This window comes from Rutidosis leptorrhynchoides, chromosome 10 (genome assembly GCF_046630445.1).
Source record: "Rutidosis leptorrhynchoides isolate AG116_Rl617_1_P2 chromosome 10, CSIRO_AGI_Rlap_v1, whole genome shotgun sequence".
NCBI lineage: Eukaryota > Viridiplantae > Streptophyta > Magnoliopsida > Asterales > Asteraceae > Rutidosis > Rutidosis leptorrhynchoides.
Window position 1 is genome coordinate 280,221,921 of NC_092342.1, and position 72,089 is coordinate 280,294,009.

General features: G+C 34.1%; 3 protein-coding genes across 3 annotated transcripts; 2 read left to right on the forward strand and 1 right to left on the reverse strand.

Annotated features, from left to right (window-relative positions):
- Nucleotides 1-27,986: 27,986 nt before the first annotated feature.
- LOC139873642 (lon protease homolog 1, mitochondrial-like) lies at nucleotides 27,987-36,441 on the forward strand. The gene is made up of 20 exons (XM_071861582.1): nucleotides 27,987-28,389; nucleotides 28,477-28,542; nucleotides 28,937-29,113; nucleotides 29,209-29,274; nucleotides 29,401-29,442; nucleotides 29,603-29,725; nucleotides 30,461-30,559; nucleotides 30,693-30,758; nucleotides 30,841-30,927; nucleotides 31,066-31,105; nucleotides 31,249-31,420; nucleotides 31,745-31,869; nucleotides 32,065-32,195; nucleotides 32,679-32,783; nucleotides 32,890-33,003; nucleotides 33,153-33,320; nucleotides 33,527-33,628; nucleotides 34,171-34,317; nucleotides 34,776-35,288; nucleotides 35,798-36,441. Exons 1-20 carry the CDS (start codon nucleotides 28,126-28,128, stop codon nucleotides 35,969-35,971), a joined length of 2,781 nt encoding a protein of 926 aa, XP_071717683.1. The 5' UTR covers nucleotides 27,987-28,125; the 3' UTR covers nucleotides 35,972-36,441.
- A 10,969-nt stretch (nucleotides 36,442-47,410) lies between these two features.
- LOC139871083 (uncharacterized) lies at nucleotides 47,411-48,439 on the forward strand. The gene has a single exon (XM_071858822.1). It carries the CDS (start codon nucleotides 47,411-47,413, stop codon nucleotides 48,437-48,439), a length of 1,029 nt encoding a protein of 342 aa, XP_071714923.1.
- A 6,141-nt stretch (nucleotides 48,440-54,580) lies between these two features.
- On the reverse strand, nucleotides 54,581-56,179 carry LOC139873089 (universal stress protein PHOS34-like). Its single transcript, XM_071861025.1, has 4 exons — nucleotides 55,777-56,179; nucleotides 55,548-55,654; nucleotides 55,000-55,118; nucleotides 54,581-54,890 (listed from the first exon to the last, which is right to left on the reverse strand). Exons 1-4 carry the CDS (start codon nucleotides 55,946-55,948, stop codon nucleotides 54,785-54,787), a joined length of 504 nt encoding a protein of 167 aa, XP_071717126.1. The 5' UTR covers nucleotides 55,949-56,179; the 3' UTR covers nucleotides 54,581-54,784.
- Nucleotides 56,180-72,089: the final 15,910 nt, after the last annotated feature.

Here is a 72,089-nt window from a genome sequence, read left to right on the forward strand (position 1 = left end):
GTTAAGCAATCAAACTTGTTAAGACTTGATTAATTGAAATATGTTTCATATAGACAATTGACCACCCAAGTTGACCGGCGATTCACGAACGTTAAAACTTGTAAAAATGACATGACGATATATATATGGATATACATATGGTTAACATGAGATTATGATAAGTAAGTATCTCCATAAGTATATTAACAATGAGTTATATACATATAAACAAGACTACTAACTTAAGGATTTCGAAACGAGACATATATGTAACGATTATCGTTGTAACGACATTTAAATGTATATATATCATATTAAGATATATTAATATATAATAATATCATTATAATATAATAATTTAACATCTCATTAGACATAATAAACAATGGGTTAACAACATTAATTGAGATCGTTAACTTAAAGGTTTCAAAACAACACTTACATGTAACGACTAACGATGACTTAACGACTCAGTTAAAATGTATATACATGTAGTGTATTTAGATGTATTAAAATACTTTTGGAAGACTTCAAGACATATATAAAAACACTCATACTTAACGAAAATGGTTACAGTTACTTTCCCATTCTTTTCTTTCATCAAGAATTCTAGTTGTATTCTTACCCGTATTATACACAGCTTCAAAACGTACTTACTATGGGTATATACCAATAGGAACTAGCATGGGATTCCACTATTGATTATGTCATGTATGAATAATCAATTTTAACTTCTACCATGAGCTAGTCAACTAACTAGAACTCCTTTTAACCCCACTCACCACTCACCAATTACCACTCATCATTCACTCCATTTCACTTCCAATTCTCTTTCTAATTCTCTCTCAACACACACACACTATTATGAACGTATTTTTCCAGTAGTTAATCATCATATTCATCAAAAATCACTTCAAGAATCAAGCTATAATCATCATAGGAAGAACACTTCAAGAACACTTCAAAAATCCCTTCAAGTTTACTAATTTACTTCCAAGCTTTCTAATCCATTCCAAGTAATCATATAAGATCAAGAAACCTTTGTTATATACAGTAGGTTATCTTTCTTATTCAAGGTAATATTCATATTCAAACTTTGATTCAATTTCTATAACTATAAACTATCTTAATTCGAGCAAAAATCTTACTTGAACTTGTTTTTGTGTCATGATCCTACTTCAAGAACTTTCAAGCCATCCAAGATTCTTTGAAGCTAGATCATTTCTTGTCACTTCCAGTAGGTTTACCTACTAAACTTGAGGTAGTAATGATGTTCATAACATCATTCTATTCATATATATAAAACTATCTTATTCGAAGGTTTAAACTCGTAATCACTAGAACATAGTTTAGTTAATTCTAAACTTGTTCGCAAACAAAAGTTAATCCTTCTAACTTGACTTTTAAAATTAACTAAACACATGTTCTATATCTATATGATATGCTAACTTAATGATTTAAAACCTGGAAACACGAAAAACACCGTAAAACCGGATTTACGCCGTCGTAGTAACACCGCGGGCTGTTTTGGGTTAGTTAATTAAAAACTATGATAAACTTTGATTTAAAAGTTGTTATTCTGAGAAAAAATGATTTTTATTATGAACATGAAACTATATCCAAAAATTATGGTTAAACTCAAAGTGGAAGTATGTTTTCTAAAATGGTCATCTAGACGTCGTTCTTTCGACTGAAATGACTACCTTACAAAAACAACTTGTAACTTATTTTTCTGACTATAAACCTATACTTTTTCTGTTTAGATTCATAAAATAGAGTTCAATATGAAACCATAGCAATTTGATTAACTCAAAACGGATTTAAAATGAAGAAGTTATGGGTAAAACAAGATTGGATAATTTTTCTCATTTTAGCTACGTGAAAATTGGTAACAAACCTATTCCAACAATAACTTAATCAACTTGTATTGTATATTATGTAATCTTGAGATACCATAGACACGTATACAATGTTTTGACCTATCATGTCGACACATCTATATATATTTCGGAACAACCATAGACACTCTATATGTGAATGTTGGAGTTAGCTATACAGGGTTGAGGTTGATTCCAAAATATATATAGTTTGAGTTGTGATCAATACTGAGATACGTATACACTAGGTCGTGGATTGATTCAAGATAATATTTATCGATTTATTTCTGTACATCTAACTATGGACAACTAGTTGTAGGTTACTAACGAGGACAGCTGACTTAATAAACTTATAACATCAAAATATATTAAAAGTGTTGTAAATATATTTTGAACATACTTTGATATATATGTATATATTGTTATAGGTTCGTGAATCAACCAGTGGACAAGTCTTACTTCCCGACGAAGTAAAAATCTGTGAAAGTGAGTTATAGTCCCACTTTTAAAATCTAATATTTTTGGGATGAGAATACATGCAGGTTTTATAAATGATTTACAAAATAGACACAAGTACGTGAAACTACATTCTATGGTTGAATTATCGAAATCAAATATGCCCCCTTTTATTAAGTCTGGTAATCTAAGAATTAGGGAACAGACACCCTAATTGACGCGAATCCTAAAGATAGATCTATTGGGCCTAACAAACCCCATCCAAAGTACCGGATGCTTTAGTACTTCGAAATTTATATCATATCCGAAGGGTGTCCCGGAATGATGGGGATATTCTTATATATGCATCTTGTTAATTTCGGTTACCAGGTGTTCACCATATGAATGATTTTTATCTCTATGTATGGGATGTGTATTGAAATATGAAATCTTGTGGTCTATTATTATGATTTAATATATAAAGGTTAAACCTATAACTCACCAGAATTTTTGTTGACGTTTTAAGCATGTTTATTCTCAGGTGATTATTAAGAGCTTCCGCTATCGCATACTTAAATAAGGACGAGATTTGGAGTCCATGCTTGTATGATATTGTGTAAAAACTGCATTCAAGAAACTTATTTTGTTGTAACATATTTGTATTGTAAACCATTATGTAATGGTCGTGTGTAAACAGGATATTTTAGATTATCATTATTTGATAATCTATGTAAAGCTTTTTAAAACCTTTATCTATGAAATAAAGGTTATGGTTTGTTTTAAAAATGAATGCAGTCTTTGAAAAACGTCTCATATAGAGGTCAAAACCTCGCAACGAAATCAATTAATATGGAACGTTTTTAATCAATAAGAACGGGACATTTCAGTTGGTATCCGAGCGTTGGTCTTAGAGAACCAGAATTTTGCATTAGTGTGTCTTATCGAGTTTGTTAGGATGCATTAGTGAGTCTGGACTTCAACCGTGTTTACTTGAAAAATGATTGCTTAACAAATTTTGTTGGAAACTATATATTTTTAACATGTGAATATTATGTGATATATTAATCTCTTAACGCGTTTGATATTATGTGATAGATGTCTACCTCTAGAACAAGTCCCATTAACTCACCTAATAATAATGAAGAGTCAAATGTAAATTGGAATGATTCGTGGACTGATTCACAAGTTCCCGAAGAGGAACCGGAAGAAGAGTCGGAACCAGAAGAAGAATCGGAACCGGAAGAAGAATCGGAACCGGATGAAGAAATAGAACCGGTGGGGGAAATAATAAAACGGTTAAGTAAAAGAAAATCCTCAACCAACCGACCAAGGTTAATTATGGTCAATGGTGTTTCCGCCAAGGAAGCAAAATATTGGGAGGTTTACCAATTCTCCGATGAATCGGATTCCGACGAGAATTCCGATGATGTTATAGAAATTACCCCAACTGAATTTAAAAAGGCAAAAGAAAATAATAAGGGAAAGGGCATAAAAATAGAGAAATCTAATTCCAACCCCGATGAACTTTATATGTATCGTCAACCCCCGAAGTCCTTAAGTTGTAACAATGACCCGGGAACCTCTAAACCACCAGGTTTTTCTAAACCAGTGTGGAAAACGACGGCTCGTATTAGGGGAACATCATATATCCCTAGAAACTTGGCAAAACGAACCAAAACCTAAGAAGAAGAAACAAGCGAGTCGGAATAAGATAGTTGTATTCGTGTGGTGTAATATATGTAATATAGTGTGCTTATGCTTTATGATATATGTAAAAATTGCTTGTATTAATAAGTATTTTTTTATGAATCTAACTCTTGTCTATTTTACAGTATAAAAACACAAAATGGATAGACAACCCAATATTTTAAGAGACCTACCCGGAGACATGATTGATGAAATCTTGTCTAGAGTTGGTCAGAATTCTTCGGCACAACTATTTAAGGCGAGATCAGTTTGTAAGACATTCGAAAAACGTTCCAAGAATGCCTTGGTTTATAAAAGGCTTTCGTTCGAAAGATGGGGGATATCACATTGGGAAATCCATAAGTTACGATGTGTTTACTTTGACGCATATATTGCGGGGAACCCAAATGCTATTTTACGCAATGGGTTAAGAAATTATTTTGACTCAATATATCCGAATATTGGACTTCGTGATTTAGAAAAAGCGGCTAACATGCAACATAAAGAAGCATGTTATGCTTACGGATTAGTAATGTTCGCTTCTCACCAAAGTGAGAACAAGAACATCGGGCTACAACTATTAAACAAAACGTTTCCACAAGTGACGGAGTCGGTAATTGGGGTAAGAAATGAGGTTTTTAGATTGTTACGGGACTGTTGGACATTACGTAACCCTCGTCCCTTTGACGACGTTACAACACGCTGTCTTATCAACGGCCATAACGGTTATGTTCCACAAGACCAAGGATGGGAAGTAGTCCTAGTAAAACCAGAATGCATGACTTGTTTCTGGACGTATGAATTACGTGTCTTTATTGCCTTTGCTGAACGACTTGTGTACTAGCTAGAATTATCTTCACAACTATCTTGTATCAAAGTTATTGTGTGCTATATTTCATGCTTTATGTAAAATAAGCGGTATTGTAAGTTTGTAAAATATTGTATAAAAGTTTGAACGCGAAATATTATTATAATCAGTTTTTCATATAGAATTGTAGTAGTTGAATTGTATATTAGCTACTAAGTATGAACTTAACGGGTAGGTACTACCCGAATTTAAACTTATAAAACGCTAATATGAAGAAAAAGCTTTTATAAATGAGTTCATATTATGCTACGAAATACTATTAACTACTCTTAATATTCTGTATGATTAACTTGTTCCATTTGACTATTTTGAAGGAAATGGCACCGACTACTCGACACACCGTGAATATGAATGAAGAGGAATTTCGTACTTTTCTAGCTTCAAACATAGCCGCAGTACAGGCTGTGCTACATACCAACAATAACCTTGGATCTAGTAGTACAGGAAATCGTGTAGGATGCACCTACAAAGAATTCACTGCCTGCAAACCTTTGGAATTTGATGGAACCGAAGGACCGATCGGATTGAAAGGGTGGACCGAGAAGGTCGAATCGGTGTTTGCCATAAGTAAGTGTACTGAAGAGGACAAAGTAAAGTACGCTACGCATACCTTCACAGGTTCTGCGTTAACATGGTGGAATACCTATCTAGAGCAAGTGGGACAAGACGATGCGTATGCACTACCGTAGTCAGCATTCAAGCACTTGATGAACGAGAAGTACCGTCCCAGAACCGAGGTCAATAAGCTCAAGACAGAACTTAGAGGGTTACGAACCCAAGGATTTGATATTACCACGTACGAAAGACGATTCACAGAATTGTGCCTATTGTGTCCGGGAGCATTCGAAGATGAGGAAGAGAAGATCGACGCGTTTGTGAAAGGATTACTGGAAAGAATCCAAGAAGATATAAGTTCACACGAGCCCGCCTCCATACAACAGGCATGTAGAATGGCTCACAAACTAGTGAACCAGATTGAAGAAAGAATTAAAGAACAGACTGCTGAAGAGGCCAATGTGAAGCAAGTCAAAAGAAAGTGGGAGGAAAACGGTGATAAGAATCACCAATACAACAACAACAGCAATTACAACAATAATCGCAACAATTATCCCAACAATCGCAACATCAATCGCAACTACAACAAACGGCCCAACAACAACAACAACAACAACAAAAACAACAACAACAACAACAACAACAACATCAACTACAACAATCATCCCAACAACAATAATAACCGCAACAACAACAACAACAACAACCAGAAGCAGCTATGCCAAAGGTGTGAAAAGTATCACTCGGGGTTCTGCACCAAATTTTGCAACAAGTGTAAAAGAAACGGTCATAGCGCGGCGAAGTGTGAGGTCTACGGACCAGGGGTTAATAGAACAAAAGGAACAAATGATGTCAGAACGAGTAATGGCGGAGCAAGTAGTGTCGGAGCAAGTTATGCCAATGTAGTTTGTTATAAATGTGGAAAACCGGGCCACATTATTAGAAATTGCCCGAACCAGGAGAACACGAATGGACAAGGCCGCGGAAGAGTTTTCAATATTAATGCGGCAGAGGCACAGGAAGACCCGGAGCTTGTTACGGGTACGTTTCTTATTGACAATAAATCTGCTTACGTTTTATTTGATTCGGGTGCGGATAGAAGCTATATGAGTAGAGATTTTTGTGCTAAATTAAGTTGTCCATTGACGCCTTTGGATAGTAAATTTTTACTCGAATTAGCAAATGGTAAATTAATTTCAGCAGATAATATATGTCAGAATCGAGAAATTAAACTGGTTAGCGAAACATTTAAGATTGACTTGATACCAGTAGAGTTAGGGAGTTTTGATGTGATAATCGGTATGGACTGGTTGAAAGAAGTGAAAGCAGAGATCGTCTGTTACAAAATGCAATTCGCATTATACGAGAAAAAGGAAAACCCTTAATGGTGTACGGAGAAAAGGGCAACACGAAGCTACATCTTATTAGTAATTTGAAGGCACAAAAACTAATAAGAAAAGGTTGCTATGCTGTTCTAGCACACGTCGAGAAAGTACAAACTGAAGAAAAGAGCATCAATGATGTTCCCGTCGCAAAAGAATTTCCCGATGTATTTCCGAAAGAATTACCGGGATTACCCCCACATCGATCCGTTGAATTTCAAATAGATCTTGTACCAGGAGCTGCACCAATAGCTCGTGCTCCTTATAGACTCGCACCCAGCGAGATGAAAGAACTGCAAAGCCAATTACAAGAACTTTTAGAGCATGGTTTCATTCGACCAAGCACATCACCGTGGGGAGCTCCTGTTTTGTTTGTCAAGAAGAAAGATGGTACATTCAGGTTATGTATCGACTACCGAGAGTTGAACAAACTTACCATCAAGAACCGCTACCCACTACCGAGAATCGACGACTTATTTGATCAACTATAAGGCTCGTCTGTTTATTCAAAGATTGACTTACGTTCCGGGTATCATCAAATGCGGGTGAAAGAAGATGATATTCCAAAGACTGCTTTCAGAACACGTTACGGTCATTACGAGTTTATGGTCATGCCATTTGGTTTAACTAATGCACCAGCTGTGTTCATGGACCTTATGAACCGAGTGTGTGGACCATACCTTGACAAGTTTGTCATTGTTTTCATTGATGACATACTTATTTACTCAAAGAATGACCAAGAACACGGTGAACATTTAAGAAAGGTGTTAGAAGTATTGAGGAAGGAAGAATTGTACGCTAAATTTTCAAAGTGTGCATTTTGGTTGGAAGAAGTTCAATTCCTCGGTCACATAGTGAACAAAAAAGGTATTAAGGTGGATCCGGCAAAGATAGAAACTGTTGAAAAGTGGGAAACCCCGAAAACTCCGAAACACATACGCCAGTTTTTAGGACTAGCTGGTTACTACAGAAGGTTCATCCAAGACTTTTCCAGAATAGCAAAACCCTTGACTGCATTAACACATAAAGGGAAGAAATTTGAATGGAAGGATGAACAAGAGAAAGCGTTTCAGTTATTGAAGAAAAAGCTAACTACGGCACCTATATTGTCATTGCCTGAAGGGAATGATGATTTTGTGATTTATTGTGACGCATCAAAGCAAGGTCTCGGTTGTGTATTAATGCAATGAACGAAGGTGATTTCTTATGCGTCTAGACAATTGAAGATTCACGAGCAAAATTATACGACGCATGATTTGGAATTAGGCGCGGTTGTTTTTGCATTAAAGACTTGGAGGCACTACTTATATGGGGTCAAAAGTATTATATATACCGACCACAAAAGTCTTCAACACATATTTAATCAGAAACAACTGAATATGAGGCAGCGTAGGTGGATTGAATTGTTGAATGATTATGACTTTGAGATTCGTTACCACCTGGGGAAGGCAAATGTGGTAGCCGATGCCTTGAGCAGGAAGGACAGAGAACCCATTCGAGTAAAATCTATGAATATAATGATTCATAATAACCTTACTACTCAAATAAAGGAGGCGCAACACGGAGTTTTAAAAGAAGGAAATTTAAAGGATGAAATGCCCAAAGGATCGGAGCAGCATCTTAATATTCGGGAAGACGGAATCCGGTATAGGGCTGAAAGGATTTGGGTACCAAAATTTGGAGATATGAGAGAAATGGTACTTAGAGAAGCTCATAAAACCAGATACTCAATACATCCTGGAATGGGGAAGATGTACAAGGATCTCAAGAAACATTTTTGGTGGCCGGGTATGAAAGCCATTGTTGCTAAATACGTAGGAGAATGTTTGACGTGTTCTAAGGTCAAAGCTGAGCATCAGAAACCATCAGGTCTACTTCAACAACCCGAAATCCCAGAATGGAAATGGGAAAACATTACCATGGATTTCATCACTAAATTGCCAAGGACTGCAACTGGTTTTGATACTATTTGGGTAATAGTTGATCGTCTCACCAAATCAGCACACTTCCTGCCAATAAGAGAAGATGACAAGATGGAGAAGTTAGCACAACTGTATTTGAAGGAAGTCGTCTCCAGACATGGAATACCAATCTCTATTATCTCTGATAGGGATGGCAGATTTATTTCAAGATTCTGGCAGACATTACAGCAAGCATTAGGAACTCGTCTAGACATGAGTACTGCCTATCATCCACAAACTGATGGGCAGAGCGAAAGGACGATACAAACGCTTGAAGACATGCTACGAGCATGTGTTATTGATTTCGGAAACAGTTGGGATCGACATCTACCGTTAGCAGAATTTTCCTACAACAACAGCTACCATTCAAGCATTGAGATGGCGCCGTTTGAAGCACTTTATGGTAGAAAGTGCAGGTCTCCGATTTATTGGAGTGAAGTGGGGGATAGACAGATTACGGGTCCGGAGATAATACAAGAAACTACCGAGAAGATCATCTAAATTCAACAACGGTTGAAAACCGCCCAAAGTCGACAAAAGAGCTACGCTGACATTAAAAGAAAAGATATAGAATTTGAAATTGGAGAGATGGTCATGCTTAAAGTTGCACCTTGGAAAGGCGTTGTTCGATTTGGTAAACGAGGGAAATTAAATCCAAGGTATATTGGACCATTCAAGATTATTGATCGTGTCGGACCAGTAGCTTACCGACTTGAGTTACCTCAACAACTCGCGGCTGTACATAACACTTTCCACGTCTCGAATTTGAAGAAATGTTTTGCTAAAGAAGATCTCACTATTCCGTTAGATGAAATCCAAATCAACGAAAAACTCCAATTCATCGAATAACCCGTCGAAATAATGGATCGTGAGGTTAAAAGACTTAAGCAAAACAAGATACCAATTGTTAAGGTTCGATGGAATGCTCGTAGAGGACCCGAGTTCACCTGGGAGCGTGAAGATCAGATGAAGAAGAAATACCCACATCTATTTCCAGAAGATTCGTCAACACCTTCAACAGCTTAAAATTTCGGGACGAAATTTATTTAACGGGTAGGTACTGTAGTGACCCGAACTTTTCCTTTATATATATTAATTGAGATTGATATTTACATGATTAAATGTTTCCAACATGTTAAGCAATCAAACTTGTTAAGACTTGATTAATTGAAATATGTTTCATATAGACAATTGACCACCCAAGTTGACCGGCGATTCACGAACGTTAAAACTTGTAAAAATGACATAACGATATATATATGGATATACATATGGTTAACATGAGATTATTATAAGTAAGTATCTCCATAAGTATATTAACAATGAGTTATATACATATAAACAAGACTACTAACTTAAGGATTTCGAAACGAGACATATATGTAACGATTATCGTTGTAACGACATTTAAATGTATATATATCATATTAAGATATATTAATATATCATAATATCATGATAATATAATAATTTAACATCTCATTAGATATAATAAACAATGGGTTAACAACATTAATTGAGATCGTTAACTTAAAGGTTTCAAAACAACACTTACATGTAACGACTAACGATGACTTAACGACTCAGTTAAAATGTATATACATGTAGTGTATTTAGATGTATTAAAATACTTTTGGAAGACTTCAAGACATATATCAAAACACTCATACTTAACGAAAATGGTTACAGTTACTTTCCCATTCTTTTCTTTCATCAAGAATTCTAGTTGTATTCTTACCCGTATTATACACAGCTTCAAAACGTACTTACTATGGGTATATACCAATAGGAACTAGCATGGGATTCCACTCTTGATTATGTCATGTATGACTAATCAATTTTAACTTCTACCATGAGCTAGTCAACTAACTAGAACTCCTTTTAACCCCACTCACCACTCACCAATTACCACTCATCATTCACTCCATTTCACTTCCAATTCTCTTTCTAATTCTCTCTCAACACACACACACTATTATGAACGTATTTTTCCAGTAGTTAATCATCATCTTCATCAAAAATCACTTCAAGAATCAAGCTATAATCATCATAGGAAGAACACTTCAAGAACACTTCAAAAATCCCTTCAAGTTTGCTAATTTACTTCCAAGCTTTCTAATCCATTCCAAGTAATCATATAAGATCAAGAAACCTTTGTTATATATAGTAGGTTATCTTTCTTATTCAAGGTAATATTCATATTCAAACTTTGATTCAATTTCTATAACTATAAACTATCTTAATTCGAGCAAAAATCTTACTTGAACTTGTTTTTGTGTCATGATCCTACTTCAAGAACTTTCAAGCCATCCAAGATCCTTTGAAGCTAGATCATTTCTTGTCACTTCCAATAGGTTTACCTACTAAACTTGAGGTAGTAATAATGTTCATAACATCATTCTATTCATATATATAAAACTATCTTATTCGAAGGTTTAAACTCGTAATCACTAGAACATAGTTTAGTTAATTCTAAACTTGTTCGCAAACAAAAGTTAATCCTTCTAACTTGACTTTTAAAATTAACTAAACACATGTTCTATATCTATATGATATGCTAACTTAATGATTTAAAACCTGGAAACACGAAAAACACCGTAAAACCGGATTTACGCCGTCGTAGTAACACCGCGGGCTGTTTTGGGTTAGTTAATTAAAAACTATGATAAACTTTGATTTAAAAGTTGTTATTCTGAGAAAAAATGATTTTTATTATGAACATGAAACTATATCCAAAAATTATGGTTAAACTCAAAGTGGAAGTATGTTTTCTAAAATGGTCATCTAGACGTCGTTCTTTCGACTGAAATGACTACCTTACAAAAACAACTTGTAACTTATTTTTCTGACTATAAACCTATACTTTTTCTGTTTAGATTCATAAAATAGAGTTCAATATGAAACCATAGCAATTTGATTCACTCAAAACGGATTTAAAATGAAGAAGTTATGGGTAAAACAAGATTGGATAATTTTTCTCATTTTAGCTACGTGAAAATTGGTAACAAATCTATTCCAACCATAACTTAATCAACTTGTATTGTATATTATGTAATCTTGAGATACCATAGACACGTATACAATATTTTGACCTATCATGTCGACACATCTATATATATTTCGGAACAACCATAGACACTCTATATGTGAATGTTGGAGTTAGCTATACAGGGTTGAGGTTGATTCCAAAATATATATAGTTTGAGTTGTGATCAATACTGAGATACGTATACACTGGGTCGTGGATTGATTCAAGATAATATTTATCGATTTATTTTTGTACATCTAACTATGGACAACTAGTTGTAGGTTACTAACGAGGACAGCTGACTTAATAAACTTATAACATCAAAATATATTAAAAGTGTTGTAAATATATTTTGAACATACTTTGATATATATGTATATATTGTTATAGGTTCGTGAATCAACCAGTGGCCAAGTCTTACTTCCCGACGAAGTAAAAATCTGTGAAAGTGAGTTATAGTCCCACTTTTAAAATCTAATATTTTTGGGATGAGAATACATGCAGGTTTTATAAATGATTTACAAAATAGACACAAGTACGTGAAACTACATTCTATGGTTGAATTATCGAAATCGAATATGCCCCCTTTTATTAAGTCTGGTAATCTAAGAATTAGGGAACAGACACCCTAATTGACGCGAATCCTAAAGATAGATCTATTGGGCCTAACAAACCCCATCCAAAGTACCGGATGCTTTAGTACTTCGAAATTTATATCATATCCGAAGGGTGTCCCGGAATGATGGGGATATTCTTATATATGCATCTTGTTAATGTCGGTTACCAGGTGTTCACCATATGAATGATTTTTATCTCTATGTATGGGATGTGTATTGAAATATGAAATCTTGTGGTCTATTATTATGATTTAATATATATAGGTTAAACCTATAACTCATCAACATTTTTGTTGACGTTTTAAGCATGTTTATTCTCAGGTTATTATTAAGAGCTTCCGCTATCGCATACTTAAATAAGGACGAGATTTGGAGTCCATGCTTGTATGATATTGTGTAAAAACTGCATTCAAGAAACTTATTTTGTTGTAACATATTTGTATTGTAAACCATTATGTAATGGTCGTGTGTAAACAGGATATTTTAGATTATCATTATTTGATAATCTACGTAAAGCTTTTTAAAACCTTTATCTATGAAATAAAGGTTATGGTTTGTTTTAAAAATGAATGCAGTCTTTGAAAAACGTCTCATATAGAGGTCAAAACCTCGCAACGAAATCAATTAATATGGAACGTTTTTAATCAATAAGAACGGGACATTTCAGTTGGTATCCGAGCGTTGGTCTTAGAGAACCAGAATTTTGCATTAGTGTGTCTTATCGAGTTTGTTAGGATGCATTAGTGAGTCTGGACTTCGACCGTGTTTACTTGAAAAATGATTGCTTAACAAATTTTGTTGGAAACTATATATTTTTAACATGTGAATATTATGTGATATATTAATCTCTTAACGAGTTTGATATTATGTGATAGATGTCTACCTCTAGAACAAGTCCCATTGACTCACCTAATAATAATGAAGAGTCAAATGTAAATTGGAATGATTCGTGGACTGATTTACAAGTTCCCGAAGAGGAACCGGAAGAAGAGTCGGAACCAGAAGAAGAATCGGAACCGGAAGAAGAATCAGAACCGGATGAAGAATTAGAACCGGTGGGGGAAATAATAAAACGGTTAAGTAAAAGAAAATCCTCAACCAACCGACCAAGGTTAATTATGGTCAATGGTGTTTCCGCCAAGGAAGCAAAATATTGGGAGGATTACCAATTCTCCGATGAATCGGATTCCGACGAGAATTCCGATGATGTTATAGAAATTACCCCAACTGAATTTAAAAAGGCAAAAGAAAATAATAAGGGAAAGGGCATAAAAATAGAGAAATCTAATTCCAACCCCGATGAACTTTATATGTATCGTCAACCCCCGAAGTCCTTAAGTTGTAACAATGACCCGGGAACCTCTAAACCACCAGGTTTTTCTAAACCAATGTGGAAAACGACGGCTCGTATTAGGGGAACATCATATATCCCTAGAAACTTGGCAAAACGAACCAAAACCTAAGAAGAAGAAACAAGCGAGTCGGAATAAGATAGTTGTATTCGTGTGGTGTAATATATGTAATATAGTGTGCTTATGCTTTATGATATATGTAAAAATTGCTTGTATTAATAAGTATTTTTTTTATGAATCTAACTCTTGTCTATTTTACAATATAAAAACACAAAATGGATAGACAACCCAATATTTTAAGAGACCTACCCGGAGACATGATTGATGAAATCTTGTCTAGAGTTGGTCAGAATTCTTCGGCACAACTATTTAAGGCGAGATCAGTTTGTAAGACATTCGAAGAACGTTCCAAGAATGCCTTGGTTTATAAAAGGCTTTCGTTCAAAAGATGGGGGATATCACATTGGGAAATCCATAAGTTACGATGTGTTTACTTTGACGCATATATTGCGGGGAACCCAAATGCTATTTTACGCAATGGGTTAAGAAATTATTTTGACTCAATATATCCGAATATTGGACTTCGTGATTTAGAAAAAGCGGCTAACATGCAACATAAAGAAGCATGTTATGCTTACGGATTAGTAATGTTCGCTTCTCACCAAAGTGAGAACAAGAACATCGGGCTACAACTATTAAACAAAACGTTTCCACAAGTGACGGAGTCGGTAATTGGGGTAAGAAATGAGGTTTTTAGATTGTTACGGGACTGTTGGACATTACGTAACCCTCGTCCCTTTGACGACGTTACAACACGCTGTCTTATCAACGGCCATAACGGTTATGTTCCACAAGACCAAGGATGGGAAGTAGTCCTAGTAAAACCAGAATGCATGACTTGTTTCTGGACGTATGAATTACGTGTCTTTATTGCCTTTGCTGAACGACTTGTGTACTAGCTAGAATTATCTTCACAACTATCTTGTATCAAAGTTATTGTGTGCTATATTTCATGCTTTATGTAAAATAAGCGGTATTGTAAGTTTGTAAAATATTGTATAAAAGTTTGAAAGCGAAATATTATTATAATCAGTTTTTCATATAGAATTGTAGTAGTTGAATTGTATATTAGCTACTAAGTATGAACTTAACGGGTAGGTACTACCCGAATTTAAACTTATAAAACGCTAATATGAAGAAAAAGCTTTTATAAATGAGTTCATATTATGCTACGAAATACTATTAACTACTCTTAATATTCTGTATGATTAACTTGTTCCATTTGACTATTTTGAAGGAAATGGCACCGACTACTCGACACACCGTGAATATGAATGAAGAGGAATTCCGTACTTTTCTAGCTTCAAACATAGCCGCAGTACAGGCTGCGCTACATACCAACAATAACCTTGGATCTAGCAGTACAGGAAATCGTGTAGGATGCACCTACAAAGAATTCACTGCCTGCAAACCTTTGGAATTTGATGGAACCGAAAGACCGATCGGATTGAAAGGGTGGACCGAGAAGGTCGAATCGGTGTTTGCCATAAGTAAGTGTACTGAAGAGGACAAAGTAAAGTACGCTACGCATACCTTCACAGGTTCTGCGTTAACATGGTGGAATACCTATCTAGAGCAAGTGGGACAAGACGATGCGTACGCACTACCGTGGTCAGCATTCAAGCACTTGATGAACGAGAAGTACCGTCCCAGAACCGAGGTCAATAAGCTCAAGACAGAACTTAGAGGGTTACGAACCCAAGGATTTGATATTACCACGTACGAAAGACGATTCACAGAATTGTGCCTATTGTGTCCGGGAGCATTCGAAGATGAGGAAGAGAAGATCGACGCGTTTGTGAAAGGATTACCGGAAAGTATCCAAGAAGATATAAGTTCACACGAGCCCGCCTCCATACAACATGCATGTAGAATGGCTCACAAACTAGTGAACCAGATTGAAGAAAGAATTAAAGAACAGACTGCTGAAGAGGCCAATGTGAAGCAAGTCAAAAGAAAGTGGGAGGAAAACGGTGATAAGAATCACCAATACAACAACAACAGCAATTACAACAATAATCGCAACAATTATCCCAACAATCGCAACATCAATCGCAACTACAACAAACGGCCCAACAACAACAACAACAACAAAAACAACAACAACAACAACAACAACAACAACAACAACAACAACAACAACAACATCAACTACAACAATCATCCCAACAACAATAATAACCGCAACAACAACAACAACAATCAGAAGCAGCTATGCCAAAGGTGTGAAAAGTATCACTCGGGGTTCTGCACCAAATTTTGCAACAAGTGTAAAAGAAACGGTCATAGCGCGGCGAAGTGTGAGGTCTACGGACCAGGGGTTAATAGAACAAAAGAAACAAATGGTGTCAGAACGAGTAATGGCGGAGCAAGTAGTGTCGGAGCAAGTTATGCCAATGTAGTTTGTTATAAATGTGGAAAACCGGGCCACATTATTAGAAATTGCCCGAACCAGGAGAACACGAATGGACAAGGCCGCGGAAGAGTTTTCAATATTAATGCGGCAGAGGCACAGGAAGACCCGGAGCTTGTTATGGGTACGTTTCTTATTGACAATAAATCTGCTTACGTTTTATTTGATTCGGGTGCGGATAGAAGCTATATGAGTAGAGATTTTTGTGCTAAATTAAGTTGTCCATTGACGCCTTTGGATAGTAAATTTTTACTCGAATTAGCAAATGGTAAATTAATTTCAGTAGATAATATATGTCGGAATCGAGAAATTAAACTGGTTAGCGAAACATTTAAGATTGACTTGATACCAGTAGAGTTAGGGAGTTTTGATGTGATAATCGGTATGGACTGGTTGAAAGAAGTGAAAGCAGAGATCGTCTGTTACAAAAATGCAATTCGCATTATACGAGAAAAAGGAAAACCCTTAATGGTGTACGGAGAAAAGGGCAACACGAAGCTACATCTTATTAGTAATTTGAAGGCACAAAAACTAATAAGAAAAGGTTGCTATGCTGTTCTAGAACACGTCGAGAAAGTACAAACTGAAGAAAAGAGCATCAATGATGTTCCCGTCGCAAAAGAATTTCCCGATGTATTTCCGAAAGAATTACCGGGATTACCCCCACATCGATCCGTTGAATTTCAAATAGATCTTGTACCAGGAGCTGCACCAATAGCTCGTGCTCCTTACAGACTCGCACCCAGCGAGATGAAAGAACTGCAAAGCCAATTACAAGAACTTTTAGAGCATGGTTTCATTCGACCAAGCACATCACCGTGGGGAGCTCCTATTTTGTTTGTCAAGAAGAAAGATGGTACATTCAGGTTGTGTATCGACTACCGAGAGTTGAACAAACTTACCATCAAGAACCGCTACCCACTACCGAGAATCGATGACTTATTTGATCATCTACAAGGCTCATCTGTTTATTCAAAGATTGACTTACGTTCCGGGTATCATCAAATGCGGGTGAAAGAAGATGATATTCCAAAGACTGCTTTCAGAACACGTTACGGTCATTACGAGTTTATGGTCATGCCATTTGGTTTAACTAATGCACCAGCTATGTTCATGGACCTTATGAACCGAGTGTGTGGACCATACCTTGACAAGTTTGTCATTGTTTTCATTGATGACCTACTTATTTACTCAAAGAATGACCAAGAACACGGTGAACATTTGAGAAAGGTGTTAGAAGTATTGAGGAAGGAAGAATTGTACGCTAAATTTTCAAAGTGTGCATTTTGGTTGGAAGAAGTTCAATTCCTCGGTCACATAGTGAACAAAAAAGGTATTAAGGTGGATCCGGCAAAGATAGAAACTGTTGAAAAGTGGGAAACCCTGAAAACTCCGAAACACATACGCCAGTTTTTAGGACTAGCTGGTTACTACAGAAGGTTCATCTAAGACTTTTCCAGAATAGCAAAACCCTTGACTGCATTAACGCATAAAGGGAAGAAATTTGAATGGAAGGATGAACAAGAGAAAGCGTTTCAGTTATTGAAGAAAAAGCTAACTACGGCACCTATATTGTCATTGCCTGAAGGGAATGATGATTTTGTGATTTATTGTGACGCATCAAAGCAAGGTCTCGGTTGTGTATTAATGCAACGAACGAAGGTGATTTCTTATGCGTCTAGACAATTGAAGATTCACGAGCAAAATTATACGACACATGATTTGGAATTAGGCGCGGTTGTTTTTGCATTAAAGACTTGGAGGCACTACTTATATGGGGTCAAAAGTATTATATATACCGACCACAAAAGTCTTCAACACATATTTAATCAGAAACAACTGAATATGAGGCAGCGTAGGTGGATTGAATTGTTGAATGATTACAACTTTGAGATTCGTTACCACCCGGGGAAGGCAAATGTGGTAGCCGATGCCTTGAGCAGGAAGGACAGAGAACCCATTCGAGTAAAATCTATGAATATAATGATTCATAATAACCTTACTACTCAAATAAAGGAGGCGCAACACGGAGTTTTAAAAGAAGGAAATTTAAAGGATGAAATACCCAAAGGATCGGAGCAGCATCTTAATATTCGGGAAGACGGAATCCGGTATAGGGCTGAAAGGATTTGGGTACCAAAATTTGGAGATATGAGAGAAATGGTACTTAGAGAAGCTCATAAAACCAGATACTCAATACATCCTGGAACGGGGAAGATGTACAAGGATCTCAAGAAACATTTTTGGTGGCCGGGTATGAAAGCCGTTGTTGCTAAATACGTAGGAGAATGTTTGACGTGTTCTAAGGTCAAAGCTGAGCATCAGAAACCATCAGGTCTACTTCAACAACCCGAAATCCCAGAATGGAAATGGGAAAACATTACCATGGATTTCATCACTAAATTGCCAAGGACTGCAACTGGTTTTGATACTATTTGGGTAATAGTTGATCGTCTCACCAAATCAGCACACTTCCTGCCAATAAGAGAAGACGACAAGATGGAGAAGTTAGCACAACTGTATTTGAAGGAAGTCTTCTCCAGACATAGAATACCAATCTCTATTATCTCTGATAGGGATGGCAGATTTATTTCAAGATTCTGGCATACATTACAGCAAGCATTAGGAACTCGTCTAGACATGAGTACTGCCTATCATCCACAAACTGATGGGCAGAGCGAAAGGACGATACAAACGCTTGAAGACATGCTACGAGCATGTGTTATTGATTTCGGAAACAGTTGGGATCGACATCTACCGTTAGCAGAATTTTCCTACAACAACAGCTACCATTCAAGCATTGAGATGGCGCCGTTTGAAGCACTTTATGGTAGAAAGTGCAGGTCTCCGATTTGTTGGAGTGAAGTGGGGGATAGACAGATTACGGGTCCGGAGATAATACAAGAAACTACCGAGAAGATCATCCAAATTCAACAACGGTTGAAAACCGCCCAAAGTTGACAAAAGAGCTACGCTGACATTAAAAGAAAAGATATAGAATTTGAAATTGGAGAGATGGTCATGCTTAAAGTTGCACCTTGGAAAGGCGTTGTTCGATTTGGTAAACGAGGGAAATTAAATCCAAGGTATATTGGACCATTCAAGATTATTGATCGTGTCGGACCAGTAGCTTACCGACTTGAGTTACCTCAACAACTCGTGGCTGTACATAACACTTTCCACGTCTCGAATTTGAAGAAATATTTTGCTAAAGAAGATCTCACTATTCCGTTAGATGAAATCCAAATCAACGAAAAACTCCAATTCATCGAAGAACCCGTCGAAATAATGGATCGTGAGGTTAAAAGACTTAAGCAAAACAAGATACCAATTGTTAAGGTTCGATGGAATGCTCGTAGAGGACCCGAGTTCACCTGGGAGCGTGAAGATCAGATGAAGAAGAAATACCCACATCTATTTCCAGAAGATTCGTCAACACCTTCAACAGCTTAAAATTTCGGGACGAAATTTATTTAACGGGTAGGTACTGTAGTGACCCGAACTTTTCCATGTTTATATATATTAATTGAGATTGATATTTACGTGATTAAATGTTTCCAACATGTTAAGCAATCAAACTTGTTAAGACTTGATTAATTGAAATATGTTTCATATAGACAATTGACCACCCAAGTTGACCGGCGATTCACGAACGTTAAAACTTGTAAAAATGACATGACGATATATATATGGATATACATATGGTTAACATAAGATCATGATAAGTAAGTATCTCCATAAGTATATTAACAATGAGTTATATACATATAAACAAGACTACTAACTTAAGGATTTCGAAACGAGACATATATGTAACGATTATCGTTGTAACGACATTTAAATGTATATATATCATATTAAGATATATTAATATATCATAATATCATGATAATATAATAATTTAACATCTCATTAGATATAATAAACAATGGGTTAACAACATTAATTGAGATCGTTAACTTAAAGGTTTCAAAACAACACTTACATGTAACGACTAACGATGACTTAACGACTCAGTTAAAATATATATACATGTAGTGTATTTTGATGTATTAAAATACTTTTGGAAGACTTCAAGACATATATCAAAACACTCATACTTAACGAAAATGGTTACAGTTACTTTCCCATTCTTTTCTTTCATCAAGAATTCTAGTTGTATTCTTACCCGTATTATACACAGCTTCAAAACGTACTTACTATGAGTATATACCAATAGGAACTAGCATGGGATTCCACTCTTGATTATGTCATGTATGACTAATCAATTTTAACTTCTACCATGAGCTAGTCAACTAACTAGAACTCCTTTTAACCCCACTCACCAATTACCACTCATCATTCACTCCATTTCACTTCCAATTCTCTTTCTAATTCTCTCTCAACAAACACACACTATTATGAACGTATTTTTCCAGTAGTTAATCATCATCTTCATCAAAAATCACTTCAAGAATCAAGCTATAATCATCATAGGAAGAACACTTCAAGAACACTTCAAAAATCCCTTCAAGTTTACTAATTTACTTCCAAGCTTTCTAATCCATTCCAAGTAATCATCTAAGATCAAGAAACCTTTGTTATATACAGTAGGTTATCTTTCTTATTCAAGGTAATATTCATATTCAAACTTTGATTCAATTTCTATAACTATAAACTATCTTAATTCGAGCAAAAATCTTACTTGAACTTGTTTTTGTGTCATGATCCTACTTCAAGAACTTTCAAGCCATCCAAGATCCTTTGAAGCTAGATCATTTCTTGTCACTTCCAGTAGGTTTACCTACTAAACTTGAGGTAGTAATGATGTTCATAACATCATTCTATTCATATATATAAAACTATCTTATTCGAAGGTTTAAACTCGTAATCACTAGAACATAGTTTAGTTAATTCTAAACTTGTTCGCAAACAAAAGTTAATCCTTTTAACTTGACTTTTAAAATTAACTAAACACATATTCTATATCTATATGATATGCTAACTTAATGATTTAAAACCTGGAAACACGAAAAACACCGTAAAACCGGATTTACGCCGTCGTAGTAACACCGCGGGCTGTTTTGGGTTAGTTAATTAAAAACTATGATAAACTTTGATTTAAAAGTTGTTATTCTGAGAAAAAATGATTTTTATTATGAACATGAAACTATATCCAAAAATTATGGTTAAACTCAAAGTGGAAGTATGTTTTCTAAAATGGTCATCTAGACGTCGTTCTTTCGACTGAAATGACTACCTTACAAAAACAACTTGTAACTTATTTTTCTGACTATAAACCTATACTTTTTCTGTTTAGATTCATAAAATAGAGTTCAATATAAAACCATAGCAATTTGATTCACTCAAAACGGATTTAAAATGAAGAAGTTATGGGTAAAACAAGATTGGATAATTTTTCTCATTTTAGCTACGTGAAAATTGGTAACAAATCTATTCCAACCATAACTTAATCAACTTGTATTGTATATTATGTAATCTTGAGATACCATAGACACGTATACAATGTTTCGACCTATCATGTCGACACATCTATATATATTTCGGAACAACCATAGACACTCTATATGTGAATGTTGGAGTTAGCTATACAGGGTTGAGGTTGATTCCAAAATATATATAGTTTGAGTTGTGATCAATACTGAGATACGTATACACTGGGTCGTGGATTGATTCAAGATAATATTTATCGATTTATTTCTGTACATCTAACTATGGACAACTAGTTGTAGGTTACTAACGAGGACAGCTGACTTAATAAACTTATAACATCAAAATATATTAAAAGTGTTGTAAATATATTTTGAACATACTTTGATATATATGTATATATTGTTATAGGTTCGTGAATCAACCAGTGGCCAAGTCTTACTTCCCGACGAAGTAAAAATCTGTGAAAGTGAGTTATAGTCCCACTTTTAAAATCTAATATTTTTAGGATGAGAATTCATGCAGGTTTTATAAATGATTTACAAAATAGACACAAGTACGTGAAACTACATTCTATGGTTGAATTATCGAAATCGAATATGCCCCCTTTTATTAAGTCTGGTAATCTAAGAATTAGGGAACAGACACCCTAATTGACGCGAATCCTAAAGATAGATCTATTGGGCCTAACAAACCCCATCCAAAGTACCGGATGCTTTAGTACTTCGAAATTTATATCATATCCAAAGGGTGTCCCGGAATGATGGGGATATTCTTATATATGCATCTTGTTAATGTCGGTTACCAGGTGTTCACCATATGAATGATTTTTATCTCTATGTATGGGATGTGTATTGAAATATGAAATCTTGTGCTCTATTATTATGATTTAATATATATAGGTTAAACCTATAACTCACCAACATTTTTGTTGACGTTTTAAGCATGTTTATTCTCAGGTGATTATTAAGAGCTTCCGCTATCGCATACTTAAATAAGGACGAGATTTGGAGTCCATGCTTGTATGATATTGTGTAAAAACTGCATTCAAGAAACTTATTTTGTTGTAACATATTTGTATTGTAAACCATTATGTAATGGTCGTGTGTAAACAGGATATTTTAGATTATCATTATTTGATAATCTACGTAAAGCTTTTTAAAACCTTTATCTATGAAATAAAGGTTATGGTTTGTTTTAAAAATGAATGCAGTCTTTGAAAAATGTCTCATATAGAGGTCAAAACCTCGCAACGAAATCAATTAATATGGAACGTTTTTAATCAATAAGAACGGGACATTTCAAAGGACCCGTCCTAATCCATCCGGACAAAGTCCATATCAATTACAAATGATTCACAATAGTTGGTTACATCGCGAGGTACTTGACCTCTATATGATACATTTTACAAACATTGCATTCGTTTTTAAAAGACAAACTTGCTTTATATCAAAAATTGATGACATGCAATTCATTTCATAATATATTCAACTATAATTGTCTAAATAATAATCTTGATGAACCCGACGACTCGAATGCAACATCTTTTGAAATATTTCATGAATGACTCCAAGTAATATCTTTTAAATGAGCAATTGCACAGCGGAAGACTTCTTTTATACCTGAGAATAAACATGCTTTCAAGTGTCAACCAAAAGGTTGGTGAGTTCATTAGTTTAGCATAAAGAAACATTTCCATCATTTTAATAGACCACAAGATTTTCATTTCCAGTTCTCATAAATATACGTCCCACACATGGAGACAAAAATCATTCATATGGATTGAATACCTGGTAACCGACATTCACAATATACATATAAGAATATCCCCATTATTCAGGGATCCTCCTTCGGACATGATATAAATTTCGAAGTACTAAAGCATTCGGTACTTTGGATGGGGCTTGTTGGGCCCGATAGATCTATCTTTAGAGTTCACGTCAATTAGGGTGTCTGTTCCCAAATTCTTAGATTACCAGACTTAATAAAAAGGGGCATATCCGATTTCGATCATTCAACCATATAATGTAGTTTCAATTACTTGTGTCTATTTCATAAAACAGTTATAAAAACAGCGCATGTATTCTCAGTCCCAAAAATATAAATTGCAAAAGCATTTAAAAAGGGATTAATGAAACTCACGCATATAAATATTGTAAAGCAGTTAATAAAGCATTTGCATGTATTCTCAGCCCAAAAACGTAAAGAGTAAAAAGGGCAAATGAAACTCACCTAATGTATTTTGTAGTAAAAATACATATGACTATATTGAACAACGGAACAATGCAGGGTTGGCCTCGGATTCACGAACCTATATCATTTGTATATATTAATACATATAATGGTAATTAAGTAATTTCATTTATTAATCTTATAATATTTATATGTTAAGTGTTGTAATTATATGAACTTTATGAGAAATCCTAAGTAATATATATATACTTTATGTATATTTTATATCCTAAATTATATGTTATCTATTTTTATTTTGTATATACTTTTAAAATAATTAATATTTATACTTATGATTATATATATATTTATATGTAATTTGTATTTTTATCAAAACTCAATAATTTGCTATATGTAAGAATGTTAATATACTCCATATATAATTATATTTAATATGTAAGAATGTTAATATACTCCATATATAATTATATTTAATATGTAAGAATGTTACTAAGCCTATAATTTATAAAACTCATTTTCGAATCACCGTTTAATTTAAAATCACATAAGTTTCTTTTTAACTTGTTTATTATTCATTTAATAACAATTGAGTGTTATCATTGTTTACGAAATAAATTCGAAATCACAAAATATATATTTAATATACCTTACATATATATATAGATTTATTTTAATACCATATTTTATTTTATTTACATAATTAATTAACTCATATAATATTTTAATTTATAATAATTAATATATATATATATATATTTATATATATTTATATATTTATATATTTATATATTTATATATTTATATATTTATATATTTATATATTTATTTACACATAATTGTTCGTGAATCGTCGAGCACAGTCAAAAGGGTAATTGATTTCATGAAATAGTTCAGAAATTTTGAGATTCAATTAAATAGATTTTACTTATCGTATCGAAATCAAATAAAGATCAAGTTTAAATTTGGTCGGAAATTTCCGGGTCGTCACATTATACATCCAATACTCTGTTAACGTTTTCAACTAATATAACTATATATTATATACACATATCTATATACACATAAATGTTCGTGAATCATTGTGATTAGTCGAAGGGTAAATGAATACGTGAACACAGTTAAAAGTTTTTGAGGCTTCAATATTACAGACTTTGCTTATCGTGTCGAGATCAAATAAAGATTAAGTTTAAATTTGGTCAAAAATTTTTGGGTTGTCACATTGATCAAATGTCTTTATAGGTTTCCAATTCACGTCATTTCTTCCTTTCGGTTCAATCGCGGGCGACGAATACACGTGTATTCGGTGATTCGTTGTGGTTGTATTGATCGCATGGGTGTTCGGTTTTCTCAGTTGGTTCGTCCGTGTTAGGAGCAAGCTTTTCATCATGTTTGTCGGAGTTTGGCAGGAATATTTGGATGTTTCTTTTTCGTTTGTAGTGTTTAGCATATCTCATCCCTGGCTTGTGGTACAATGATATTGCTTTCTCATCGGAGTTCGGAGGTTCTAGGTTCTAACAAAATTTTCAGTTTGTTTGTAGACTGTCCGAATTTTCAGTCTTCGTATTCTTCAACTTTAGGTGTGTTGCGTTCAGTGGTTGTTAATTTCTAGTGCCATAACTCCTTTGTTTTCAATGTATGAATTCCGGTTTGTTTCTCGTCAGAGTTGTGTGATTATGGTCGAATTTTATTTTGGTAGGAAGTTTAGCCGATCTCTGTTCAGATTTCTATCTGGCTTGCACTATTTTGTCATGTTTCAAATAGAAATAGCCGGATTTACAAATTGCCAATTTAAGTATCTGATAAATTGTTTGAATTTTGAGGTCGGGTGTGGTTTCAAATACGTGGTTACGAATCTTTCCACTTCAGGACAGATTATTTTGCTTGTGTGAAAATGGTGGTATCCGTCCTCTGTTATTTCATAATTAAGTAGGCCGATTTGCTGTTTAATCTATCTATTATGGGATTGTGGTTTTCTACTTGAATCAGATAATTTATCTTCAACACCGTTTATCGATCGTTGGATGTTACTACCTTGTATTCGAATATAATTTTAGACGTTTTTCACTTTTGGTCGTTCCTAATGTCGTCGTCACTTCACTTCTCTTTGTGGTATTCTTTGGTAAGTTGCTATGGACAACACCATAGTCACAGGTCAATTCCTGGCTTGGACCTGACTGGAGAAGCTTACTTTTTGTTTTAGTGTTGTTGCGGTTGTAATCTTAGGATTTGAGGGGCTTAATGCAGTTTTGAGTGATCTCCTAGTCTAGTTTTAGTTTTGAGGTTTGCATTCGTAGATGTCAACGGGTTTCAACCCCTTTAAGTTATTTAAGTTTTTTGGAGGTGTTGAATCGACAGTTTATGATATTATGTGGTTCGGAAATTTTGAATAAATTGTTTTCTTGAGTTACACACTGCTCCCTGAGACGACTCTCCGCCGAGGCAACATTGGAACCTTCAGGCTGGGGCATAGTGTCTCATTTTCTTTGATCTGCTTTCGTCAGATTGTCACGAGCCTTTGTCATCAATTGCATGAAGACGATCTACTTTTTGATGTATGCTCTTGGATTGCGAATTCGTGAGTTTAGATGTTTGTGTTTAATGTCAATTGTTTTGATTGGGTTTATCATTTGTGCAAAGTGTGCTATGATTGAGTTCAATAGTTAGTAGCATTATAGATTGATAGATATTGTCACTTAGACTAATTAGAGCCCAAAGCCTCCAAATTAATTTGTATTTTAATTTTTTTAAACCTTAAATTTTGTTTTTTTTACCTTTTTTTTTTTAAAAAAAAAGGGAAAAATAGACTTTTTTGCTCAGTTGGTCCCTCTATTATACACCAAATCGCTACTTTGGTCCCTCAATTTTTAATTTGGCAATCAGCGTCCCTGAGTTATTTTGATTTGGCAATTCGCACCCCTCCGTCTAAATTCAGTTAAATAAGTCCGTTAAGTCATACCATGTGCCTTGCATGTGAGGGTAAATTCGTCTTTTTACTCATCTTCTTCATCTGAATTTAAGGTTTGCTGATCTTGTTTCTTCCCCAAAATTACAAACCCTAATTTCATAGAAAACTAAAGCCAAAAATCACTAACAAATTGATACTCCTTATACACAAATTGATAGTCCTCGTACACAAATTGACTCTCCTTATTCATCTAAGAAAAACATAAATCATATACACTTGAGCGCAATTGTTTCCAGATCGAATTACAAAATGTTTCAGATCTCACCGTACAATGGATTGTCGTCGTCATTATCATCTTCATCTTCGTCGGAACACATCTTCATCTTCGTCGGAACACTGCGGTGGTGACTTGCAATTAAGTACGCTTGAACTCAGTGGTGGTTTAGAGGCATTAAATTTGATTTTCAGATCTACAAACTACAAAGGCAAATAGCAGGTGGTGATTTCAAGTAATTTTTAATGAGCCCTATTTTGATTTTTAATTTTTGTACAAAGATTGAACCTGATGTAAATCTAATTTTGTTAATTCAACGATTTTGGTTGAATGCAAATCTAAGTTTGTACAAAAAAGGCCTGATTGCCCATTATATATATCAAATTTAATGTTTGGGCAGTATTATGAAACATCGAAGCAAACATAAATTGCTTTCGTCAACTAAAACTAGATGGCATAAAGGATTTATTTACAAGAAAGTCTTTGACAAAAATTATTGCATCTGATCTATCTTTGCCGAAAAAAGGGTAGGTAATGGATTATTTGTGTACATATAATTTCAATTTCTTGTTAATTTGGTATTGATAATGAAGTCTTCTTGTTAATTAGGTTTGGTTTTGAGGTGTTATTAATTTTGGGGAAAAGATATGAAAATTAGGGTTTGTAATTTTTGGGAAGAACATGCAAGTTACATGGCATGACTTAACGGATTTATTTAACTGAATTTAGATGGAGGGACGCGAATTGCCAAATCAAAATAACTCAGGGACGCTGATTGTCAAATTAAAAACCGAGGGATTAAAGTAACGATTTGATGTATAATAGAGGGACCAACTGATAAAAAAGTCAAAAAAAATAAAAAAAAATAAAATAATAACTTTAAAGTAGAACTTGGAGTAATCGAATAGGGTTTATCGAGGGCTTTAAACATAGTCAAACTGTTGAATCTTTGTTCTACTTACTTTCGTGTTCTTCAAGCTCTTTCTCAATTACTCTAATGCCGCTCGTCGTTTCACACTAACTAACCACTTAATCCTCCTCAATTTTAATAAAATTAATTAATCATATAACGATTAACGACCTCCAATTTCTGCATCATCATAAACCCTAATGTTGAAGGCTATAAGGTCTTCTTCTTCATGCTTACACCAAGCTCGTTTTACCTCTAATTTACACTCCAATTCACGACATGGGGGAGTTTTACGCTCTGTTCTAGGGTTAACAAACCCTAATTTGTTACGAAGACGCTTCTTTTGTTCGGATTCTAGTGATGGATCCGGGTCGGACTCTGTGTCCGCTGTTGAGGATACTGAATCTAAATCTGCAGCGGCAATTGTTCCTACTGCTATGAAAAAGCCAGATGATTTCCTCACAGTTATACTTTTTCTTACTAACTTAGTATTAAATTTAATTTAATTTACAAAATAAAAAATTTTGTGTTATTTATTTATACATCTGCAGGTATTAGCATTGCCATTGCCACATAGACCCTTATTTCCAGGTTTTTATATGCCAATATATGTCAAGGTACTGACTTTTCGCTCCTGTTTCTTATTGTGATTCAATTCAATATAGTCTATTAAGAACTATGAGTTTGTGAAGGAGCCTAATCCCAAAGAGTTGAATGATATTTTGCACGAATTTAACTAGGAAGCGTTTTCGAGGATCCAATTGTTAAGTATTTATGTTATTAAGTAAAAAGTTATGTTTTTTCTTGCAATTGAGCATATTAGAGTTCCACAAGGATCGTAACTTTTTGTATATTTAATGCTAATCCTATCCCAATGGAGTTTAGTTGATTTGTTTAGTACTGCGTATTAAAGCTCTGCTTAAGTATTTTAATCTTCTCCATTTACCTTACATATGATGGAAATATTTGTAAGATAATGTGCTCTTCTAACTTTTACTCATACCTTTTCAGGATCCTAAATTGCTAGCTGCATTGGTTGAAAGTCGAAAACGACAGGCTCCTTATGCTGGTGCGTTTCTTGTAAAAGATGACCCTGAGACCACTGGCTCAGATAATGAGAAAAATATATATGATCTCAAGGGCAAAAATTTGTTAAACCGTCTCCATGAAGTTGGTACACTGGCCCAGGTACTTGTAATGCAAATAATGTGTAACTAGTTGTGATAAACCTGTATATATTTATTATGTATCATTAGTAATAAGTTCTTGATGTTTTTAAGTAGATTACAAGTATTCAAGGAGATCAGGTTGTTCTTATCGGTCATAGGCGACTTCGGATAACAGAAATGGTGAGTAGAATCTTTATTTATATATAATATATGTCAGGTGATAACATTAAAGCACTATTTGAAGATAACATTACTTCATTTTGATCATTGTTTATGTTGGATTGTAACAATTGAATTTTTAAACAGGTCAGTGAAGATCCTCTTACGGTTCAAGTAGATCATCTTAAGGTATCATTTATTCGTATACTAAAACGTCAAGAGATTTAATAAGCAGGCAATATTATTGAAGCAGTTTTCATCAGTATCACATTCTTACACACTATACCGTTTTTATTTTTTTTATTTTTTATTTTTTATTTTTTTATTTTTATTTTTTTATGTATTTCAGGATTCAGCATATAATAAGGATGATGATGTTATTAAGGCAACATCTTTTGAGGTCATAACTACCCTTAGAGATGTGTTGAAGACAAGTTCTCTTTGGAGGGATCATGTTCAAACCTATAATCAGGTTTAGTGTTTGCTTTAATTACACTAGTATAAATGTTGACAATGGGTTAATTTCTATTAATTTGTGATAATTACACTTGTTCAACGTTCTTCAGTTTGCTTTGATTACGCTTGTTACTGTTTTTTGTTATCATACAACAATCTTGTTTAATAATTTTGGGCCGTGAATCATTAAGTTACATGTCATAAAAACAAAACAAGTTAATTATTTATATACATAACGGATTTGCCACATTGCTAGGTTATCTTAATAGTGTTGCTCATGCTCACAAACAATTATTAGATAATTTGAAGCATAAAAATATGAGTACCAAACACTGTTTTTTACCACTATATAATTCATATCTTTTTGATGTCATTGACCCCGTGTATAAAGTAGGTATCTCATTTATACATTACTTTGCAAATTTCTATGTTTCTCCTAATTTACAAAAGATCTCTAACAAAAGGTAACTAATTTAGTGCCTTCTATAATCCAAAGTAAAAGGTTAGAGACGAGGTTAATAAGGTTTGTTGCTTCAGTTGGTCGGTTAAATAATAATTTCATAGTGAACTTTAGAAGTATGACTGGTACATGTGCGTCTACCGATGGTTAGATAATGTGTTTTTAGCTGGAAAACGGTTTTATTTGCTTCTGCTTTACGAGTACCGCTTATTCAGAAGAATTACCACATCACTCAACTAACTTTTTCTTTTATTTCACGTTTATGGTTGAACTACTTGCATCTTTATACAGCATATTGGTGATTTCAATTATCCAAGATTAGCGGACTTTGGTGCTGCAATATCTGGTTCCAACAAACTACAATGTCAGCAAGTGCTTGAAGAGTTAGATGTAAGTAACATTTAATATTCATAAAGATAAATATTGTATGGGTGCATAGTGATTAATCGTAATTGACATATTTTAGTGGCTCTTAGTCTATATGTTCTTTCTACGTCATGTATTCACATTAATGTCAATGTAGGTTTCAAAACGGTTGAGACTAAGTCTGGAGCTATTGAAGAAAGAAATGGAGATACATAAGATTCAGGCAAGTTTTGATGACAAATTACATGTGTATTTGCACAAAAATCAGTTATGGATATCGTCTCAATGTTGTTGGTTTTGTTTAGGAATCCATTGCAAAAGCTATAGAAGAGAAAATAAGCACTGAACAACGCCGTTATTTGTTAAATGAGCAGTATAAGGCTATCAAAAAGGTGCCTTATATAACTAATTTATAGTTTTTGTTCTTTTCTATTGCACAAATTTTTGCTTGCATCATATTTCCAGTTCTTCGGTGTTGTGAGATTGTAAACCTGTTACAATATCTAAAGACGCATGTCATTTTGATGCAGGAATTAGGGCTTGAAACAGATGATAAAACAGCACTCACTGGTAATTTTTTTGCTTACTATTATATGATGTGAATGCATGTAACTCTTAGATATCCTATAACTAATTATTATGTGCTGAACTTTTGCTATACAGTCTTGATTTCTTAAACATGTTTTTAGACAATTAGTATGTTTTTGCGGTAGATAAATTTCGGGATAGAATTGATCCAAACAAGGAGAAAATTCCATCTCATGTGCTACAAGTTATCGAAGAAGAACTGAAGAAATTACAACTTTTGGAAGCTAGTTCAAGTGAATTTAATGTTACCCGTAACTATCTTGATTGGTTGACTGCCTTACCTTGGGGTAACTATAGGTATGTCAGTAATTAGTAACCTCTTTATGTTTACATCATTTAAGCATTGTAGTGTTTCTATACTATAAAGATTAAAAAAAATTAGTCATATTATGTTAACCTTTAAAAACACAAATGAAATCTGCATGCATGTTCTATAAGGGAGTAGTTGTTTATTGTCACTTTGTTGTACGATTATTTATATGTTTACATACATTATTTATATATTTACATACAGTTCATTGGCTACATGTATATATTTAGTTATATAATATACATGCTTTTATTGGTTTTGGAAGTAGTAATGGTTGTGATTCTGATGTTAAGCCTTATAATTAACTCCAGTGACGAGAACTTTGACGTTGTACGGGCTAAAGAGATTCTTGATGAGGATCATTATGGCTTGACCGATGTTAAAGAAAGGATACTCGAATTTATTGCCGTAGGAAAACTGAGAGGAACAGCACAAGGTTAGTTGATCGCAAGTATTTAACCTATGTTTTCAATATGACTGTAAGGTTCCTTTTTTTTGCTATTTTTATTGAGATGATATATGAAATAGTATCATGATAAGACTTGAGTAATAATTTGTAATTCTATACACTGCTTAATGTATGAATTCTGAAATAAAATAGCTTATTACAAGATGTGTCTTTTTGATTCAGGAAAAATCATTTGCCTTTCTGGTCCTCCTGGAGTGGGTAAAACCAGCATTGGTCGTTCGATTGCACGTGCTTTAAATAGAAAATTCTATCGGTTTTCTGTTGGTGGATTATCTGATGTGGCTGAAATCAAGGTCAATATCCTCCATTTATGTTTTAATAGTAGATAGATGTGACAAGAGGGCATGTCAGACTGGCAGGGTAATGGGTTAATACGTGTTGAGATTGATATTTGTCGTTTATTGGTATATGTGGACTCTAGTTGTCTAGTTGGAATGAGCCATAGACACTATTTGTTCAGTCTATCTTATTATTCACTACAGTTTATTACCCCATACTTTATTATACCAGTTTAGGTTACAAATCAATAATCATAATAACAACAATGATAATAACAATAATCAATAGAGCAATTTAGGTGGTTTGCATACACGATAAAATAAATACGGGGCTACTTTCAAAAGTTACAACCCATTCCACATCTTTCAGTTCTATTCAAGCTTTATAAATTGACCTATATAAAACAATCAGATTGACCTATTTTATGACTTACTTGGTTGCAATTGTTGCCCTTAATTGGCAGTAATTTGTTGTAGTAACATATATGATTGTATCAGGGACATCGCCGAACCTATATAGGTGCAATGCCTGGAAAAATGGTACAATGTCTGAAAAGTGTGGGAACTGCAAACCCTCTAGTACTAATTGACGAGATTGACAAGGTATAAGATGATTTTAAAGAGATAATTTTTTATTCGTGTGTCATTCAACATTTGGAAATAAATACCTAGTGTTGGAATGATTGATCATTTCCTATCTTGGTTGCAGTTAGGGAGGGGTCATTCAGGTGATCCAGCAAGTGCTATGTTAGAGCTACTTGATCCGGAGCAAAATGCCAACTTTTTAGATCATTACCTTGATGTTCCAATCGACTTGTCGAAGGTCAGAGAACGCGTTCTTGTTGTCTTTTTCTTATATGTGCAGAAGGATATGTTTCATTGTGTTATTTGCATCAAGAATGTCGTCGTTTTTCTCACTCCACTAGAACTTGTTCAATTTGAGTACTCAGATATCTATACTTTTGGATGCAGGTATTATTTGTATGTACAGCAAATGTATTGGAAACAATACCCAATCCACTAATGGACAGAATGGAGGTTATTCCCATTGCTGGTTATATTACCGATGAGAAAATGCATATTGCTCGAGATTATCTAGAGAAGAGCACCCGTGATGCATGTGGTGTCAAGCCTGAACAGGTTTCTCTCTTGTCAATTAAATAAATTTCTCTTTGCTTATATACAAGTTTAACGATCTAAATAGATTTACAAAAAATAAAATAGAAAATTTTGACAAATGTTGAAGGTTTTTTTAATCTGTAATGGAATAGCAAATAGTATATGCACTAGTTTTCCGTTTTAGTGAAGTAGATACCGAGCAAGTGAGCGTTGATTGGAATTCGCAGGTTGAAGTGACAGAGGCAGCTCTATTATCTTTGATTGAAAATTACTGTCGAGAAGCGGGGGTTCGGAATCTTCAAAAACAAATTGAGAAGATTTACCGCAAGGTTTCCCTACTTAGTATATAATTATTCTTATGTCTTAGTTCTTAACATCGTGACATTCTCATAAAATGTTGTAGTTCAGTTGCTGAACTATCTATCTGTGAAATATGAAGGTTACAAATTGGGTGGGTGGCTGACGGGTCATGAAGGGTAACTATCTGTACGGGCTTGGGCCCGACCAATAAACCTTTGTCCAGATCTATGAAAGCTTAATGATTACTGAAATTAGTGTGTCAAATATGACTACAAGATTTTGCTTTATTTTAATAAAAAAGGTGATTATGAAAATGTATGTGTTTGGTTGAAGGGCTTATTTTACAAATTGGGTATCAAACCCATCAATTTAGGCATATTTCATGCCCAACAAGGTTAATGGATTTAAAAATCTATTCCCATTACCATAAAAACATCCATGCCTTGGTGACTCATGTATCTAGCCAAAAAAACACCCTAGATTAAAACCAAATGCGACCAAAATTATAAATCAATGTGTAAGGGATACCACAATAACGGTGTTTATGGGTTTTTATGAAACTTTCTTGTAGATTGCATTACAACTAGTCCGAAATGGAGCACAAAGTGAACCTTCAATTTTAAAAAGTGAGAGTGAAGAATCCAAATCCGACACTACAGAAGAAGAAGCTGAAGTTGTAGAGACGAATGTTTCTGCTGATCAGGTTTCTGAGTTACAGGTAAAGCAACTATGAAAGCTTGTGATTTTTACAAATTCTTTTTATTGGTCTGGTAAATATCGCCCTCTTGTTTTCCTTCACAAATTAGTGAACAGAAATATAAGGTCTTTATTGTTAAACAGAGACCATTTTGCAGAAAGATTTTAGTTATTAACAAAAACACCAGAATGAACATGAATGATTGTAATGTACATGTATAAGACTTTATCCCTAACTACTAATTGTAGACGTAAATGAAAACCAATTACAAGTTGCATAACCCTAAATGATTTGACGAGCAATATGTTGGGATCAAAATCTGCCTATAGAACCAACAGTATGTTGGTTTACAAGTCCCAGGAAGTTGCTTTATGGGCCGATTTTTATTTTATTATAATAGGTCAGTTACAAGTTACATTGTTAGTTCAATCAACTAACATATCCTTGAATATTTGTGTTGTCTCATTTTACAATTCCAGGTTTCTGATGGAAGCAAAGAGGATAAAGTAGTAACCAATGCAACTGAAAAAGTTCTGATCGATGATAAAAATCTCGCAGATTATGTCGGAAAACCTGTTTTCCATGCTGAGCGTATGTATGACCACACACCACTAGGAGTTGTCATGGGTCTGGCTTGGACTGCAATGGGCGGATCCACCTTATATATAGAGACCACACGGGTGGAACAAGGTGAAGGGAAAGGAGCCCTTCATTTGACTGGTCAACTTGGTGACGTAATGAAAGAAAGTGCTCAAATTGCTCACACTGTTGCCAGAGGAATACTGGCTACCAAAGACCACGAAAATGCCTTCTTTGCAAATTCCAAGCTTCATTTGCATGTCCCTGCAGGTGCTACACCGAAAGACGGTCCTAGTGCTGGTTGCACAATGATAACATCTATGCTGTCCCTTGCAATGAACAAACAAGTCAAGAAGGACCTAGCCATGACCGGGGAAGTAACTCTGACGGGTCGGGTCCTTCCAATTGGCGGGGTATGTCTTCTTAAACCTGGTCATCCTATTCTTATAATTAATTAAGTTGTTACATTTGATTTGACACCTGATTTAATGTTCTAACTTTTGGAGGTAGACCCTCACCATGAGTCACCATTATTCTCTTATGATGACAATGGACATGAATGTAGGTTGTAGTTTACTGCATTATATGTAAGTAAATAAATAAATTAAAAAGATGAAAAGAGGAACAGAAAAGTGGATGTTAGCCACCTGCCCTGTTTTTACTGAACCCATCTTCCCAACTGCCTAATCCTTTAAAAATGTGACACATAAAATTCAACCAATAAGATTAGGGGTGAAATATAAAACCGAGTGAATTATGTCAATGTTTAGGTCTATCTGATTAGGAGTATGTAGCATAACTCTTGCCCGTGCATTTCCATATTTCTTCGTATAAGGCTTTTATATTTGATAACTTGGCTATTTGTGTATTTATGTGTATCACATGCTGATCTTAAGTTGTTATATTGGCGTGCAAAATATAGGTGAAGGAGAAGACCATAGCTGCAAGACGAAGTGGCGTGAAAACTATATTATTTCCTTTGGCTAACAAACGAGACTTTGATGAGCTGGCGCCTAATGTGAAGGAAGGTCTTGATGTCCACTTTGTTGATGACTACGATCAAATATTTGAGCTGGCTTTTGAAACTGAAAAATAAGAAGTCCTTGCGAATCATTTTGGTTCCCAAGTCCATTTTTCGTTGTGCTGAAGATCTTTCTGGGTGGCCCACTGGCGAAACCAACATGTTCGGCGCTGAAAATTTCCCCCCATAACATTATAAGATCTCATATGGGGAAGTTTTTTAGATAATTTTTATTTTTGTTTCTGCTTCAGTTCAATTTTTAAGCGTTATATTAGTCCAGCACACACATTTGTAACACCCATAATTGCATTCAATGAGGATGCTAAATAATGTATTACCATGAGTTTATATACATTCTTTTTACTTGAAAGACTTGATTTGTAGGGACATACTGAAACTCGTGTACGTTCTGTACGGGTCATGTTTAAACAGACCTTTCTTAAGTATGAGTTGAGTGAACCTTTAAACACTTTCTGTTCATTGTAGAATGTAGAGGGGCTAAATGTTGAAGATTTCATTGACTTTACTGTTGCATGATAATATGATATGGTTCTATACAATTACATGTTTGTTGCCCATTTTCTTTTCGTAGTGACTTATATTTGTCGTTTAAATTTATACATTAAAGATCTTCAAAGAAAACTACTCTTTATGGCATCATTTTGGAGAAAAAATATAAGAAAAACAGAATATCATATTCGCTATTCTGATAATCAAATCGAGTAAGACGAAAATGGAAGAAGTTTTTTTTTTTTGGCCGAAAAATACGAAGACTTACACAAAAACAAAAATATTTTTGAAAAAAAAAAAACAATGACAAGAGCTACAAAAGAGAACTCTGATGAGGCTCGTAGCTAGAAAGCGGCTAAACATGCGAAGTATCTATACCGTATACCGAGCTTCATCTTACCTAAACCGAAACAATGCTAACAAAATACAAACGATCCATGAAACCAAAAGTACGCGACGAAATATGAAACCCAAGGAAACGAACTCAAATATCCTCAATGAAGACGCCGAATTCATCCATATCTGCTCCCTGAACCAATTTTTCTTCCACTTTTGATGATGCTTATTTTTAAACGGCGCATGGGGATCGCTCTAGAATTATTAAGATTAACCGTAACCGGTTCGCTCTCGGCCATACATGTCATCATTGCATCAAAAGCCGCAAAAGCCTCTTTGATCATTTTACCTTTCGCCAAAACCGAAGAACCGCCTCAATCGACTCCGCAAAACCGCCCTTCTTGTCAACCTTGCCACGCATAAACAAGTTTTGGATGGCTTCCCCGTAATCCAAGTCTTCATTATGATCAATGAGCTTATAAGAACCCAAAGTGGAGCTGGCATGCCTTCCCGACCGTAAGTTCACGCCTTCGAGTAGATCTCTAGGAACATTTCTATTTAAAATATACCACGACTTAAAAAAAACCTTCACACGATGGCTCCTCGCAATCGTAATAAATCCTTCCACTACAACCAATCAAGATTGGTAAAAACCTATCTTCATTTGTTGTATGCTCTCGACTTGCCTCCTCATCCTCCTCCTCCTTTTTCTTCTTCAATTGAGCCAATCTTTTCGCAAAAGTGATGTTGACTTCGTTTGATGAAATGTCCCGTTCATATCGATTATAAACGTTTCATATTAATTGATTTCGTTGCGAGGTTTTGACCTCTATATGAGACGTTTATCAAAGACTGCATTCGTTTTTAAAACAAACCATAACCTTTATTTTATCGATAAAGGTTAAAAACCATAACGTAGATTATCAAGTAATGATAATCTAAAGATAACGTTTTACACACGACCCAATAATATTACACATCGATTTAAATCTCCGAATGCAGTTTTTAAACAATATATTACAAGCATGCTGACTCCAATTTTTGTCCTTAAATTAGCATGCAACATCGGAAGCTCTTAATAATCACCTGAGAATAAACATGCTTTAAACGTCAACAAAAATATTGGTGAGTTATAGGTTTAGTCTATACATTTATCAAATTGTAATAATAGACCACAAGATTTTATATTTCCATTTCTCATAAACATCATGCATGCAAATAGCCATCTGCATAAAAATCATTCATATGGATTGAACACCTGGTAACCGACATTAACCATAATGCATAGAATATCCCCACAGACATTGTCGTCTGTATAATAATAATCTCGAAGTACTAAAGCCATCCATAGACATGAATGGGGGTTGTTAGGCCCAATAGATCTATCTTTAGGATTCGCGTCAATTAGGGGCCATTTCCCTAATTCTTAGGTTACCAGACTTGAAGGGCGATATTCGATTTCGATAATCCAACCATAGAATGTAGTTTCGCGTACTTGTGTCTATTTTGTAAAACATTTATAAAACTGCATGTATTCTCATCCCAAAAATATTAGATTTCAAAAGTGGGACTATAACTCACTTTCACAGATTTTCAAATCGTCGGAAATAAGACTTGGCCACGGGTCGATTCACGAACCTATAACAAATATATACATATATATATATATATATATATATACATATATATATATATATATCAAAGTATGATCGAAATATATACACAACATTTTTATTACGTGTTGATGTTTTAAGTTATTAAGTTAGCAGTCCAACGTTAATAGTCCACAATTAGTAGTCCACAGTTAGTAGTACATAAATGAATCAATATATTTTAGTGTATACAAGTCTCAGACTCGATCACAACTCAAAGTATATATATTATTTTGGAATCAACCTCAACCCTGTATAGCTAACTCGAGCATTACCGCATATAGAGTGTCTATGGTTATTCCAAATAATATATATAGATGACGTCAATATGATATGTCAAAACATTGTATACGTGTCTATGGTCTATCAAGATTACATAATATATGTTAGACTACATGTATCTATATACTTATATAAAAAAGAGTTTAAATTAGCTTAATTGTCATTAAAAGCATAATAATAGGGATGTTTGACAACTGGAAATTACACTTATCAAATTTAGACTAATACATAATTAGATGTGATAACAAAATGCAGATTTAAATTTAAATTTAATTGATAATAATAATAATAAATACAAATATAATAAAACATTTAATTTAAAACAATTTGCACGTAACCGAAATTAGTTGTGAATATATGTGATAACATAATGGATTGAAATCAATTTTTAAAATTGGACAAATTTATTCAAACGCAAAATTGTGTTTATTTTGGGTAATAAGGATAATCATAATGATTTAAAATAATTAATAATTTAAATGTGACTACGAATACAATTTGCTTCCATTAATTTAATGTATTTGATGTAATTAATCATTTCGAAAAATATGCTTAATTATCTAAGCAATAATTACTTGAAGGATACTGTATAGTGCATTTTAAAGCTATATATATATAGTTAATATCTCTGCTACTCTTTATTTACGGTAAAAATTAACACACTAGAATATTTCAACCACCGTAAGTCCCGCATATTATATGTTTTGTGTTCAACAATTCTTATATAATAAGCCTTACTATTCATTTAGCAATTTTAATATATGTTATATTGGTGCCTTATAAAATGTTTTCATTTACAGAGTGACAAAATCGTATTAACAATTAAGAATGGGTTTAGTGGGAAGTTTGCAAAGCAACCATATGAAAATGGTAATTATATCATGAAGAATTTTAAGTGCGGGGGAAAATAAGTAGTTCAATTCATTAGGGGTACAATTATAAGCTTTCGTGCACACTCGACATTTCTGTATGCGAGATAATCAATGAAATAGACAATCAAAGTGCAATAGTTTTGTTGATTTCACTGATATTGTTTCATATAATATATTGTTTACTAAGTAATTTATAGTCATTCACAACTTTAACTCCTTCTATATGGTTAATTATAAATAGTTTTTTAGCAGTCGTGCAATGCACGGACTCAAAACCTATTAATACAATATAAGTTAGTTAAGTTATGGTTAGTATAAATTTATTATAAAATTTTCGTAGCTAAAACTAGCAATTTTATGCAATTTTGTTTTACCCATAATTTCTTCATTATAAATCCGTTTTGAGTGAATCAAATTGCTATGGTTTCATAATGAATTAAAATTTATGAAACTACAGAAAAAGTATAAGTTTATAGTTAGAAATACAGGTTACAAGTCATTTTTGAAAGAAGTAGTCATTTCCGTCGAAAGAACGACATCTTGATGACCATTTTGAAAAACATACTTCCACTTTGAGTTTAACCATGATTTTTGGATATAGTTTCATGTTCATAAGAAATATCATTTTCTCAGAATAACAACTTTTAATTCAAAGGTTATCATTGTTTTTAATTATCCAACCCAAAACAGCCCCCGGTTTAACTATGACGGCGTATGTCTGGTTTTACGGTGTTCATCGTGTTTCCAGGTTTTAAATCATTACGTTAGCATATCATATAGATATAGAACATGTGTTTAGTTGATTTTAAAAGTTAAGTTAGAAGGATTAACTTTGTTTGCGAACAAGTTTAGAATCAACTAAACTATGTTCTAGTGATTACAAGTTTAAATCTTCGAATAAGATAGTTTTATATATATATATAAATCGAATGATGTCATGAACATCATTACTACCTCAAGTATAGTAGGTAAACCTACTAGAAATGACAAGAAATAATCTTGAGCTTGAATGGATCTTTGATGGCTTGGAAGTTCTTGAAGTAGAATCATGACACGAAAACAATTTCAAGTAAGATTACTACTCGAATTAAGATAGTTATAGTTATAGAATCGAATCAAAGTTTGAATATGAATATTACCTTGAATAATAAAGATAACCTACTGTAAATAACAAAGTTTTCTTGATCTTGGATGATTACTTGGAATGGATTAGAAAGCTTGGAAGTAAACTAGTAAACTTGAAAGTGTTCTTGGTGTGTTCTTGAGTTGTTGTTTTGTAAGTTGGTTTATGTATGGATTTATGAGCTAGATTGATGTAGATTTTGATGAAGATGATGAAGAACACTTAGAACACCAAGAGATAACTTGAGAGAGATGAGTTTGATGCATAAAAGTTGGAATGAAAATGTGTTTGTGGTAGGTGAAAGAAAACGTGAACTAGGCCTTATCATATAGGCTCCATGAGTTTGTAATGTTGTGAGATATTTCATGCTAGTTGCCAAATGATGGTTCCCACATGTTTGTTGACTCATTAAGTTCTGCTAAGAGCTGATCATTGAAGTGTATATACCAATAGTATGTACATCTAGGAGCTGGGTATTGTACGAGTACGAATACGGTTGCATACGAGTAGAATTGTTGATGAAAATAATTGAGAATGTAATTGTAAGCATTTTTGTTAAGTAGAAGTACTTTGATATATGTCATGAAGTCTTTCAAAAGTGTATTATTACATCTTAATACACTACATGTAAATGCATTTTAACTGAGTCGTTAAGTCATCGTTAGTCGTTACATGGAAATGTTGTTTTGAAACATTTAACGATCTTGTTAAATGTAATTAATCCATTGTTATAATACTTATTGAGATGAGATGTTAAATTGTTACATTATCATGGTAACATTATGTATTAATATATCTTAATATGATATATAAATAGTAAGACGTTATTACAACGATAATCGTTACATATAGATATTGTTTTGAATTCCTTAAGTTAGTAGTCTTGTTTTATGTATATAGTTTGTTGTTAATATACATAATGAGATACTTAAATATCATTTCATTATGTTAAACATATCTATAGTCTATATATATATATATATATATATATATATATATATATATATATATATATATATATATATATATATATATATATATATATATTAACATGTCATATACGAGTTATAACGTTCGTGAATCCTCGGACAAACTGGGTGGTCAAACGTTAACACAAAATCCATTTCAAGTAATCAAGTCTTAACAAGTTTGATTGCTTAACATGTTGGAAGCATTTATTCATGTAAATATTAATCTCATATAATATATAATCATGGAAAAGTTCGGGTTACTACATTTGACCCTAAAGTTTCAGGATTTTCTTTAACATTGATCTCCACTTTGTTAACCAAAGAATTAATTCCAACATCAACAACACATGAAAGAAAAAATACCCTCACAGTTGAGTTTAACATGAGCCGAAGCATATACATGATACTTTAATTCAACACCTGGAGCCTGATAAGTTGTTTTTTTTCACACTTTGCTCACCTAAATCAGTAGGTGAAGCCATTAAATTATTAGCAACCAAATTAATAGATTGCACACACTCAATATTCAAAGAATCTAAAAGCAGAACAACGGGATTCGGAACGTCACAATTATCAAATTCGTCAACATACAGGTACGTTTACCCGCACTATTTCATTTTGATGAGCATTCCTGGCCGGAGGTCCTTTAGGAAGCAATCTCTTGGCTCTCGAGTAGAGGGAGGGTCGATCTTATCTAGTCGCGGGTTCTATACCCGCGGATGGAGTAGTGACTTCCTTCTAATCTAGGGTTCGAGGAATGATTGTCTACACTCCACCTCCCTCATACCCTACATTCGTGGGATTGGGTATTGTTGTTGTTGTTGTTGTTGTTGTTGTTGTTGTTGTTGTTGTTGTTGTTGTTGTTGTTGTATTTAAACTACCAAATCGGATACCCCTGACATTCACGTTGTCCGCAATTGTAACGACCCAAACCGTAAATTAAACGCAAAACTTTTTTTTATGGGCTGACCACACCCGCCAGCACTAAGGCGCGGTGTGCCTTGTCTAGCCGCGACGTGGACCACAACAGATACTGAAAGTCAGCAACCACCAAAAATTCTGTTACCAATATACAGTAGCACCCGCGACGCGGAAGACCTACCCGCGATGCGGCTTAGGCCGTGGCTTGATGCTGATGTTTAATTTTTTTTTTAAGTCTTAAATTTAACAACCATAAAACATGTTTCAACCCAAAACATTTCCAAAAGCATATTTAATGAAGTATACATATTCTAAATCACAATTCGAGTATTTTAACAGCCGGGCCACATTCGCCCGTTTACAACCCAAAATATAAGTTTCGACCCGACAAGTTTAAATACGAAACAAAACCCGAGCATGGTGCTTGGGGTTAAACTACCCAAAACTAGATCAAACTTCAAAAGCAACCCTCTAGCATAGTCATAAAGGGGAGATCTCTAGTCCACAAGTTTGCCCTTGCCCTTGTCCACAACTGAATCTAAAAAGAGTAAACAAAGAGAGGGTAAGCAAAATGCTCAGTGAATGCAACAATTATACATATACATATATAATCTACTTATTTGCAAACACTTACAAACATACCGCATACATGCTAGCAACTTAATTAGCATACAATCTCAAAGAGTAAGCTATAATCCTCAACACGTCACAAGCTAGCATAACCAATAGCATGTAGTATAAATAGTACTAATAAAATCCACACACACAATATGGTTAACCATACTCACGTCATGGTGCTACCGGCTCCTTGGTTCACACCATACACATTTGTCATGATGCTACCGGCTCTTTCGTTCACATCACAACATGAGTCATACTCACGCTAAGGTGCTACCGGCTCTTTGGTCCACACCCTAACAACTAATGCTATAGTGCTTCCGGCTCTTTGGTTCACACTACAACACACATGCCGCGATGCTACAGGCTCTTTGGTTCACATCATAGCACCAATTTACACATGCTATGGCACTACCGGCTCTTTGGTTCATACCATAGCACACAAATAAATACACTATATACATAAACGTATAATTATTCCACTTACTTTTTAACCGAAGAGTGAATGTAAGCAAGTAGGCTCCTCAACCATCAATGTAATTCACCTATTACATTAACATTAATCAACAACACATCTAAATGGAACTTTCGACCCACCCAAATAGACACTTAGTGCAATTGTACACCATTTGCACTTACAACGCCACCCTTAGGCTTAAACCACCAATAATTACTAAAGCTAGTGACTATGGCCCTAATCCACCCAAATACACCTCATTTGGTCTTTAAGCACATGCTTGCACAATTTTAACCCAAAAACTCATTTTGACCTAACAATGGGTCAAACCCTAAACTTGCAAGCCACATGCACCAAATCACTAGCTAATCAAGTTTATTAGTAAACTTAACCAATATTAGTTCATAATACTAACAATTTCAACAACCAACCCAAACCCACAAACATTAGGGTTTATAGACCAAGTCTCAGCCCATAAACCCTCAAATTCACAAGAACTAGGGTTTATACTCACACAAGCCTCAAATACACTAATTAAACACAATTAATCATGAGATTTGGGATTGAGACTTACCACCACACCCAAAAGAAGCTTGAAGGTTGAAACACAAGGCTTTGAACTTCCACTTAGCAAGAAACCCACTTGAAAACCTCCAAACCAAGCTTTCTCTCACTAATGCTTTCTCTCTCTAATTGGATGGAAGAGATAAGGTTGGTGAATGGGGTAAATGAGCACCATCTGCCCTCTTGTGGCCATTAATTCGTCCATATGTGAAATGACCATAATACCCTCCTTTATCTCTTAGTTAAAACAAGAAATCAACAACAGGGCCTAGCCGTGCCGCTCCCAGCGACGCTGCGCCGCGGCTTAACACACAAAACAGTTCCATCCTTTATTAATTATTCACAATATGTACGCTCGAGTTTCGGGTCTTACATCAAATTTCTTTAAAACCGAATCCTCCATCGAACCAAACCTGATGACGGGAGAAAATGTAAACGTGTGCACCTCTTGACTCGGTTCCACCCCACTCTCTAAATTCGAGTTGACAAGAATATCAGGAGCCTTCATTGAACTGGCTAAAGAATCGACTTGGATAACTTCAATTCTTTGTTTGTTTTTGTTAAATCTACTAATGCTAAACATAGTCATGATATGGTTGATGTAGATTTAGTGAACTCATGGTATTCTAAGTGTGTTGTTTGGGTGTCAGAGTTATCGGAAATAGCAGATTTCAAGGGGTCACCTCATGTTTATTAGTAATTATTTTAATATTTTAATTATTTTTTTTTTTTTTATTTTTTTTTTATTTTTTTTTTTTTTGCAAAAACCAAATATAACTACGGAAACTTTCATTAAAAATGTAAGAAACCAACAGAACAAAACAAAAATCAGGATAGAAGGATACAACCACACAACCAAACTACAGCTACCTCATGAATAAACAAACTAGCCTTGGTTACACTGAATTCAGGAGCCTAGATTGTTTCTCAATGGCTATTTTTTCTAACAATATAATGTAAATGATGGTTTGCATCAAATCATTCAAGAATCTTATATAACACTCCTATGCAAGTAGAAAAGTGGGCTGTCTACAACTCAAAAAACCGTCCATTGCCAAACGCATACCGGCATTGGAAGGATCATTATCAGCTCATCACTACTACCAGATCTGCCTGCACCACCAATAAGCCGTCCAAATATCCCTGCTTTTATCAATCCAAAAAACGTTAGTATGGAGTAATATTCTAGCTCAATTTGGGTAATAAACATATAGTAGATACACCAAAACCAAGAATTCATTACAGTAATTAGCGTATTCAGCCACTGCCACAATATTAAATAAAAAAAACATGCTAAATTCCATTTTTAAAAGAAAATGAAGGTGAAGTACGTCAGTATAATGGCCAAGTATTGCACTCCAATTGGTTCTATAGAAAATGAAGTGTCAACTATGTGATTCGAAGATGTTAGAAAGGCATTTAATTTTCAAGTATTGCACATAAACAAGAACAAGCATTTGTGCTAACAATTTTCAAAATTGTGGGCAAGAATTTTGAGCAATCCAAAACAATATGCTTAGAGGTATAAGTGGCATTTTCGACCAATGCACTTTTGGGTTGTGTTTTATCTCCAACAAGTTAAATATAAAAATGCCAAAGTGTCTTTGGCCTAACAGTATCGGGGAGCCTCTCTGACCTTGAGGTCATGGGTTCGAGTCCTGTTTATGACATATTCGTGTAAAATTATATAGAGTGCGTGAATTTGCCGTTCTTAAAAAAGTTAAATATGAAAACAAGCAAAGTGCGAAATAGAATGAAAGTTGTTCAAAACCAAATTATAATGCATACAACGTCATAAGCTATTGTATATAGAAATTTAGAAAAGTATGTTGGAAAAACTTGATAAAAACGTGTGTTTTCACCAAACTTTGGACACAAATAATTATATGTTTGAGTGACATATAATAGTAACTATTTAGTGAGTTTTTTAGTCCTTGACGAGGGCTTTAAAATGAGTTAAAGAGTATCCAAAACGGATTAAAGGTGAATGAGATATCGAATCTCAAAGTTGCTAGTTTGGTACAAAATCTAGAAGTTTTGGTATTTTGCCCCACATCGATTGTGGGAACAAACCTAAGGCTATAGTCTCCACTATAAATAAAGGCCTTAGGCTTTGAAGAAACACACACCAAAAAATCATATAAGCATTCTTATATGATTAGAGTTTCCTCTCAGCCGCAACAAAGTCTCCCCGTTCCGGTTACCTTTCAAGCAAGTGGTCAAGTCCGGCAGTACGCTGCTTCGGACCGGTGTACCATGGGAACAGACGTCGAATATGTTTAAGGGAATTGTGTCAAACACAAGCCCGGTTCAACCTAATATCGGTTAGATCGTTTCAACTTTCTCTTAGTTTGATTAATTAGCAATATGATTATTACGTTTGTGATAATATATACAAGTGTTTCAGTTTCGTATATATTTTTCCTACAAAATATTCTAGCAATACCACATTTTTTTTATCATAAGGCATAACGTTAAATCAATCAAAACTCACAAAATGGACAAAAACATTGAAGGACAACTCAACCCGGCCTGACCCGTTTCGATCGGTACTGAAAGAAAAGGACATGTTTCAACCCGATACTGCTTTGACCCATTAAACAACCCTCCAGACCCACTCATCATGCCACCTCTGGCTCTACATATATATGAGTAAATCAACAACTCATCTCTACATGCTAGATGCTCATCACGACACTTCAATGTAGCTAAGTCTACACGACGTCAAAACAAAACCTAATTTAACAAGTCAACACATACAACAAAGAAATACATATTTTGCATATTTCTTTTATAAAACAAAACATAAGATAAAGACTGTATCAGTTGGTGACACTTGCCTCCATTTCATATATTTGATGCCTAGAAGAACATTATCGATCAGGTTGCTACTTCATCTATATTAGCCGACATATAAAGTCTACCATATATTGTCTATATTTAGATCATCTTATGTATAGCAAGTTTATGCAGTCAACTCTCATATGTATAGCAAAGATCATATTGCCTGATTTCTAGGCTAGTTAGTGAGCTGTGATAGGCAACCTAGCAGTATATAGAGGGCACGTATCATTCTTTGTACAGTCATTCACAGAATTACAATCTTACATGGTATCAGGCCAGTATACCCTTCTCTCCTAAAACCCTACTGCCGCAGCATTTCTTTTTTTTCCTGCACAATTCTCCCTGCTAACACGAAACATTCATCATGAATGAAAAATTTCATCCTGCACTGTCAATCTCAAACATAAAGAATCTTATCCCTATCACTCTTGAAATCAACAATTCACAATATAATTCTTGGTCTCACCTTTTCAAACTGCACTGCAGGGCTTATGATGTTATTGATCACATCATCCCCAAACCTGATAATTCATCCTCTTCTATCACCACGGACACCACTAAACCTCCACTATGGGATCGTTTAGATGCACTTGTTCTTCAGTGGATCTATGCAACTATCTCAACTGATCTAATGAATCAAATTATTGAAGACGAATCTATTGCTGAACACGCTTGGAATCGATTGCAAAATATCTTCCAAGACAACAAAAACACTCGTGCCCTTTACCTACAACGCCAATTCAACACCATCCGTCTTGATGAGTTCCCAGATTGCGCTGCATACTGTCAAGAAATCAAAGTATTGGCCGATCAACTTCGAAATGTTGGAGACAAAGTCAGCGACGATCGTATGGTTCTTCAATTGATTGCCGGACTCAACGACAACTTCGATACGGTGGGTACCTATTTCACCCAAATGGATAAGCTTCCCACATTCTATGATGCTAGATCTAAATTAATTTTGGAAGAGACTCGCAAAAAGAAACAAGCAATTAATAATTCATCACATACCGATGCTGCTCTCCTCTCTATTGCTCCGAATAAATCAACGATGAACAGTGACGCTACCACCACTGATCGATCAAATTCGTCTACTCCGCCGACCAATCAGCAATTCCGTTACGACAATAATCGGTCACGAGGTCGTGGGAACAATTCTCGAGGTAGAAACAATCGGGGACGTGGTCAGAGTTCATACCCACAAACACCTTCGCAGCACTGGAATGGCTATCCCCCATGGTTTTATTCCTCACAGGCTAATCCAAATTGGGCCACTCAATGGACTAACACACCTTGTCCTTATCCCACAATTAATTGGACTCGGCCCAACAGCAGTAATAATAATTCGCTTCAATCTGGTATTTTGGGCCCAAGGCCTGCACAGGCCCATTAATCTAGTGGATCAGTGGCATCAGGTTACAGTCCAACTGATATTGACAGTGCTATGCATACAATGACGCTTAATCCTCCCGATGACACGTGGTACATGGACACTGGTGCTACGTCTCACATGACCACCGATTCAGGTAATCTCGAGTCTTATTATCCCTTAAGGCATTGTAAAAATATTATTGTTGGAAATGGCCATGGTATTCCTATTCAGGGTTTCGGTCACTCTACCTTATCCAATCTTTCCCGTCCTCTCTATTTAAAAAATATTCTTCACTCTCCTAACCTTATTAAAAACCTTATTTCTGTACGCCGTTTATCCACTGACAATAATATTTCCCTCGAATTTGATCCTTTTGGTTTTACTGTGAAGGATTTTCCGCAGGGCACACCAGTTCTCAGATGTAACAGTACGGGCGATCTTTATCCTATTACCAACTCATTGCTGAGACATCTATCCAAACCTGCTATGTTTGCTGCTTTATCTCCCAACATTTGGCATCACCGTCTTGGACATCCAGGCGATGAAATAATACGTTCTCTTAGTAATAAACAGTTTATTTCTTGTAATAAACAATCTTTACATTCTGTTTGTCAATCGTGTGCGTTTGGAAAACAAATAAAATTGCCATTTGTTTCTTCTTTATCTACTACTGTAGCACCCTTTGACATAATCCATAGTGACTTATGGACATCTCAGGTCCCAAGTACCGCTGGATATCGATATTATATTCTTTTCTTAGATAATCATACAAATTTCTTATGGACATATCCGATTGCTAACAAATCTGATGTTTTTTATACATTTATCAAGTTCAGTACATATATCAAAACTCAATTCGATAAACCTATCAAAACCTTCCAATGTGACAATGGAACCGAATACAATAATAAAAATTTCCATCAATTCTGTGATAAAAATGGAATGCAATTTCGTTTTTCATGTCCATATTCTTCTCCCCAAAATGGAAAATCCGAAAGAAAAATACGTGCTATAAACAACATTATGCGCACCATTCTCTCCCATGCATCTCTTCCTCTCTCTTTTTGGCCTCACGCACTTCAAATGGCCACATATCTATTAAACACACTCCCAACTAAAACACTAAACTTTCGCTCTCCAACTCAATGTCTCTACAAACGCATCCCATCTTACTCTCACTTACGCACATTCGGGTGCTTATGCTATCCTCTATTACCCTCACACACCATCAATAAATTACAACCCCGCTCTATCCCATGTGTATTCCTCGGTTATCCTCCGAATCACCGCGGTTACAAATGTTATGATTTATCTTCTAATAAATTTATCATATCTCGACACGTTGTATTCGATGAAACTCAATTTCCCTTTGCTACTAAACAACACACGAATTCAGAAAAATATCACTTATTAACTGATACTATCAATTCATCTTTTTTCCTTACATCTCAGTCTACTACTCTTGAACCACAAAATTCAACCACCAATATTCAAACAACCCCAACTCCTACTTTAAATCCAATACAAATTATTTCCACCAACAGTGACTCTCACGAGCCCACTTCTCCACAAAATATATCTTCTCAGCCCATATCCACTACAAGCCCATTACCATCCCATTCTCCAATATCGCATGCTTCTGTTCAACTTAATTCCCCAACTTCGACTACACCTAATACTACTCAATCTTCATCTCAGTCTCCTAGTTCTCTTGAATCTTCAACTAATTCTAGTCCTAGTATGCTACCTCCCACCTGCACTATCACCACTCGTAGCATGTCCGGTATCTATAAACCTAAAGTCCCGTTCAATCTCTCATCCATCACTACTATCTCTCCTCTTCCTCGCTCACCCAAAGATGCCCTTTCCGACCAAAATTGGAACATGGCCATGACCGATGAATACAACGCCTTAATGGATAATAATACTTGGGTACTTGTCCCGCGGTCACCTGATATGCATGTTATTCGTAGTATGTGGATTTTCCGACATAAAATAAAATCGGATGGCTCACTTGAAAGGTACAAAGCTCGCTTAGTTGGTGATGGGCGTTCACAAACTGTTGGTATTGATTGTAATGAAACTTTTAGTCCGGTGGTCAAACCGGCTACTATATGACTTGTATTGTCGATTGCACTATCTAAATCATGGAACATTAATCAGCTTGACGTTAAAAACGCTTTTCTTCATGGCTCTCTCAACGAAACAGTCTATATGCATCAACCATACGGTTTTTGAGATAATTCCAAACCAGATCACGTGTGCTTGTTAAAACGATCTTTATATGGCTTGAAACAAGCGCCTCGCTCATGGTACCAACGCTTTGCCACCTTTGCATCCTCGATTGGCTTTACTCATAGTCACTCGGATCATTCTCTATTTGTCTACACACGTGGACAAGATACCGCTTACTTGTTACTATACGTTGATGATATCATATTGGTTACCTCTTCGAAATTACTACGTACCAACCTCATGACTCTTTTTGCTAATGAATTTTCCATGAAAGACTTAGGATCACTAAGCTATTTTTTGGGAATCTCAGTCACCCGAAATGAGCAAGGACTTTTTCTCAGTCAAGAAAAGTATGCTGAAGATATTATTAGTCGTGCCGGTATGACAAACTCCAAAGCTGTGAAAACGCCGGTTGATACGAATGGTAAAATGAGTTCAACAAATGGTCCGTCATACTCCGATCCTACAGAATTTCGAAGCTTGGCTGGTGCACTCCAGTATTTAACATTCACGCGACCTGATATCTCTTATGCCGTTCAACAAATCTGTCTTCACATGCACGATCCGAAAGAGTGTCACATGCAAGCATTGCGTCGGATAATACGGTATATACATGGCATTATATCGCATGGTCTTCAGTTGACTAGAAGCTCGCTATCCTCGTTAGTTTCTTATACTGACGCCGATTGGGGCGGTTGTCCCGATACGCGACGCTCCACGTCCGGTTATTGTGTATTTTTAGGTGGTAACCTTGTCTCATGGTCTGCTAAACGTCAACCTACTGTTTCCCGATCAAGTGCCGAGGCTGAATATCGGGGTGTCGCTAATGTTGTGTCCGAATCCTGTTGGCTTCGTAATGTCCTGCTGGAGCTTCATTGTCCTATCTCCAAGGCAACCATTGTTTTTTGTGATAACGTCAGTGCTATCTTTCTTTCCGGTAACCCCGTGCAGCACCAACGCACAAAGCACATTGAAATGGATATTCACTTTGTTCGTGAAAAAGTGGCACGCGGACAAATTCGTGTACTTCACATTCCTACACGGTTTCAGATTGCCGACATCTTTACTAAGGGTTTACCTCGGGTACTGTTTGAAGAATTCCGCGCCAGTTTGAACGTCCGTTTGCCCTCCCGCTCAAACTGAGGGGCTGTATTAGCCGACATATAAAGTCTACCATATATTGTCTATATTTAGATCATCTTATGTATAGCAAGTTTATGCAATCAACTCTCATATGTATAGCAAAGATCATATTGCCTGATTTATAGGCTAGTTAGTGAGCTGTGATAGGCAACCTAGCAGTATATAGAGGGCACGTATCATTCTTTGTACAGTCATTCACAGAATTACAATCTTACAATCTACAGTGTCTTTCATATTCATTGTCTCCTCCAATTTCCTTTTCTTTGACGCAGAATCCACAATATCCGTTTCATTCTGATTTTCTTTTTCTTTTCCTTTTTCTGACTGCAATTCATCGTTGAAAGAAAACAATGGCGGTTCTATACCACTTAGCCGGCAAAACACTTTTTCAACTGTTTCATTTATCTCTCTTCCTAATCCATGAGTGTCTAAAATCAACTCCCAAACTGACTTAGATGCTTTTTCAAGTACAGGGGTTCTGCATTATATCAAAAGAATGCTATTAATATAATTTCAAATGATATGAAATGTTCTCTCTCTATTGTGTCATTTGGGTACTAAATTTTATAATTCGGGTAAGGAACATATTAAGAGATCAAAAGTAACTCACGTTGGGTACTTCATTAGGGCGAGCTCTTTGATAGTGACTTCATTCTGGCCGACGAAAGGCTACTAAAGTGTAATTTAATGCCAAAAAACACCTTAAACATTTTATTAATATTTAAATTAAAACTATATTAAAACGATATCATTTGTATTGTATAATCATACTTGACACCCCAAATGCATATATAACAGCAGATTTTACATTTTTGAAGTGAAGTGTTATTTTTGTCAAACCAGCCCATTTTACCAGCTCTAGGTTACTTACACTACATCAAGTCTACTAGGGAATATAATAATTGAAAAAACTTTGATGCGCACACAATTGGATCAGTTACATAACAATTCGCTAAATACACTTACTCAAGTTCGTGCCGAAGTGCATCAAACAGTTCCCTTTTAGTTTGTTTCTCTGCCCCCGGTGTGTTGAGAACCTTACTCTGCTCTAACATTTTGATAGTCTTACTTTTTAAATCTTCCTATACAAAAGAACACCAATATAGAATACATATATAATTGAACACCCGCATAAATAGATACAAAACGAAAAGAACCTCTTATCATGAACACACATAAACTAAGTACATTCCAAATTATAACTTTTGTTAAAAAAAAAAAAAAAAAAAATACACAAAGACTACCCGTAGTATTCCAGTATAAAAAGGTCTAAAGCTACATTTTTTTAAACATTGGCATATACAGTAATAAAATATAACACACATATGACTAGTACTAAATTATCGCATGCCCTCGTACATCTACACAGTTGTACAATCACTAATGTTTACAAATATTTTTGGAGGAAGGATAAATCAAGCAAATTTATATGATGAAAAGTTGATAACAGTAATATAAAAAAGGAATAGAAGATGATACATTGGCTTTGAGGTGATTGATGATTCATAATCGCAAGGCGTCAATGGTGCCGTCATTCATTAACGATTCCAGTACATCTTCTGGTGTTATTATTGCAGATGTTGATGATTCCATTATAAACAAATACCTGAAATTCGTTTTTTTTTCACAAAAGAAGAAAAACAAAAACAGGGTTTCAGCAAAGGTGAAGATGGTTTAATACTGCGTGGTGATGAAATTTGTGCGAACTTTGAGATACGAGGAGCTTTATTGGTGTTTGATTCTTGATCAGCCGAACTTTGGATGCAAAATAACTTTAAAGACTATGGTACGTGATATAAAACACCAATATTTGATGCCCATGGCACGTAATGAAATCATGAAATGCGTTGGTGATATTGATTGTTTTTTTTTTTCGAACGACAAAATCGGCATCACTCGAGGGGACTTAACCACCTTCGCGATCATATGTAACTCACACACACGTTAGGCACGTTAGGAGGAAACCCAATTTGCGATGATCTTGGCAGTTCATCGAAGCTTGGGAAAAACCCCGAGACCTTCCCAAACCGCATTGATGTTGACAATATCATCAAAGGTTGGAAACTTCCGCTTGGAATGAGAATCGAACCTGGGTTAGTAATTGGCAGTACCCCAAGTTATATCTCACCCCATACCACTCACGCCAAGGCTCCTGTGACGTTAGTGATTGTTTCCATAAATAGATTACATAAGTTCTTTTTTGGTTAACCTTTGCTTCCGGCCATTGGTTTTTTAGCCGGTGGTCCGGAGAGCTCAATTCCAATTCTAGCCTAAACCTCACTTTAGTTCGTTTTCTAGGTGTTTTACGTTTTTGGCTAACTGAGAAATCACCGTCCGGTGTAGGTGGAGCTTTGTGCTTTACCAGAATATTTTTCTCAAGCCGGTTTGCTCTTCAAAGATGGTGTTGTTAGGTTCTTCTGAGATATAACAATCGTTGTAAATCAAAATTATTGAAGGGACTTCTATTTTTGGTCTCAAGAGGATGCAAGAAGTTGCTTAAGCGTTTCTATCGACCTAGGTGACCGATGTTGTGATCGCTGTTCATGTTTATTCTAATAACAAGCAACGAGAGGCAACAAAGGAAGCAGGAACCATTTGCGGGCCTCAATGTGTTGCGTTTAGTTAATGAGCCTACCGGAACTACAGTTGCATCCGGTGTCGACAACAGGACTGACTACGAATGGGTCAACAAATGGTGTCGACAACAGGGCTGGCATTTAATTACTACTCCGTATAAAATAAATTGCACTGATTTACATAGTTTTTATATAATATATACTTGTAGACAGTGAACATATATTAGACAAAGTTCTCAAAATTAACTCAAACCATGTTTAAACAACAATATCATAACTAGTTCACACAAACTTCAGCTCATTTACAATATATCAAAAAAGAAAAAAAAAAAAAAAAAAAAAAAAAAAAAAAAAAAAAAAAAGTTGCAACTCACTATGACATGATCAAAAGTAGTTTTTTTTTTTTTTCTTCCTAAGTTGAGGTGGAAGTAGTAGCACAAGTCTTGGGCCTCTTGACTATCAAAACAGGACACTTGATGTTCTGAGCACAGTGATTGCTCACACTTCCAAGAAATGCCCTGCAATTTTCAATTCATAACCATTTTTTTTTTTATATATTCCATCAATAAAATAATCTACCAAAATATAAAAAACTAAAAAAAAAAAAAACATAGACAAAGCACTGACCTTTTGATCAGACCATAGCCATGACTGCCTAAGACCACCATATCAACACCCATTTTCTCAGCCACGTTGCAGATCACATCCCTCGCATCACCCACTTCCACCCTTGTTTCCACCTTCACCTACACCAAACTCAACTCAACACAAATTAAATCACTACAACAAAATATACACGTAATTTAAAACTGTAGGATCATAATTTATGACTCTTACTCACCATACCTAATGTATATATTAGCTTCCAGTTTTATCATATGCGAATTAACGGTTCAGGATTCAATGCTCAACCTTTAAGAGTTGAAATTTTACAGCATTCATGTTATTTGTTCAAAATGATTATTAAACAGGTTAATGTCATTCAGGATTCAACTTAATTCAGGACTTTTGAATATTAACCATTCAACTTAATGTTATTTGCTAAATGTGACGATAACATGAGGGTGCTAAACAGGCCTAACCGTATTTATCCAACTTAAGATTAGCATGAGTAAATTAATTAAAATAAAAATTAAAATAATAGATGATGGATCACAAAAACAAGTGTGACGTACATCTTGAAGGTCGTTGCACAATTTTTTAGCTTTCCCCATAACACTTTCAGCCACCTCATTCCTGTACTTATCCATCGTAGCAACTATATCCGGCGAAAACAAATACCCTAAATCAACCGTGAAAACCTCAATCACAAATCCAAAATATCATCAATCGAAAAATTACAAAATCAATCAATAATTAATTAATCTCTAAAAATAATAATTAATTCATGTCGTAGATACCTACCTGTGCCGTCAAGAGCTGTATAAACAACTTGAGGTGGTTTAACATACAAAAGGACAATAGTGTCTTTTGAATTCTGATTGACCACGTTCTTCAAGCACCATGATAGGGCGTAACCGCTTTCTTCGCCTTCATCAACCGCCACAAGTATCTTTCGTTCTTTTGTTGCTGCCATTGATTAATTGATTGATTGATTTCAACCTGCTGATTCTAATTTAGAGATCGATTTGTATGAGTATATGCTTAATTGAATATGTAATACTGCGTATGTGTATTTATTTTATACAGGTGTCATGAGTGACAATATAAAAAAAGGGAAAGCAGTTTGGCGGCGGTTTCTGGTATTCATTTCCTTTAACTGATTTTGCTTCCATGGTTTTTCAATTCCGTTTTGACCATGGTTTTCAGTCTCTATTTTTTTCTTTATAAAATATAATAATATTACTTAAAAAATCGTTTTTACATTTATTTATTTATTTTTTTGTGTTAAAAATATCAATATCAATTAGTCTAGAAGAGTTCCAAGAGAGGAAAATGAGATAAGGAACCCGCACGTTGAACGTTGAGTTGTCGTCAAAGTTTCTTTTCTTCAAACAAATATCGTTATTATTATTATCGTACCTTCTAATTTCAAAATGATGAACAGTAACTATAGGCAAAATTATCATTTCACAACAATCAAAATGATGAACAGTAACTATAGGCAAAATTATCATTTCACAACAATTGACACATGTCATCATTATACACCGTCTAACCAGGGGTACAATCATCATTACGCATCAACTGTCACCTGTCATCGTTATAAGACGTGTGGCATTAGTGGGTGCCACCTGTTATCGTTGTTATTATTTTCTCAATATCAAGGTTTTATACTTTTATTAATGATATTTTGTTATGTTAATGTTAATAATAATTTATGAACCTTTTATCATACTTTTAATATCGTTTTTTCTTCAATAAATATTTATATGTAACCATATAAATGATGTAAAACCTTTGAGGTAAAAATTATCTTTCCATATTCGAACTTTTACCAAGCCTTATTGAGTCGAAAGTAATAAATTATCTAATTTAATTATAAAAAGTACAATAATATTGATTTTTAATGTGATTTAGTTAATATAAAGGGTGGCAGAAAATTAAGGGTGTGTTTGACTACTTGTTAATTGAATAGTTCAGCGTTGAATGTTGAACCACTCAACATTTAGTACGTTTATTTTTTGCTTATATGATGGTGAATGGTTCAACATTCAATTTTGCACCATTCGGAGTTGAAATATTTTCTTACCCATCAAACATCAAAATTTTATGTAATATTCCCTTTAATTTATATGAAGAACACTTATCAAACAATCACAATGTTTTTTTATTAGTGCGGAAGGTTAATAAGGTAATTTACATCATCACATTGTTAATTCAAAAAGGGTCATCTTGTTAATTTTAAGGGTCATGTTCAATATGTAAAAAGGCTTTTTGTATACGAAATTTTTCATATATGTAAGAATAAGTTCATTAATACTTTTCTCTTCGTCCCACCACAAATGTCTACATTACTACTTTAAATTGTCTCATTTCAAGTGTACACTTTGTATTCCAACCAATCAGAAGATGTTATTAAAGAGAGATAAATTTATGATTGGAGGATAGTGAAGTTAGTGGGATCTCCAAAAACCGTGTGTAAAAAGTAAGTGAAGATTTATACTTGGAGGGTTCTAGTACAAAAATATGAATTTTTTAAAACTTTATAAATAATGGAGCCTATAATATATTGTTGGGTAGATTTCTTGGCCTTTTTAAATTTTGAACTCAGTTTGATTGCACACGTTGAACGCCTCAATATATGGCTTTAAATGAATATGATTATCAAAAAGCTTATTGTTATTAGCAACTCAATTCAGAACTTTTAAATCATTCAGATTATGAATCATTCAGTGTTTAATCAATCGGTGTTATTAAAAATATCTTAAAGAAAACGAGTGGAAAAGTAAAAAAGGATTAACAAATGAATTTAGTTTAGGAGAAGAATGGGATAAAAAGTGAAATTGTGAAAAGAAAAGGAAATAAAGTGAAATTAGGAAAAGAAAGGGATAAAATTGAAATTCTTTAACAGAAAAATAAGTGATTAGAGTGACTACAGCTCGAGTAACATTTGGAAGGGGTCAACCAACAAACCATTCTGGCTACACACTTTAATGTAATCATGTGTAATATTAGTATCTATCTACAGTTTCTATTAAAATCCTATAATGATAATGTCATTATTAAATTAATTTATTTGTTAAGAAAAAATAAAAAAGAAAAAAAAATCTAAGCATGGTGAGTGATTTCATTAATTTACAAATTTTGAATTAAAATTAAATCTTATTAATTAATTATTATTATTAAATCTTATTAATAATTATTTTAATTATTAAAATTAAATAATTTTTAATTATTTTAATTAATTATTTTGAATTGAGTACGAGAAGATATAAAAGTTAGACAGAAGGAAACCAATTTTAAATTTATATTTTAATTTACACTTTTAAAATAAAATGACAATCGATATTATCTCTTATGATTGGATGTGGATTGTTTAATATGCATTTTAGGTGTTTGATGAAATGTTCAGCTGACGAGTTTCTTAGTCTCTCTGGTTCTACGGGTCATTAAACTAAATAACTTTAGTATTTATTTTCACTTAATACTTAAAACATATCATTAAACTGTTTCGTTTAAACAAACCCGTGATTCCACGGGTCATTTCACTAGTTAGTATAAAAATGTACAAAAATGTGTAAAATGATCAAACATGACGAGATAAATTGTAAACTCACTTTGAGTTTTAGTATATACGTATAATACTCCTCTACCCTAAACAAATGTTTTCTGGGTGATTTCAATTAGTTATAAACTATTTTTGATAAATCTCAGCTTTTACCTTGAATATTATTATTTTATATTAATGTACTATCTATTAGACAAAAATGATAAATAGTACCAGAGGTGTTTTCGTCTTTTCACCTTTTCTTTTTATTTTTCCTTTCTTTTAACTAATACCACAAACGCCCCCCACACTTTGTTCAAAAATTAAAATCAGCCCCCGAAACAGGAGGTTAAAGTGTCAAATCAAAATTTTCATAAAATATCTTAAATAAACTCCACTCAAATATTCAACGAGTCATATTTTCTCGCTCGCAACGAGTTAAATTTTTCCGACACCATCGTTAAACTCGAAATAATTTACGAACACAATGTCACTAACTATACGCAAAACAGACACTTTTTAAAAAACGCTAAATATTTAGGGTACTTTTCATATACGTTGTTTTTTCACTCGCAGGTTCCGTAACTAAACACAATAAAATACATTAAAAACCGAACCCCCCGGCGCGAAGTGAGGGTTCGAAATTACCATATTATATAATACACAAAAGTTATGAATAGTAACTATGGGCATTTTCATCCTTTCACTTTTTTTTTTTTTTTTGCTTTTAACTAAATTTCATTACACCAATAAAGCCCCCCACACTTTTTTCACAAATTCAAATTGACCCCCCACACAGGGGGGGAATGTCAAGTAACCATTTTCATAAAAAAACTTAAATAAACTCCACCCAAATATTCAACAGGTAATATCTTCTCGCTCGCAACGAGTTAAATTTTTCCGACACCATCGTTAAACTCGAAATAATTTTAGGAACACAATGTCACTAACTATACGCAAAACGGACGCTTTTTTTAAAAAACGCTAAATATTTGGGGTACTTTTCATACACGTCGAGTTTGAGTTAAATTTTAAAAGTCGACAATTTCATAGCGAAACGTGGAGATGCACGTATATTGTTAATTTAAAATAACATTTAAATCTTTCACGGGTTATACCTTTTAGTTCGACTCGAGTTGCGCTTCAACGACATCATCGTTAGCCACGAAATAATTGTACAAACTAAACGCAATAAAATACATTGAAAATCAAACCCCGGCGCGAAGCGAGGGTTCGAAAACTAGTTTATATATAATAGACAAAAATGATGAATAGTAACCAGGGGCGTTTTCGTCCTTTCATTTTTTTCACCTTTTTTTTTCAAAAAGCCCCCACACTTTGTTCAAATATTAAAATCGACCCTCCAACCAGGGGGTAAAGTGTCAAATACTCATTTTCATATAAAATCTTAAGTAAACTCCACCCAAATATTCAACGGGCAACATCTTCTCGCTCGCAACGAGTTAAATTTTTCCGACACCATCGTTAAACTCGAAATAATTTTAGGAACACAATGTCACTAACTATACGCAAAACGGACGCTTTTTAAAAAACGCTAAACATTTGGGTTACTTTTCATACACGTTGATTTTGAGTTAAATTTTAAAAGTCGACAATTTCATAGTGAAACGTGGAGATGCACGTATATTGTTAATTTAAAATAACATTTAAATCTTTCACGGGTTATACCTTTTAGTTCGACTCGAGTTGCGCTTCAACGACATCATCGTTAGCCATGAAATAATTGTACAAACTAAACGCAATAAAATACATTGAAAATCGAACCCCCGGCGCGAAGCGATGGTTCGAAAACTAGTTTATATATAATAGACAAAAATGATAAATAGTAACCAGGGGCGTTTTCGTCCTTTCACTTTTTTTTCCACCTTTTTTTTTCAAAAAGCCCCCACACTTTGTTCGAATATTAAAATCGACCCTCCAACCAGGGGGTAAAGTGTCAAATACTCATTTTCATATAAAATCTTAAGTAAACTCCACCCAAATATTCAACGGGCAACATCTTCTCGCTCGCAACGAGTTAAATTTTTCCGACACCATCGTTAAACTCGAAATAATTTTAGGAACACAATGTCACTAACTATACGCAAAACGGACGCTTTTTAAAAAACGCTAAACATTTGGGTTACTTTTCATACACGTTGATTTTGAGTTAAATTTTAAAAGTCGACAATTTCATAGTGAAACGTGGAGATGCACGTATATTGTTAATTTAAAATAACATTTAAATCTTTCACGGGTTATACCTTTTAGTTCGACTCGAGTTGCGCTTCAACGACATCATCGTTAGCCATGAAATAATTGTACAAACTAAAAGCAATAAAATACATTGAAAACCAAACCCCCGGCGCGAAGCGAGGGTTCGAAAACTAGTTCAAGATATTTGAAAAGATGTATTTAATAAATAAATAAATGGTTAAAATAATGGATGAGGATAGATTAGTAAGTTTATGATATTTAGAGTCTACATTTTTTTTTTTTTACAGAAAAACTTGTTTTGGTATAAATATAACAGTAGTAAATTGGAAATTTTTTAGATCATGGGAGTAAATTGATTTATGGATTATGAGGTTCAAGTTAAGCCCGAACATCTTAGTTTTCCACCTCTCTCTCGACACAAGCTTCTTTGTCAAGCTTTCCCTATTAGGCCCACAAAAAGGAGCTTCCTCATAAAAAGACTCCATGATCTTTATGAGTTGGTTATATGAGTTGGTTATAGAAGGCGTTGTCGTGATGCGCCTCGAATAAAGACCGAAGTTTGCGTCTTAAAGGCCTTACCTTGTATTCGTCACTTTGACGGGTGTGCACGAAGTCGTGGATGATCCGGTGTCGATGTCTCTACCAAAATGAGAAGTATAATTCGTACATTCTCGCTACGATTTGGCCTTTGACAGCAATAAGTTGTTCTACTTTGACAAGGAAATATTCAATAACCTGAATTTTTCACAGGCTACGTTTTAGGGTGGTAATTGGTTGCTTGGTCGAGCAGCTGCCCTTGACAATGAAGGAAAGATTTTTCACAGTATTTGTGGTTTTTACATGTTCAGGATCAGTCATACCAAAATATAACTTCAACGGCTTTAATGAATAACATGATTGCCAATGAGGCCTTGCTTCATTGGTATCCATGTTTCATGGATTCGAGAGTGACCCAGGTTCGAGTCTAACAACTAACAACTAACCTTGCCTTTCAAAAAAAAAAAAAAAAAAAGTTGCTACGTGTAACAGTGTCAAAAAGTAGTTATAACTGTAACTCTTGTAATATTGTGAAAAACAAAGTGATTAACGGGAAAGGTTGTAAGAGATTAATGTGAATGCATCTTTTAATAAATTAATTTAATTTAGTTTAAAAAAGAAATGCATCATAAATGAGAAGAAGTCAGTCGCCCTCCGTTTCGACCTCTGACATCGTCCCCTATTCCCTTCTCCCGTCGCCTTCCTTCGGCGCCATGTTTTATCGCGTGAGCGAAAGAGCTTCACCTGTATTATTTATTATTTTTTATATTGTTTGAATTTATTCTTCGTTTTATTCTGTTTGATTTTATTTTATTGCGTATTTTGGAAGAAGTTTATTAGGTTTTAAGGAAAGGAGAGTCTTTGCGAATTCAATAGCTATGCTATGTGTAATACGCACCTATCTTCTAACTTTGTTTATCAATTGATCTTTCACATACTATCTATATACTATGTTTCCTTATTAGTCTTGAAGGAGAATGTTTTAGAATAGAAAGAAAAAGAACAAGACACTTAAAATGCACTAAAATGTATGGCTAAAATTTAGTTTAAAATGGGCTAAATTAAACTTATATAGTTGGAGTATTTATATGGATATCTTGTAATTAGGAAAAATCAATTTATTTAAATTTTGGTTGAAATTTATAGAAATAAAGTTGTTTCTAAAATTTTATAATAATCATTAAACCTATTTATTAGTCATCAAAATCTTTAATTTACTGAATTGTTCTAATATTAAAAATACAAAAACAAAAAACTGACTAACATCCTATTCAAACATATTTTAGTAAGTACAGCAAACCCGAGTTCAAAAAGTGAGGAAGGACATTCGAATTTAACTCTCCGATCCGATACCGTACATAACCTCAACCGATATCCATTTATAACCTTGGGATGGTGGTTAAATGTGTGTCCACCATCATCATATAAGTCAATATGACGACCCTTAGTAGGTGATAAGAACGTAAGTCCGTTAAACGTGTAGACGATCATGGAGAAGAATGTCGTAGCGACGCAGAGACGGGAAAACCGAAAGGATTTCAAGGCACATGACATGACCATATCAATGGAGGTCTATTGGGTGCCTTTTGTGTAGGGAGAAACTCTGTATTTATAGGGGAAGAACTATGGTTAGGGTTAAATTAGGGTTGAGGTCTCTAAGAGCAAGTCCAAAATAAACCCTACACTATCACATCCTAAGAGCACCGAATGTCGTACGTTGATTTTGACGTTTTTCAAAATCGACGGTCGATTTGACATTGCGTTTGCGCTGATTTTGGAACCCTCGGAACAAAGTCGTGATATAAATGGATGTTGAAATTGAATATGTTTCCGCGTCGTTTTATTTTTTATTTTGTTTTTAGTTTTTTCCATTTATTTCCTATAAATTAAACTTTATTACACAAACAATTTTTTGCACAATGTACTCTTTCTCTCATTCATTTTTATATCATTTTCAACACAAAAATAATAGTGTAAGCTATAAACTTATTGTTACGTGTCATTATCAACATAGTTTACATGGCATTGCTTGGCACATAAGTAGCATCATAGTAGAATTTTGTTGCCCACTTGAAATAATAAGGTATTTATTAAACACGTTTTATACCTTTGATTGAATTATTAAATTTGTTAATGTTATAATTTCTTATAAGCTTAAAAAATTATAGTTAAAACTAGATACGGATCGGCCCGAGAGATGCGGCAGGACCTTTCGGGTTGCATATTCATATTTAATATAGTGTTACGTGTTTACAGAATTAAATACGTATTGCTGCGTGTGTGTTTGGATACGTGGGTATGGGGACGGAACCATCGATATGATGTAGTTAGTTTGAGTTGTTTATTATACGTGTATATATATGCATGAAAGATGGCTCTAAATATTTAACGTTTTTAAAAAAAAAATCGTCCGTTTCGCGTATAGTTAGTTGCGTTGTGTTTTTAAAACTATTTTGATTTAAACGGTGACGTTGGATAAATTTAACTCGCGGCGGGAGGGAAGATATGACCCGTTAAAAATTTGGGTTGAATTTATTTAAGTTTTTTAATAAAATAATAATTTTATGGTTTTTACCTCTGAAAAGGTGACGTATAATATTGTTTGGGGGGCTGTTTTGTAACTTTGTTAATCAATGTCGTTTGAAAAATGTGAGGAGTCCAAAACGACACAATCTCCCACCATTTTTAGTATATAAAGGGTTAAATGTAACACTTTCTTTAATCATGTTTATATCTAAACAAGAAGGTGGCCAGCCGCGCGTTGCGGCGGCTAGCCTGATATGCATTCGGGTTGTAGACTTGCAGTTGGCATATTTTTGTGGGTAGGACACAGTGAAACCAAAAACTGTAAGCTGTAGATGCTCCTGATGTTGCTATAGGCTGCTTTCAAAAAGGTGCCCGTAATGTGTTACAAAGCAGAATTCGAATGAGGGGGTGAAAAACCAGCATGCAGATAGCCTACTGTGTATGGAAAGATAAAAAAATTTTGAACTACACTATCATACAAAAGTCCTAAACACACAATTCAATAATCATAAAGACACAAATGTAATCACTTTCATCTAAATACTTCAACCTAAATACTTTAACCTCTACACAACCAAGTGAATCGTTGTATAACTAAATTTATAACCATAAATTTATCTATACAACAACACATGTATCACACATATTAGGAGAAAAACATACAAAATGTTATATATTATCACACATTTTGGAAGTTATATATATTACATCACAAAAAGATAACTTCAATATTAAGTAAATTGAGATTGAGATAACACAAAAACAGAATCTATATAATATATTAACTTCATTTTCTTAAGTATACATACAGCTAGTTTTTTAGTGATCTAATTATCCAGATTTTATCAATCATCCAGTTTGACTCTATATGTAGAGCTAGTTTGTTATCAACTATGTGAACTTATATAAAGTATTAACTTTATTTGGATGTATATACACACAGTTACAAATAAGATTGCTACTCAAACATAATTACTAAACAGTTAACTAATGCCTTTAACATAGTGGAGAACAATATGTGTAAAGACCCCGACCTTATCCACCTGGACGAAGTCTTCAACATACGGTCCCATTGCGAGGTACTAAACTTTATATGCCATGAACGACTCCATATAGTATCTTTAAGATGAGCAAATGCACAGCGGAAGACTTAATTCGTACCTGAGAATAAATACGCTAAAAGTGTCAACCAAAAGGTTGGTGAGTTCATAGGTTTATCGTAACAACAATTATCAATAGTTTCAATAGACCACAAGATTTCATAATCATAAACATAATACACTCGCAAGTGTATGTAAAGCATTCTAAGTGGTTGAGCACTTGGTAACCATACTTAACATTTAATCAACGTCGCATATTCCCTTTATTATGAAATCTCACTACACTGTACCAAGTGTAGTCACGAAACGAAGTACTGTGCAACCGTTGAATACTGGTCGTCCAGCCCGGTTGGGGTTGTCAAGCCCGATAGATCTATCAACAGGATTCGCGTTTACAATACCCATGTAAATAGTAGTTACCAAGCTACAGGGAAGTATGCCAGTGGTACAACTCAACGTAGAATGTATTTTTAAGTACTTGTGTCTATTTCGTAAGCATTTATAAAAGCAGCGCATGTATTCTCAGCCCAAAAATATATATTGCAAAAGCAATTAAAAAGGGAGTAAATGAAACTCACCATATATATATATATATATATATATATATATATATATATATATATATATATATATATATATATATGTATATTTGTAGTAAAAATACATATAACATCATTGAACAAGTGTAAGGTTGGTCTCGAATTCACGAACCTCAAAGGAGTATTCCTTAAAAAAAATGCCCAAGTCCGGGTTTGAACCCGAGACGTCCCGCTAACCCGATAACATCCTTAACCAATACTCTATCTATTTTATTTCTGGTTAATTCCCGGATTAAATTCTTTTAGCCCTTCCTTCTGTGTTCATCTTCTTCTTATTCTTAAACTATTATCCTAATAATATCATCATTTAATATCATACCTTGTATATCATTCATCTTCATCATTTTCATTCCTTTCATCATCAAAATCATAATAATCATCATTATCTTAACTTCATCTAATCGAATCATCGAATTATTTTTACTTCTTATGAACATCATGATCACTTATTATAATCAAACCATCATCTTAATCATTATACATGATCATCATCAATCATCCTTCCTTTTCACCATAACTTTCCATCATCTAACATTAACATAATCCGCGATCATCATAATACAAGTTACTATTATCATCGTGGCTAAAAAAATATAGATAGCTGCCTTCGTACCAGGAGCAGCTGTAGGTACTTCGATCCAAACAGAAAATCATGACAGTCCATATACACAATCATTTAAATCCAATAGGCCCAAGTATATTTACCCAATTAACATAGCCCAAGAATACCAAGCCATAGTTCACGGCCCAAATTCAAAATCGAAGATCATGCAGTTTAAAACATAGAATTCGTTCAGCTTATTTGAATTGCTTCAATCACTTTGTTTCTATCTCCTGTCCCACCACTAACCTAACATTTTGTTTCCAGCTAAAATTTGATACCGTATGTATCATTATCAATCAACACATCCCTTAAAACACTCCCATTTGGTCGGCCATAAGTGGGGATTTGTACACTTGATTAATAAAAACACTTTATATAACCCTAATTATATCTATACTGCACGAGCCATATTATTGTTCTCATCCCCTTTATAGCATTTGTTTCGGAGAAGAAAGAAAAAAAAATAAAAGGAAGAAGGGATAAGAGTGAAGGAGGTGGTGGTTTCAAGTGATTCAAACAACAAAAGATTACGCAGGAGTATTGTTATAGTAGCCATGTGAGTTGGTGTGGTTTTTCGGTTCAAAACAGGAAACAACACAGAATAATTAGAGAGAGGAGAGAGAGTAGGGATGTGGTGTTGTAGGTTGTTTTGAAGGTTGAAGATGGTGGTCTCTAATGGAGGATCGTGATGGTTGTTGATTTGAAAGAAAAACAGAAACAGATGGTGTAGTTCTTAATGGTGGAAGGTTAGACACAAGTAAGCAAAAGCATGTCTGGATGGGTCACGATTGTGATGATATGGTGTTTGATCACGACAGCAAGAAACCGTTTTAGTTTTAACATGGTTCGATGTAGTGGTGTGCCGGTTTGTTAGTGATTGTTGTTCCGGTGGTAACGAGTTTAGGTGGTTGAGAGACCGTAGGTGGTGATCTAGCTTGTTACATCTATAACAATATATATATATATATATATATATATATATATATATATATATATATATATATATATATATATATATATATATATATATATATATATATATATATATATATATATAAACATATGTATTATGTATATACATATTTAAGAGAGAGATTAGATAGATAGATTATATAGATGGTGGTTTCTAATTTGTTGAGGTGGTGGACGAATTATGATGATTCGAGATGATGGTTGTCGAGTTGTGAATACTTGTGTGTTCCTACATATATTTGTATGCATTTATAGAATATAGAGGATATAAGGAAAGATAGAGTAGATAGAATAGATAAAATAGATATTAGATATTAAATTCGACTGGTGATGAAACGTGTAACAGAAAGAAATCACAATATCAATCAATATGGCAATCAAGTACAGTAGTGTGTTGATATTATTTATCAATCAAAAACAGAATTTGAGCAGGCATAATTTTATAGGTGGGGTTTAGTTGAATAGTAATAGAAAGAAAGAAAGTGAAATGCAACGGAATCGAATTCAAAGAAACACAGTATTGATTAGGATTTAGAAGTGTTAAATTGTTAGCTGTCATCATCTACGGACTAAATTTCATACTTCGATGTTTATCAGTGGCGAATAAAAGCCTATATGTGACGACCCAAAAATTTCTGACCAAATTTAAACTTAACCTTTATATGTTTCCGACACGATAAGCAGAATTTGTAATGTTGAATCTCAAAAAGTTTGGAACTACATTCATGTAATCAATTACCCTTTGACCGTGTTCGACGATTTACGAACAATTATGAGTATATAGATATGTATATATAATATATAATATTAACTGAAAACATTAACAAAGTATTAGATATATGATACTTTACATGAACGTATTTGTTTCGATATATTTATCGACAGAATTAAGAGATAATATCAAATGATTGAATTATCAGATACACTATGATATGATTACGGGCCTATGTTATGAGGTCCACTGTGATTTAAGAAATCTATTCTTTTTGACAACATTCGAAAAATGGTAAAGTGATTTATAAATAAGAACAAATGTGTCAATTAACGGGAACTAGACAAGGGTTAGTGGAAATTCCTGTTTAATTTCCAAGGCATGTTTTATAATATTTTCCTCGTGACCTTGATAAGATAACTATGTTAACTTTCATTTTATTTAATATGAAAATAAGAACGTGGAGTGTAAATAACTTAGATGTTGGATATCGACAAGTTAAGTAACTCGACATTTTTCATTAAGATGATTTCATACGTTTATTTAACCTTTGGACTTTATCCCATGCTTCACCAACAGACTGTAATTTAAAAACTTGAAACCTATTATGAATATATATAATTCTACTTTTCTAAAATGTTTTGTGGTATAACGATTTCCATTATTTTAACCTTTTAACAAAATGATTCTTAAATATATTTAGTTTTGGAAAACAAAATTATCATATTTATTTGATTTAGTTTCAAAAGTACAAAAAAACGTTTTCAGTTTAAAAAGAACTTTATTATTAAAACGTATATATCTTTTATAAATATCTAGAACCACTTTTGACAACTCATTACTTAACCAGTATGATAAAGATAACGATATTTATATTTTATTTTATTAAATATATATAACGATTTAAATTAATATTATATATATTTATACGCGTATTATACGTATATAGTTTTATACTTTTACTATACTTTAACTTTACCTTTACTTTACTTTTATTTTACTTTAACTTTAATAATTCATACTTTAATAATTCACTTTAATAATTCATACTTTAATAATTCACTTTAATAATTCATACTTTAATAATTACTTTAATAATTCACTTTAATAATTCATACTTTAATAATTCACTTTAATAATTAACTTTAATAATTCACTTTAATAATTCATACTTTAATAATTCACTTTAATAATTCAAAAATCTATTATAAATAGAATTCAATAGGTTTCATTATTTCATAGAAACTTGAAAATATATTTCTCTAAACTCTCTCAATCGAATTACATATATATATATTTTTTTTTTTGTATTATTTTAAGATATTATTAGTATACATAAAATACTACGACGGAGTTATACTCGGACGATTTCAAAATAAGTTTTCAAACGGGATAGAGCTAAGGAAATTATGGGTTATAGCTATGGAGGTTATGGGTATTGATCGAGGGTATTGCTCGTGAGGTCAACCTAACGTTTATCATTTTCAGTGCCGTCATATACATAATTGCTACGAAATACAGTATTGTGAGTTTCATTTGCTCCCTTTTTAATTGTTTTTGCAATATATATTTTTGGACTGAGAATACATGCGCTGTTTTATAAATGTTTTACGAAGTAGGCACAAGTACTAAAACTAATTCTATGTGGGTTTAAACCAGAAATATACCCTTAGCTTGGTAACATTAAACTACTTGTCTATGTACGGTAGGCGCGAATCCTAAAGATAGATCTATTGGGCCTGACAAACCCCATCCTGACTATGGGATGCTTTAGTACTTCGAGGTTATTTTAAACACACCTGATCTGGTGTACTTCAGAGGGTAAAACATGAATGTTAAGGCTTGTTACCGGGTGCCTACAACTTATAGAATACTTTTAAACACTTGCGAGTGTACGGATATTTATGAAAACTGAAATCTTGTGGTCTATTACTATTACGGAAATGATTGATTATGATAAACTAATGAACTCACCAACCTTTTGGTTGACACTTTAAAGCATGTTTATTCTCAGGTATTAAAGAAATCTTCCGCTGTGCATTAGCTCATTTTAAGGATATTACCTGGAGTCATTCATGATATACTTTGAAAGACGTTGCATTCGAGTCGTTGAGTTCATCAAGATTAATATTAAGTCAATTATAGTTGGATGTAATATGAAATGGTATGCATGCCGTCAATTTTTGATGTAAAGAAAGTTTGTCTTTTAAAAACGAATGCAATGTTTGTAAAATGTATCATATAGAGGTCAAATACCTCGCGATGTAATCAACTATTGTGAATCGTTTATAATGTATATGAACGGGTCCTTTCAGTTGGTATCAGAGCGGTGGTCTTAGCGAACCAGGTCTTGCATTAGTGTGTCTAACTGATAGTTGTTAAGATGCATTAGTGAGTCTGGACTTCGACCGTGTCTGCATGTTAAAAGTTTTGTTTATCATTTTTAGTCGGAAATCATCTACTTACCATCCTTAGGAAATTACCTGCTTATCATTCTTAGTCTAGACACGTCTTGCTGCATTGATTGCATGAATAGTGTATAGACAAAATTCATATCTTAGCGTATCTGCTAAATCATATCTTATCGTATCTATTACCGTAAACTTTGCCTGACATATTCCGTAAATTCCTCCGTAATCTATGAAATCTTTTGATCTTTATATATAGATATTCTATGTAGTTAGAATACCACCCGATAGCCGGAAAATCATTTCGTATCGAAAAATCCTTTATCAAATCGTCCGAAATGGAATTCGTCATCAGTTCAAGTTCCTCGGATTCCGAAATGGAATCCCACTCAAGCTCCGAAAGCAGTGTGACTGGAATGGATTAACCAATCAGCCATCATCTATTCTGGATGAATTGGGGATGGGTTCGTAGCCTCCTTAATCATTGGAGACAAGAAAAAGGCGATCCTTTCCATCCACCACATTGCCCTCTTGACAATGAACCTGAAGCACTTACCGGCGAACCTGTTCGAAACACCATTTTCTCTCATTTCCAGAGTATCTCGTCATGATTATATACTACACCAAATTCTAGATCTTATTTATCCGCTCGTCCGAACCGACAATCACCCAGGTGTAATAGAAGAAGTCAACAAGCTTCACGCTCGGGTAGTGGCTTTGGAGAATATGGTGCAAAGGTTACAAACACCACCAGCAGCACCAGCAACATAACAAGTACCACCATCAACAACATCAACAGTACCATTACCACCACCAACAACAACCGCATCGCAAACCTCAACTTCACAATCTGTCCCATGAGCATCGACGTCATACGCCCTGTAGATACTAAGGAATACCACAACGATGAAGTATTGATTCATAACTTCATTGGGAAAACATTCTACGACGATTATGTAATTTCTAAAGTTTATAAATTATCTATCCTAGCCTTAACCATAAATCAAGTGAGTTTAATTTAATATTAACTCATTAAATCTATATTACAGCTGAAGAAATATACACATATATTTTCATAAAGACTGTAATAAAATTCTTTTGTACAAAATATTAATCGTGACATTTTTTTAACGGGTAGGTAATACCCGAGAGATATATAAATTCACAATTAATATGTTACATTCTTCGAATCTGATTCAGCAGATCATCCATTATACTCCCTACTTTCACAACAATATACATTCTTTTATAGAAATCAAAACAACCATACTCATTCAAAAATCTAATTACATATTCTGATTTTGAAATCACCGAATTCAATTCAAGTTATAACCGATATCATCACTCTTAGATTTTTACATCTTTCAAAGCTATACTTTAACTTCAAAACTGTGTTAGAACATCGTATGTATATTAACGATTATAATCTGTGTTCAAACCCTTCGAAATACCTGAAGACACTTCAAATAATGAACAATCGAGATGATTATCCAACCACATGTTATCCACAGTTACGTACCTGAAAAACTCTTGAAACTAAAATCATAATTTAACATGTATCCATGTCATACCTTTTGACATTTACTAGCTAAAATAACTTTTCAATCCCCTCTAAAAATAGACGGTTTTGTCACAGCTCCAGCAAACCAACTTCAATTGTTCAATCGAATAAGCCTTATTATAATGATTACCCCTTCATCATTATTACCGGGGAACCTTTCATATCTCGCCACATTTGCAGTAAACTTATTAACAACTTCATTGATCTCTGATTTTCCGAAAATCTTTATATTTATCAAAACCCCATCATTTACTCATCTTCATCTTGTAACGAGAATTGCCATACGAATCATCGGAAATTAGCAATCAGTATTTTGAAATCTCGCAGCATG

Excerpts from the sequence above, each read along its gene's own strand:
- LOC139873642 (XM_071861582.1), top strand. The coding sequence starts at position 28,126 with ATGTTGAAGGCTATAAGGTCTTCTTCTTCATGCTTACACCAAGCTCGT. Across the intron at positions 30,560-30,692 it reads AAGTGCTTGAAGAGTTAGAT|GTTTCAAAACGGTTGAGACT; the intron begins GTAAGTAACATT and ends ATGTCAATGTAG. Across the intron at positions 32,784-32,889 it reads TAATTGACGAGATTGACAAG|TTAGGGAGGGGTCATTCAGG; the intron begins GTATAAGATGAT and ends TCTTGGTTGCAG.
- LOC139873089 (XM_071861025.1), bottom strand. The coding sequence starts at position 55,948 with ATGGCAGCAACAAAAGAACGAAAGATACTTGTGGCGGTTGATGAAGGC. Across the intron at positions 55,655-55,776 it reads TACAGCTCTTGACGGCACAG|GGTATTTGTTTTCGCCGGAT; the intron begins GTAGGTATCTAC and ends CGGTTGATTTAG. Across the intron at positions 54,891-54,999 it reads GGCTATGGTCTGATCAAAAG|GGCATTTCTTGGAAGTGTGA; the intron begins GTCAGTGCTTTG and ends TGAAAATTGCAG.
- LOC139871083 (XM_071858822.1), top strand. The coding sequence starts at position 47,411 with ATGAATGAAAAATTTCATCCTGCACTGTCAATCTCAAACATAAAGAAT.